Source organism: Equus przewalskii, chromosome X (assembly GCF_037783145.1).
Source record: "Equus przewalskii isolate Varuska chromosome X, EquPr2, whole genome shotgun sequence".
Lineage (NCBI taxonomy): Eukaryota > Metazoa > Chordata > Mammalia > Perissodactyla > Equidae > Equus > Equus przewalskii.
Window position 1 is genome coordinate 61,294,600 of NC_091863.1, and position 72,089 is coordinate 61,366,688.

General features: G+C 36.7%; 1 protein-coding gene and 1 long non-coding RNA gene across 3 annotated transcripts; one reads left to right on the forward strand and one right to left on the reverse strand.

Annotated features, from left to right (window-relative positions):
• Positions 1 to 28,397: 28,397 nt before the first annotated feature.
• Positions 28,398 to 37,473, reverse strand: LOC139081165 (uncharacterized). Its single transcript, XR_011536251.1, has 3 exons — positions 37,342 to 37,473; positions 34,136 to 34,263; positions 28,398 to 31,088 (listed from the first exon to the last, which is right to left on the reverse strand). It is a non-coding gene; the product is annotated as an uncharacterized lncRNA (long non-coding RNA).
• Positions 37,474 to 41,181: 3,708 nt separating this feature from the next.
• TBX22 (T-box transcription factor 22) lies at positions 41,182 to 53,621 on the forward strand. 2 transcript variants are annotated; one of them, XM_008538359.2, is made up of 8 exons: positions 41,182 to 41,783; positions 42,396 to 42,582; positions 43,379 to 43,480; positions 44,856 to 45,030; positions 45,907 to 46,071; positions 46,442 to 46,506; positions 46,864 to 46,949; positions 48,957 to 53,621. In XM_008538359.2, exons 1-8 carry the CDS (start codon positions 41,303 to 41,305, stop codon positions 49,568 to 49,570), a joined length of 1,875 nt encoding a protein of 624 aa, XP_008536581.2. In that variant the 5' UTR covers positions 41,182 to 41,302; the 3' UTR covers positions 49,571 to 53,621. The 2 variants fall into 2 exon arrangements, with proteins under 2 accessions (XP_008536581.2, XP_070460321.1); XM_070604220.1 differs by having other exon boundaries at positions 42,399 to 42,582; positions 48,957 to 52,656.
• Positions 53,622 to 72,089: the final 18,468 nt, after the last annotated feature.

Here is a 72,089-nt window from a genome sequence, read left to right on the forward strand (position 1 = left end):
CTCAGTATAGAACTAGGCTCATTTCTGAATGATCATGGAATAGTGAAGATTTATAGCCAAGGAGCAGGATGAGGATCAGTAGATGGAAAATTACTAAGAGGAAACATCAGGGGTAAGGGGCATCTCTGGCTAAACCAATTTGAAAGAATTTTGCTTTATGTTTGCAGACCAAGGTAATCAGATATCCCCTGAGGCATGGTGGAGGATGAGAAACTTGATCAGATATCGAGAGTAATTAGACATTGAAGATGGGCTATTCCTGCCATATTGAGTTAGCAAGCTTCTTGCTAAAATTGGGTGGTGCAAAAATGGACACAGAAGGCCAAAGTTTGAGGACTAGTTTGGAAGAGGATTCAGAGGAACCTGCCTAAAATTTGGTCAAGAATGGAGTCTTTGTTAAGTGAAATCATACAGTGTTTGTCCTCTTGTATATGGCTTATTTCATTTAGCATGATGTTTTCAAGTTTCATCCATGTTTGAGCATGTATCAGAGTTTCACCTTTTTAATGCTGAATAATATTCCATTGTATATATACCGCATTTTTTATCCATTCATCTGTAGAAGGACATGTGAGTTGTTTCCACCTTTGGACTCTTGTGAAGACTGCTGCTATGAACATTTGGTATACAAGTATCTGTTTGATCCTCTGTTTTCAATTCTTTGGGTATATACCAAGGATGTAATTACTGGATCATATGGTAATTCTATGTTTAACTTTATGAAGAATCACCATACATTTTCCACAGTGGCTGTACTATTTTACCTTCCCACCAGCAATACACAAGCATTTCAATTTTCCCACAGCAACACTTATTATTTTCCATTATTTCATAATAGCTACCCTAATGGATGTGAACTGTTATCTCACTGTGACTTTGATTTGCAGTTCCCTGATGAGTAGTAATATTGACCATCTTTTACGTGCTTATTAGCCATTTCTATATCGTGTTTGAAGACATATCTATTAAAGATCTTTTCCCATTTTTGAATCAGATTGTTTTTGTTATTGTTGCATTGTAGGGGTTCTTTTTTGCATTCTAGATATTAATATCCTATCCGATACATAATTGACAAATATTTTATCCAATTCTATGGGCTGTCCTTTGATGCAAAAATATTTAAGCTTCATAAAGTCCAACTTATCTATTTTTTTGTTTATTATGCTTTTGACGTCATATTTAAGAAATTCCCATGAAATCCAATGTAATGAAGATTTCCCCCTATTTTTCTCTGTTTTATACTTTTAGCTCTTATTTTTAAGTTTTGGTTCAATTTTGAGTACAATTTTATATATGGTGTATGGTAAGGATCCATTTTCCTTCTTTTGCATGTGTATATCCAGTTTTCCAAGCACTGAGTGTAGAAAATACCATCCTTTCCCCATTGAATGATCTTGGCAATTTTTTTGGAAATCAATTGACCATATATGGAAAGGTTTATTTGTGGGTTACTTATTCTAATATATTGATCTATATGTCAATTTTTATGCCAGCAGCACAGTTTTGATTACTGTAGTTTAATTAGTAAATTTTGAGAACAAGAAGTGTGAGTACTCCAATTTGGTTCTTCTTTTTCAATATTCTTTTAGCTATTTGGGGGTCTCTTGTGATTTCATATGAATTTTAGTATGAGTTTTCTATTTAATAAAAACTCGTCATTGGGATTTTGATAGAAATTGCATTGAATCTGTAGATTGCTTTGGATAGTATTGTCACCTTATCAATATTAAATCTTTCAGTTCATTAGCACAGGATGTATTTCCATTTATTAATATCTTTTTAAATTTCTTTCAGAAATTTTTTGAAGAAGTGTAGAAGTGTTTTTCCTCCTTGGTTAAGTTTATTCCAAAATATTTTGTTCTTTTGATGCTATTGTAAATGGAATTATTTATTTGATTTCCTCTTGAATTATTCATGTTAGTATATAGAAAGGCAAAAAATTTTTGTATGCTGATGTACACTGGAATTTTGCTGAGATTGTTCATTAGCTCTAACAATTTTTTCAGTAATATTTAGGGTTTTCTGCATATAAGATCATGTTATCTGCAGATAGAGATTATTTTAATTCTACCTTTGTAATTTGAATGCCTTTATTTATTTTTCTGTTCAATTATTCTGACTGGAATTTTCAATACTATGCTGAATAGAAGTGGTGAAAGGTGGCATCCTTGTCTAATTCCTTATTAGGTAAAATGTTTTCCATCTTTCATAATTGAGTATGATGTTAGGATGGGCTTTTCATATAAGAGCTTTATCTTATTGATGAAGTTTTCTTCTACTGCTAGTTTGTTACTGTTATTTAACCAAAAAATGTTTTGAATGTTTTGAATCATTTCTCTGTTTCAGTTGAGATAATCATGTAATTTTTTCCCCTTCATTGTGTTAATGTGGTATATTACATTGAGCTATTTTTGCATTCCAGGAATAAATCTCACTTCATGATGTATAACTCCTCTAATGTGGTGCTAAAATTGGTTTACTAGTAATTTGTTCAGGAGTTTTGCATCAAAAATGATAAGGAATATTGGTCTATAATTTTCCTTTCTTATGGTATATTTGCCTGATTTGGGATCTGGATAATGCTGGTGTCATAGAATGAATTAGGAAGATGGCCGTCTGTAAGCCAGGGAGAGAGCCCTCACCAGAACCCAACCATGCTGATGCTCTGAGCTCAGACTTCCATTCTCCAGAACTGTGAGAAAATAAATTTCCATTGTTTAAGCCACCCAGTCTATATTATTTTGCTATAGCAGCCTGAGCTGACTGATACAGTTTGTTTTTAGGAATTTGTCAATTTCTCCTGGATTATCCAGTGCATGTACAAATGTTCATAGTATTCTCTCATAATATATTTTATTTCTTTAATGTCCCAAGTTAAATCTCTAATTTTAATAATATGAATCTTTCCTCTTTTTCCTTAGTCCATCTAGCTAAAAGTGTGTGAATTTTCTGATCTTTTCAAAGAACCAGCTTTTATTTTTGTTGATTTTCTCTGTTGCTTTTCTATTCCCTTTTATTTATCTCCACTCTAATATCTATCATTACCTTCCTTCTTCTATTTATGAGTTTGGTTTGCTTTTCTTATTCTAGTTATCTTAAGATATAAAGTTATGTTATTGATTTGAGGATTTTTTTAGTGTTTACAATTACAGCTTTAAATCTCCTTTATAATACTGCTTTTGCTGCATCCCAAGTTTTGGTATGCTGTTTTCATTTTCATTTGTCTCAAGATATTTTCTAATTTCCCTTATGATTTCTTCTTTAAGCCAATCCTTTTTTAAATGAATGCTGTGTAATTTGTTCATCTGTGAAATTTCCACTTTTCCTTCTATTCTTGACTCCAAGCTTCATTCCATTGTTATCAAAAAATATTTCACTCTATATGATTTCAATCTTCAAAAAATTATTGTTTTGTAGCCTAAAATATTGTCTATCTTGGAGAATGCTCCATTAGCACTTGAGAAAATGAGTTTTCTGCTGTTATGAGGTGAGTATTCTGTAAATATTTATTAGGTCTAATAGGTTTATGATGCTATTCATGTGTTCTATTAACTTATTGGTGTTCTGTCTTCTTATTCTACCCATTATTGAAAGGGATGTAATAAAATTTCCTTCTGTCATTGTAGCACTGTCTATTTGTCCCTTCAATTATATTTGTGTCTACTTCATACATTTTTGGGCTGTGATGTTCAGTGAAAATATGTTTATAATTGCTGTGTCTTCTTAGTGGATTGACACTTTTATCAAAATATAGTGTCCTTCTTTTTGTCTTGTAACAGTTTTTGACTTAAATTCTATTTTTTCTATTAATATAGGGATCCCAGCTCCTTTTAATTACTTTTTACATGGATTATATTTGTCCATACTTTCACTTTCAAATCATTTTGGTCATTACATCTAAAGTGAGTCTCTTGTAGACAGAATTTAGTTGGATCATGAATGTTTATCCATTGTATCAATTGGTTAATATAGGTATTTCAGATTTCTTTTGATTCTTGTTAGCATGGTATATACTTTTTCCATTCCCCTATCTTTTAAGACAATTTTTTAGAGTAGTTGTAGTTTCACAACAAAACTAAAAGGAAGGAAGAGAAATTTCCTGTATACTCCCCACCCATACATGCATAACTCCCCCAATAGCAACATCCCCTGCCAGAGTGGTATATTTGTTAAAACTGATGAACCTGCATAGACACATCATAATCTCCCAAAGTACCTAGTTTACATTAGGGTTCACTCTTGGTGTTGTACATTGTATGCGTTTGAAAAAATTTACATTGAAATTAATCTATCAATATTATGATACAGAGAATTTAGTGCCCAAACAATCCTCTTGCTCCACCTATTCATCCCTCCCTCTCCCAATCCATGGCAATCACTAATCTTTACAGTGTCTCCATAGTTTTATGTTGACAATGAAATCATACAGTACATAGCCTTTTCAGATTGGCTTCTTTCACTTAGTAATATGTATTTAAGTTTTCTCCATGTCTTTTCATGGCTTGATAGCTCATTTCTTTATAGCACTGAATAATATTTCATTGTCTAGATGTACCACAGTTTACATATCTATTCGCTTGAAGAACATTTTGGTTGCTTCCAATTTTTGGCAATTATCAATAAAGTTGCCATAAATGTCCATGTGCAGTTTTGTGTGGATGTAAATTTTCAACTTCTTTGGGTAAATACCAAGGAGCAGATTTGCTGGGTCATATTGTAAGAGGATGTTTAGTTTTGAGCCAAATTTGTTTCACAGTGGTTCTACCATTTTGCATTCTCACTACCAATGAATACGAGTTCTTGTTGTTCCACATCTTTGTCAGCATTTGGTATGTCAGTATCCAGATTTTACCATGCTAATGAGTGAGTAATGGAATCTCATTTTTTTTTAAAGATTGGCACCAGAGCTAACAATTTTGCCAACCTTCTTTTTTTTCTTTCTTCTTCTCCCCAAAGACCTCCCCCCACCGAGTACATAGTTGTAACTTCCAGTTGTAGGTCCTTCTCATTGTGCTGTGTGGGATGCTGCCTCAAGATGGCTTGATGAGTGGTGCCATGTCCATACCAAGGATCCGAACCAGGGAAACCCCGGGCTACCAAAGCAGAGTGCGTGAACTTAACCACTTGGCCATGGGGCCAGCCCCTCATTGTTGTTTTAATTGGTACCTCTTTGATGATATATAATGCAGAGCATCTTTATATATGCTTATTTGCCATCTCTCTCTCCCTCTTTCTCTCTCTCTCTCTATGTATGTACATATATATACATTTTTTTGGTGAGGTGTCTGTTAAATTCTTTTGCCCATTTTTAATGGGGTTGTTCATTTTTTTGTTGAATTTTTGAAATTCTTTGTATATCTTGAATAACTGTCCATCAGATGTGTCTTGTGCAAATATTTTCTTTCATTCTGTGGCTTGTTTTCTCATTTAGTTAACATTGTCTTCGACAGAGCAGAAGTTTTTAAATTTAATGAAGTCTAGCTTATCAATTTTTTCTTTCAAGGATCATGCCTTTGGTGTTTGTCTAAAAACATCACCATAGTTAAAGTAATCTAGGTTTTCTCCTATGTTATCTTCTAGGACTGTTATAGTTTTGTATTTTATATTTATATCTGTGATCCATCTTGAGTTAATTTTTATAAAAGGTATAGGATCTGTGTCTAGATATTTTTATTTTTTTGTGGGGATTTCCAGTGGTTCCAGCACCATTTTTGAAAAGACTATCTTTGTTCCACTGTACTTCTTTTGCTCCTTTGTCAAAGATCAATTGACTATATTTATGTGCGTCTATTTCTGGGCTATCTATTCTGTATTATTGATATATTTGTCTATTCTTTCAACAATACCACATTTTCATGATTACTGCAGCTTTATGTAAGTCTTGAAGTAATGTGGTGTCAGCCCTCCCAATTTGTTCTTTTCCTTCGATATTCTGTTGGCTATTCTCGGCCTTTTGTCTCTTCATTTAAATTTTAGAATCAGTTTGTCAATATCCACAAAATAACTTGCTGGGATTTTGATTGACATCTCATTGACTTTATAAATTAAGTTGGGAAGAAATGACATTTTATCAATATTGAGTCTTCCTATAGGTGAACGTGGAATAGCGCTCCATTTATTTAGTTCTTCCTTGATTTCTTTCATCACAATCATACTTATTCTCATATAGATCTTGGATATATTTTATTAGATTTAAACATAGTATTTTATTTTTTTATGTCCTAAGGTAAATGATGCTGTGTTTTTAATTTCAACTTCCACTTGTTCATCGTTGGTATATAGGAAAATGTTTGACTTTTGCTCCTTAACCTTGTGTCGTGCAACCGTGCTATAATTGCTTATTAGTGCCAGGAGACATTTTTGTTGGTTCTTTCAGATTTTCAGATTTTCAGATTTGAGATGATCATGTCATCTTCAAACAAAGACAGTTTTATTTCTTCTTTCTCAATTTGTACATACTTTTTTCTTGCCTTATGGCATTAGTTAGAACTTCCAGGATGAGGCCAAAAAGGAGTGGTAAGAGCAGACATCCCTGTCTTTTTCCTAATCTTAGTGGGAAAGCTTCTAGTTTCTCACTAAGTATGATGTTAGCTGTAAGGTTTTGTAGATGTTCTATATCAGGTAGAGGAAGTTACCCTCTATTCCTATTTTCCTGAGAGTTTTTATGATGAATGGGTGTTGGATTTTGTCATATGCTATTTTTTGCATTTATTGATATGATTGTGCTATTTTTCTTTAGGCTGTTGATGTGATGAGTTACAATAATTAATTCTGAACCTTGAACCAGCTTTGCATACCTGGGATAAATTCCACTTGGTTATGATGTATAATTGTTTATATTGTGGGATTTTGTTCGCTAATATTTACTTGAGGATTTTCGCATATATGTTTATCACAGATTTGGGGTTGTAGTTTTCTTTTCTTGTAGTGTCCTTGTCTGGTTTTGGTATTAGGGTAATAATAGCCTTGCAAAATGACTTTGGAAGTGTCCCTCCTTTTGTTTTTTGGAAGAGTTTGAGGATTGGTATACATTCTTCTCTAAATGTTTCATAAAATTCACCAGTGAAGGTATCTGGTCCTGAAATTTTCTTTGTTGGGATGTTTTTGGTTATTGATCCATTCTCCTTACTAGTAATCAGTTGGTTGAGATTTTCTATTTCTTCATGATTCAGTCTTGGTAGGTTGTATGTTTCTAGGAATTTATACCTTTCTTCTAGATTTTCCAAGTTGTTGCCATACAATTTTTCATAGTAATCTCTTTAGATCCTTTGTATTTTGGTGGTAACAGTTGTAACATCTTCTTTTTCATTTACAATTTTATTTATTTGAAATGTCTCTTGTTTTTTCCTGGTAAGTCTAGCTAAAGTTATGTCTATTTATTCATCTTTTCAAAAACCAGCTTTCAGTGTCATTGGTCTTTTAAAATGTATTTTTGACTCCATTTTATTTATTTCCATTTTTATCATTGTTATTTCCTTCCTTCTATTACCTTTGGGCTTTGTTTGTTCTTCTTTTTCTAGTTCATTGAAGTGTGAAGTTTGTCGTTCATTTGAGACTTTTGTTTTTTCCTAATGTAGGCATTCATCACCATGAACTTAATTCTTAGAACTGCATTTGCTTCATTCTCATAAATTTTGGTATGCTGTATTTCCATTATCATTTGTCTCAAGGATTTTATTTTTTATTTCTCTTATGTTTTTTGCTTTGACCCATTTGTTGTTTAGTAACATGTTGATTAATCTCCACATATTTGTAAATTTTCCAGTTTTCTTCTTGTTGCTGATTTTGAGTTTCATACCGCTGCAATTAGTAAAAATGCTTGATATGATTTCAATTTTCTTAAATTTATTAAGGTTTGTTTTTGGCCTAACATATGATCTATCCTGCAGAATGTTCCATGTGAACTTGAGAAGAAGGTCCATCTTGTCTAACATGTCAGTTATGATCAAAGTTTTCCTATTTATTTTTTGCCAGAATGATGTATCCATTGGTGAAAGTGGTGTATTAGTGTCCCCTACTAATATTTATTACTGTCTATTGCTCCTTTTAGATTTGCTAATATTTGCTTTATATATTTAGATGTTCCTATCATGGGTGCATAAATATTTACAAATGTTATATTCTCATGTCAAATTGATCCTTTTATCATTATATAATGACCTTCTTTGTCTCTTATTACAGTCCTTGTCTTAGTCTATTTTGTCTGCTATAAGCATAGCTATTTCAGCTTTCTTTTGGTTTCCACTTGCATGGAATACCTTTTTCCATCATGTCACTTTCAGTCTGTGTGTATCCATATATCAGAAGTAAGTCCCTTGTAGGCAGCATATAGAGATGGGTCTTATTTTTTTCTTTATCCATTCAGCCACTCTATGACTTTTATTTGGGGAATTTACTCCATTTACATTTAAAGTAATTATTGATAAGTATGTACTTATTGCCATTTTGTTAATAGTTTTCTGGCTGTTTTGTAATTCCTCTATTTCTTTCTTTTTCTCTTGCTCACTTTCTTTGTGATTTGATAATTTTCTGTAGCGGTATGCTTAGATTCCTTTCTCTTTTACTTTTGTGTATCTACTATAAAATTTTGCTTTTTGGTTACCATGAGGCTTACATAAAATGACATATTTATAACAGTCTGATTTAAGTTGATAATAACTAAAGTTTAAGCACATTGTAAATGTCTACATTTTTACTCTCCTCATCAAAGTTTTAAGTTTTTGATGTCACAGTTTAGAACTTTTCATCTTGCATATCCATTAACAAATTATTGCAGTCATAGTCTTCTTACTATTTTTGTCTTTTAACCTTTATAAGTGATTAACCTACCACCTTTGCAACATTAGATTTTTTTGAATTTTTCTATGTATTTACTTTTACCATGATACCTATACTTTCATGTTTTCCTTTTACTAATTAGCACCCTTTTGTGTCAGCTTAAATAATTCCCTTTAAGATTTCTTGTAAGACCAGTCTAGTAGTAATGGACTCCTTTAGTTTTTGATTGTCTGGAAAACCTTTATCTCTCTTTCAATGCTGTAGGACAATTTGCTGGGTAGAACGCTCTTTGTTGATAGTTGTTTTCTTATGGTACTTCCTTCTAACCTTCAAAGTGTCAGCTGAAAAATCTGCCAATAGTGTTATAGTGGTTCCATTGTATGTAGAAATCTGTTTTTCTCTTGCTGCTTTTAAGGTTCTTTTCTCTTCTTTAACTTTTGGCAATGATTATAATGTGTCTTGGAGTGGCTCTCCTTGGTTTCATCTTGTTTGCAACTCTATAGGCCTGCTGAATCTGATATTTATTTTCTTCCCCCAGTTAGAGAAGTTTACACCCAATATTTCTTTAAATAGGTTTTCTGCCCCATTTTCTTCCTCTTCTCATCTGTGACCTCTAGAATCTGAATGTTGTTCCACTTGATATAAGAGTCCCATAAGTCCCTTAAGCTATCTTAACTGTCTTTTATTCCTTTTATCTTTTTTTTTTTTTTTTTTTGCTGTTCTAACTGGATGAATATTACTGCCCTGTCTTTGAATTCACTTATCCTTTCTTCCACTTCATCCAGTCTGCTGTTTAACCTCTCTATTGTATCCTTCAGCTCTGTGATTTCTATTTGCTACTTTCTTATATTTGTCTATCTTTTTGTTGAAATTCTTACTATTTTATTCACTGATATCCTGACATCAGAGAGCATTTTTATGACCATTATTTTAAACTCTTCACCAGGCACAGAACTTATCTCCATTTAATTAATGTCTTTTTCTAAGTATTTATCTTCTTCTTTTGTTTGGAACATATTCCTTTGTTTCTTCATTTATCTTGACTCTCTGTGTTGGTGTCTATGCAGTAGACAAAAAAAACCTTTTTTCCAAGTCTTGAAGGAGTGCTTCATCTAGGAGATGAGCCCTATCATTCCACATCATTCTAACTCTTGGTTGTCTCTCAAAACTTGGTGATTGTCCTAGAAACCTATTTTCTTCTTAATGGGTCCCCAAACATTGAGGTTGTGCCAAGACCTGTCAATGTCCCTAAAGGGAAGTTCTCCGTCATCACCTAGATTCAGGCAGCTTGGAAGACAGACCTTCAGGTCGCAGCTTTCAAAATATGCAAATGTACCTCTGTCAGGGGAAGACTGGAAGATGGGCGTTTTGTCTGCTCTCTCTGTGCTGAGCCCTGGGGTAGTAGCCAGTTAAGAACTGCTTCTTTGTTTGCTACCTTCCTGTTAAATTCATGAATACAAACTCTACTGGCCACCAGAGCCAGGGTATTAAAGCATGTGTTCTCTGGGTGGCAGTCACAAAAGCCAAGACACAAGAATGTGCACAAGCTCCTTCATTGGAGACATGGCAACCTGGGGTGGGGCAGAGGGAAATTGTGAAGATAGTGCCTGCCAGCCTACCCAGTCTCTGGAGATAATTTTATTAGGCCTCTAGATGTGTATTTACTTAGAAGTCTGCCCCTCAGGGGACAGGTTTGAAGATAAGCTAATAGACTTGTTTCACAGAAAAACTGGGAGGGGGGAGCATTTCATTCTGCTGTCTCTGTGCTGTGCCCTGGAGGTTAGTTGGTTAAGAATTGTTTCTCTGTTTGTTACAGTTCTTTGGGACCCATGAACAGAAGCTCCACTGACCAATAGAGCCTTGGGATGAAGTGGTGTCCCCTTGGTGGCAACCACAGAACCTGGGGCACATGTGTACAAACTCATTTCTGGGAGATACCTATGACCTGGAACTTGGCAAAAGGAGAGTTCAAAGATGAACATTGCTGGTGTCTTTGAAGAGTATTTCAATAGGCCCTTAGATGTGTGTTAAATTAGATACCTGTAACTCCGGCCAAAGCTTTAAAAAAAGAAAATAAACAGCTTTTATAGAAAGACTAGGCATTTCAATCAGCTACATCTGCACTGAGCCCTTGGGTATAGCAATGGTGAGTCCATGTAAAGTCTTTAAGAACTGTTTCTCAGTTTGCTATAGCTTTGTGGGTCTTGTGGACCCAAGCTCAGTTGGCTTTCAAAACTAGCTATTTTGGGGGCTCATCTCTGCAGTACAAGTCTTAAAAGTTGGGGAGCCCAATGTGGGATTCAAACACTTTGCTCCTCAGGGAGAAGCTCATAGTTGTGAGTTCCCTTTTGATTGTGGGTCACTATGCTACAGGTGGGTTTATGGCAAGATTGTGTCTTAGTCTCTCCTACCCATTTCAATGTGGTTTTATTTTTCATTAACCTGATGTGTAGAAGTTGCTCAGCTAATTTTTGGGTTTCTTTCAGAGAAAATTGTTCCATATGTAGCTGTAGATTTAGTGTGTCCCTTGGAGGGGGTGAGTTCAGGATCTTCCTACATTGCCATCTTGAACTAAAACCTCAAAGTGTTTTTAAAGATTTTATTTTTCTTTTTCTCCCCAGAGGCCCCTAGTACATAGTTGTACATTCTAGTTGTGGGTCTTTCTAGTTGTGGCATGTGGGACGCTGCCCCAGCATGGCCTGATGAGTGGTGCCATGTCCACGCCCAGGATCCAAACTGGCAGAACCTTGGGCTGCCGAAGTGAAGCATGTGAACTTAACCACTCAGCCATGAGGCTGGCCCATAATAGGGTTTTTTATTGAATTCTTTAGGCATTTCTATGTATAAGATAATGTCATCATGTCATGTGTGATTATAAACAGTTTTACTTCTTCCATTCCAATTTGGATGCTTTTTATTTATTTTTCTTTTGTAAGTGCTCTGGTTAGAACTTACAGTACAATGTTGAATAATACTGGTGAGAGTAGGCATTCCTGCCTTGTTCCTGATAGCAGGAGGAAAGCTTTGTCTTTCACCATTGAGTATGATGTTAGTTGTCAATTTCTCATAAATGCCCATTGTCAGTTTGAAGAAGCTCCTTTCTGTTCCTAGTTTAGTGACTGTTTTTTAATCAGGAAGTATACTGTATTTCATCCGATGGCATTTCCTCATTAATTGAGGTGATCATGTGGCTTTTTCCCCCTCATTCCATTAAGGTAATGTATTAAATAATTTTATTTTTGTATGTTGAATTACTATTGCATTTCTGGGATAAATTCCACATTGCCATGATGTATAATCACCTAATATGCTACTGGATTTGGTCTGCTAGCATTTTGTTGAAGACTTTTGTATCTATATTCATAGAGGAACTTAGTTTATAGTTTTCTTTCTTCTGATGTATTTGTCTGGTTTGGTATTCAGGTAATGCTGGGCTCATAGAATGAGTTAGGAAGTATCCTCTCCTCTTCTGTTTTTTGGAAGAGTTTGAAAATGATTGGTGTTAACTACTTTTTAAATGTTTGGTAGAATTTAACAGTGAAGCCATCTGGTCCATGACTTTTCTTTGTTGTGAGGTATTTGATTATTGATTCAATCTCTTTAAGAGTTACATGATTTTTTCAGGTTCTTTATTATTTCTTGATTTAACTTTGGTTGTAAGTATGCTGCTAGAAATTTGTCTATTTCATCCAGGTTATCAAATTTGTTGGAATAAAATTTTTATAGTATTCTCTTTTTATAATTTATATTTCTGTCAAATAAGTAGTGATATCCTTTTTATTTTTGATTTTAGTAAATTGAGTCTTCTCTGTTATTTGCTTTATCCATCTACTTAAACGTTTGTCACTTCTGTCAGTCTTTTCAATGAAATATTTTTAACTTTATTTATTATCTCCATTGTTTTCTTTATTTCTTTTACATCTACTCTAATCCTTATTACTTTCATCATTCTGCTAGATTTAAGTTTGGCTAGCTCTTATTTTTCCAGTTCCAGAGGGTGCAAAGTGAGGTTAATGATTTGCGATCTTCTTTTTTTCTTTACCGTAAACATTTGCAGCTGTACATTTCTTCTGAGCAAGGCTTTCACTATATCGCATAGGTTTTGGTATATTGTGTTTTGGTTTTCATTTGTTGTAAAATTTTTCTATTTCCCTTGCCATTTCTTCTTTGACTCAGTTATTTAAGAACGATTTTTTTTAATTTCCACATATTTGTCAATTTTCCACTTTTTTAAAATTTATTTCTAGTTTTATTCCATTTTGGTCAGAGAAAATACTTTGTACAATTTAATCTTATAAGTTTATTGAGACTTGTTTTACAGCCTAAGATGTTATCTATCCAGAACAACGCTTCACATTCATTGCTGCTGTTTTGTATGTATTTGTTAAGTCTTGTTATTTTATATTGTCTTTCAAATACTCTATTTTCTTATTGATCTTTCTTATTGCTATAGCCAAGATAAAAGAGGATATTGTAGGCTACTACTGTTATTATATAACTTCCTATTTCTTCATTCACTTCAGTCAACTTTTATTCCATATATCCTGGAGTTCTGTTGTTAGGTGCATATATGCTTATAATTGTTATATATTCTTAATGAATAGGCCCTTCTGTCAAGGTGTAACGTGCTTCTTTCTCTCTTGCAAAGTTTTCTGACTTACTTAAATTCTATGTTTTCTGATATTAGTATAGCCAAATCAGGTCTTTTTTTTTACTTTTAGTATGGAATATCTTTTTCCAAAATTTTGCTCTTAACTTACATGTTCAATCATTACATTTAAAATTTAGCCTTAGCCTTTACTTCCTGCTTAAGTGGATCATAAAGGTCAGGGAGAAAGATAAAGGCTTAGAGTCTTCTCAGACCTTTTGTGAACATGCTCCCTCTGGCACTAGCAACTAGCACCAGGAGTGTGAGCTGTTATTCCCATAATCAGTATCTATCTGGGGTTTGGGGGAAGGCAGGCAGACAATTTAAAAGCCATAGTGCTCTTTTATCATAAAATATCAGCTTCTTCTTTCAGCTTCTTCTTTCACCAAGCCTACCTCTAGTTCTTTTAAGTTTTTGATTAGATTCCAGAGCTCAGCAAAACCAGATTCTGACAGTCCTTGCCAGTTAATTAATTGCTTTTAGGGATGGACCAAGACCTGGAATTCCCTACTCCAATGTTTCTGATGATGTCACCAGCTTTATTCTGCTATTATTATTATTATTATTATTATTATTATTATTTTAATGAGGAAGATTGGCCCTGAGCTAACATCTGTGCCAATCTTCCTCCACTATGTATGTGGGATGCCACCACAGCATGGGTCAAGTGAGATTTATTTCAGAGATATAAAGCTCACATGCTAATCTTCAAAAAAAAAGAAAAATTACATGGTTTTATCAATTGATGCAGAAAAAACTTTGACAAAATTCAACACTTTCATGATTTTAACAAATCTTTAAGCAATTTCAGAAAGCAGAAATCTTCAACTTGATAACCTGCATCTACAAAAAATATATAGGTGACATCAAACAATAACAAAACATGACTACCCTTAAAATGTGAACAAAATACAAATGTCCACTATAACAATATTTATCTTACATTGGAGGTATACCCACTGCAAGAGGGCAAGAAAAAGAAATAAAAGAAGTCCAAATTGCAAAGGAAGACCTAAAATGGTCATTATTTGCACATGGCAATCATTGTCTACATATAAATTCCAAGTAGTCTAACAAAGCATGTCTTAAATTTTTCAGCGAGTACTCCAAGGTTGCAGGAGACAAGATCAGTATGCAAAAATTAATCACATTTCTGTATACCAGCAATGAACACACAAAACCAAAATTAAAATCATGGTACCATGTTCAGTTGTGGTGAGAAAATTAAATAGTTAGGAATAAACTTAATAAAATGTGCATAGGATCTGTATGTTGAAACTTACAAAATGGTAATGAAATAAATCACAAAAGACCTAAATATGTAGAAAAATATACCATGTTTGAGGATTCAAATACTAAACATAGTAAAGATGCCAATTTTCCCAAATTAATCTATAACTTTAATTGCTTTAAAAATCCCAGAAAGGTTTTGTTTTTGTTTCTTTACATAGACTGGCTTATTCTAAAGTTATATGAAATGGCGTAGACCCAAGAATTGTGAGAACAATCTGAAAAAGTAGAATAAAGGGGGAGAAACCACTCTACCTGATATAAGGCTTACTATATAGCCACAATAACCAAGACACTGTAGTATTGATTGAGGGATAAACACATAGATCAATGAAACACAACAGATTCATCTAGAAATAGACTTATGAAGAAACACCGAATTGATTATTTACAAAGACTTATAAAGAGTTCAATGGAAGAAATATAGTCCTTTCAACAAATGGTGCTAAAACAATTGGACCTCCATAGCAAAAGAAAACAAAAATTTAGAACTAAATCTCACATGATATATAAAATTTAACTCAAATTCAATCATAAAATTTAAAGTAAAACATAAAACTATCAAACTTTTAGAAGAAAAATTTTGATAACTGGGACTAGGCAGAGATTTTAGATTTTACACCAAAAGCATGGTGAAAAAAATAAATAATTGATCAGTTTGGACTACAGCACGATCAATAAAAGGAATAACTGATAAGTTTGGACTTTAGCAAAATTTTCAACTAACTGTGCAATCTTATTTGAAGAGAATAAAAAGACAAGCTAGGCTTATTCTCTGGGCCCTCACTCTCTGATCTGTCTCTGGGCCTCTCACTCTCTTATCCTCTCACATTGTGGGCTTCTCATTCTCTAAGCCCCTCACTCTCTGGTCCCCTTCATTCTCTTGGCCCCCCAGTCTCTGGTCCCCTCAATCTCTGATCCTTTCACTCTCTGGGCCCCTCAGTCTTACATCCTTCACTCGGTGGGCCTCTCACTATCTGGGCCCCTCTCTCTCTGATCCTCTCACTCCCTAGGCCCCCCACTCTCTGGGTCCCTCACCCTCTGTTTCCCTTAGTCTCTGGGCCCCTCACTCTCTTAACCCCTCACACACTGACCCCTCTCTCTCTGGGTCTTCACTCTCTGAACCCCTTACTATCTGGGCCCTTAACTCTCTGACCCCCTCATCCCCTGATCCCATCGCTCTCTGGGCCCCTAACTCTCTGCTTCACTGATTTTCTATTCCCCTCACTCTCCGGGGCCCATCACTCTCTGATGCACACACTCTGTAATCTCCTCACTCTCTGATTCCCTCACTCTCTGATCCTCTCTTTCTCTGAGCCCCTCACTCTTTGGGACCGTGACCATCTGATCCCCTCACTGTCTGGGCCCCTCAGTGTCTTGACCCCTCACACTCTGACCCTTCACTATCAGATGCCCTCACTCGCTAGCCTCTCATTCTCTGATCTCCTCACTATCTGCCTCCAAACTCTCTGGGCCGCTTATTCTCAGATCCCCTCACTGTCTGGGCCCTTCACTCAATGGGCCACTCACTTTCTGATCCCCTCACTCACTGCTCCTTTCACTCTCTAGTAGCCTCATCCTCTGATTCTCCTCACTCTCTGGGCCACTCACTCTCTATTCCCCTCACTCTCTGAACCCTGCAATCTCTAATCCTCTAACTCTCTGATTCCCTTACTCTCTCATTCCCTCACTCTCTGATCTCTCACTCTCTGATTCCCTAATTCTCTGGGCCCTCACTGTCTGAGCCCCTCACTCTCTGGGCCCCTCACTCTCTGATCCCCTCAGTCTTTGATTCCCTCAATCTTTCCCCCAACACTGTCCTATCCCCTTGCTCTGTGGGCCCCTCACTCTTTGGCCCCAGACTCTCTGAACCCTCACACTCTGATCCCCTTACTCTCAGGGCCCCTCACGCTCTGGCCCCCTCACTCTCTAGCCACCCGTTCTCTGTTCCCCTCACTCTCTGTTCCCCTCACTCTTTGGGCTCCTTACTCTCTGATCCCCTCACTCTGTGGGCCCCTCACTCTCTGTGAGACTCACTCTCTGGGCCCATCACACTCTGATCCACTCACCCTCTGATATCCTCACTCTCTTGCCCCCTCACTCTCTGGCCCACCACTCTCTGTGCCCTTTAATCCCCTCACTCTCTGGGACTCTCACTGTCTGTTTCCTTGACTCTCTGATCCAGTCACTCTCTGATCACTTCAATCTCTGGACTCCTCACTCTTTGGCCCCTCACTCTCGGATCCACTCACTCTCTGATGCCATCACTTCTTTGGCCCTTCCCTCTCTAGCCTCTCACTCTCTGATCCACTCTGTGGGCCTCTCTCTTTCCGGGTCCCTCACTGTTTGTTCCCCTCACTCTGTGTGCCTCCTACTCTGTGGGCCCCTCACTCTCTGGCCCTCTCACTCTCTTATAACCTCAGTCTCTGATCCCCTCACTATCTGGGCCCTCCCTCTCTCTGGGCCCCTCATTAAAGGAATAAAAAAAGACAAGCTAGGGCCTGACCCCATGGTCTAGTTGTTAAGTTCAGTGCTCTCCTTTTCAGGGGCCCAGGTTTGCAGGCTTGGATCCACAGCACAGACCTACACCACTCATCAACCATGTTGTGGAAGCAACCCACATATAAAATGGAAGAAGTTTGGCACAGATGTTAGCTGAGGCATTATCTTCCTTAAGGAAAAAAAGAGGAAGATTGGCAACAGATGTTAGCTCAGAGTTAATCTTCCTCAACAAAAAAATAAATAAATAAATAAAAATAAAAGACCAGCTATAAACTGGGAGAAAATATTTCTAAACCACATATTTGACAAGGGATTATTTTCTAAGTTTATTTTATTAAATTATCAACACTCAACAGTAAAAAAAAAAAAAAAAGAACGAATGATCCAAGTGTAATATGAGAAAAAGACATGAAGGAATATTTGACAAAAATGTTATAAAGATGGCTAATGAGCACATGAAAAGTTGGTCAACTTACACATTTCTATACAGTAACAGTGAACTAGCAGAAAGAGAAATTAAGAAAACAATCACTTTTATAATCACAACAAAAAGAATAAAATAACTAGGAAGAAATTTAACAAAGGTGAAAGACTTACACACTGAAAGTTATAAGACATCATTGGAAGAAACTGAAGAAGACATAAAGAAATGAAAATATATTCCATGCTCATGTATTGGAAGAATACACATAATTAAAATGTCCATATGACCTAGAGCAATATACAGATACAATGCCATCCCAGTAGAATCCCAATGACATTTTCCACAGAAATAGAATGAAGAGTTCTAAAATTTATATGGAAAGACAAAAGACTCCGAATAGCTGAAGCAATCCTGAGAAAAAAGAACAAAGCTGGAGGTATCACACTCCCTGATTTCAAAATATACTACAAAGCTATAATAATCAAAACAGCATGGTACTGGCAAAAAAACAGACACACAGATCAATGGAACAGAACTGAGAGCATAGAAATAAACTCACATATTTATGAACAGCTAATTTTTGAAAAAGGGACCAAGGACATAAAATGGAGAAAGGAAGTCTCTTTAATAAATGATACTGGGAAAAGGGGACAGCCACATGCAAAAGAATGAAAGTAAACCATTCTCTTACATCATCCACAAAAATTAACTCAGTATGGATTAAAGACTTGACAGTAAGACCTGAAACCACAAAACTCCTAGAACAAAATATAGGCAGTACACTCATTAACATCAGTCTCGGCAGTATCTTTTTGAATACCGCGTCTAGTCAGGCAAGGGAAATAAAAAAAAAAAAAATACAAATTGGACTATATTAAAGTAAAAAACTTCTGCATGGCAAAGGAAACCATCAATGAAACAAAAAGACAACCCATCAACTGGGAGAAAATATTTGGAAATCATATATCTGATAAAGAGTTAATTTCCAAAGTATTTAGGAAACTCATACAATTCAACTACAAAAAAATGAAAAACTTGATCCAAAAATGAGCAGAATATATGAATAGACATTTATTTAAAGAAGATACACAGATGGCCAACATGAAAAGATGTTCAATATCACTAATTATTAGGGAAATGCAAATCAAAACTCCAGTGAGATATCACCACATGCCTGTCAAAATGGCTATTACTAAAAAGACAAGAAATAACAAGTGTTGGACAGGATGTAGAGAAAAGGGACTCTTCATAAACTGTTGGTGGGAATGCAAACTAGTGCAGCCACTATGAAAAATAGTATGGAGATTTCTCAAAAAGTTAAAAATAGAAATACTGTATGATCCAGCTATTCCACTTCTGGGTATTTATCCAAGGTACTTGGAATCAACAATCCAAAGAGATTTATGCACCCCTCTGTTCATTTCAGCATTACTCACAATAGCCAAGACTTGGAAGCAACCCAAGTGCCCATCTACATATGAATGGAAAAACTAGATGTGACATATACATACAATGGAATACTACTCAGCCAGAAAAAAAGACTTAATCATGCCATTTGTGACAACATGGATGAACCTTGAGGGTATTATGCTAAGCGAAATAAATCTGACAGAGAAAGATATATACCATATGATTTCACTGGTATGTGGAAGATAAAAAAACAAACACATAGATAAGGAGAATAGATTGGTGGTTACCAGATAGAGAGTGGGTGGGGGTAGGGCAAAAGGGATAAAGGGACATATGTGTATCGTGACAGATGGAAAGTAGACTTTTGGTTGTGAGCACAATGCAGTCTATACAGAAGGTGAATCATAATGATGCACACCTGAAATTTACACATTATAAACCGAAGTGGCCTCAATAAAATATTTTTAAAACAATGATGGCTGACTTCACTAGAGAAATGCAAAATAAAATCACAAATAGATAACATTACACATCTATCAGAATGGCTAAAATAAAAAATAGTGACAACACCAAATGCTGGTAAGGATTCAGAGAAACCAATTAACTAAATCATTGTTCATGAGAACATAAGATGGAGCACCCAGTCTGTAAAGACTTTGACATTTTCTTACAAAACTTAACATACAATTTCTATACAAAAGCAATTGGACTCAGGCATTTATCTGAGAAAAATGAAAACATGTTCACTGAAAAACCTGTACATAAATGACATAGCTTTAAAATACACATAGCAAAATTTATCATTTTAATTATTTTTAAGTGTATAGTTCAGAAACATTAAGTATATTTACATTGTTTTGCAAACATTAGAACCATCCATCTTCACTTTTTCCATGTGGGAAAGTTGAAACTCTGTATCTTGTAAACAATAATTCCTTACTCCTCTCTCCTTGCAAGCCCTTGGCAACCTCCATTCTACTCTCTGTCTCTATAAATTTGACTACTCCAGGTACTTCATACATAACGTAGCATGTGTCAGAATTTTGTTTCTTTTTAAGGCTGTATTATAAATCAGTGTTTGTATATACCACATTTTGTTCATTCATGCATCTGTTGATGGAAAACTGGATTGATTCTAAATTTGCCTAATGTGAATAAAGCCTATGAACATTGGTTTACAGATATCTGTTCAAAACTCTGCTTTCAATTATTTTAGGTATATACCCAGAAGTAGAATTTCTGGATCATATGTTAATTCTACTTTTAATTTTTTGAGGATTTTCCATACTGTTTTCCACAGTGGCTGCACTATTTTACATTCCCACCAGCACTGCACAGGGTTTCAATTTTTCTACATCTTCTCCAACAATGTTAACTTTAACAGACTTTTTTAGAGCAGTTTTAGCAGAAGATACAGAGATTTTCCCAATAGTCCCTAACCCCACACAGGTCTATCCATCTCCATTATCAACAGTATCAACTCTATCTACTTAACTTTACCAGAGAATTTTATGTTTTTGTATGGCTTCAAGTTACTGTCTTGTGTCCTTTCATTTCAATTTAAACAACTCCCTTCAGTATTTAGCATTTCTTGTAGGGCATATGTAGTGGTAATGAACTTCAGCTTTTTAAAAAATCTGGGAATGTCTTAATTTTCCATTTATTTTTGAAGAACTGTTTTAAACTATATAGAATTCTTGTTTGACAGTTTTTACCTTTCAGCACTTTGAATATTTAATCCCATTGTCTTCTGGCTTGCAAGAGTTCTGCTGGATTTAACCTACGTGGAGTTTGTTGAGCTTCTTGTATTTGTATATTCATATTTCCATGGCTTTTCACAAACTTGGGAAGTTTTGGGCCTTTATTTCTCCAATTAATCTTTCTGCCACTCTCTCTCTTCTCCTTATGGGATGCCTATAACACTTCCATTGGTCCTCTTAATGGTGCCCCATAAGTCCCTTAAGCTTTATTCAGTTTTCTTTGTTCTTTTTTCTTTTTGTTCCTCAGACTTGATCATTTCAATTGACCTGTCTTCAAGTTCAGTGATCCCTTTTTCTGCTTGTTCAAGTCTACTATTGAATTCTTCTAGTGGATTTTTCAATTCAGTTATAATGTTTAGCTCCAGAATTTCTGTTTGGTTATTTTTAATTATTTCTTTCTCTGAAGATATTTTCTTCTTTTCATATATTGTTTTTCTGATTTCCTTTAGTCCTGTATCCATGTTTTCCTTTAGCTCTTTGAGCATATTTAAAACAGTTGTTTTAAATTCTTTTTCTAGTAAGTTTGAATACTGTGTTTTTTTAGGGTCATTTTCTGGAAATCAGTTTTGTTTCATTAAATGGGCTATGTTTTCCTGGCTTTTTGTAGGCCTTGTGATCTTTTGCTGAAAATTGAGTATTGAAAAACCAGCCAACTCTCTCAGTCTTTGTAGACTGGCTCTGTGTGGGTGAAGACTTTCACTAACCAGGCTGGCATGAAGGCTTCAAGTCTTCCTAGATAATTTTTCTGCCTGCATCTTCCCTGGGCTTGTGTGTGTGCTTTTTTCCAATTCCCCCCATATGTGGCAGATTTTTATTTATTTATTTATTTTTAATGTTTCAATTTCCCTAAAAGCCTCATCTCTATTTCTTTTCAGTGCCCTAAATTTTCTATTGTATCCTTCTTCCACAATCTCTCATCCCAGGTATCCACACATCTGTAGCCCTCCTGCCATTTCACATGCCACAACATCTGCCACAGCCTTCTGCATTTTAAACCTGAGATTGAAACTATGCTGCTGATTACATCTGAGCTCTGAGTAAGTTGATACAGAGCCAGTCATTCAGGCAGCCCACAGATAGGCCAGAACATTGCAAATAAGTTCCATATTCTTCCTTCTATGCTAAAGGAAGGAACCAGGAATTGGCTTTCCTCCCCACCTTGCCCCACCAGGGAGGGATGAGGCAAGAATGAGCAAAATGCCACAAAATTTCCTATCATTTTGAGTGTGTCTTTTTCTTTTTTTGTTTTTGCTAAGGAAGACTATCCCTGAGCTAACATCTGTTTCCAGTCTTCCTCTTTTTTTGCTTGAGGAAGATTAGCCCTGAGCTAACATCTGTGCCAATATTCCTCTACTTTATATGTGTGTCACCACCACAGCATGGCTGATGAGTGGTGTAGGTCCACACCTGGGATCCAAACCCATGAATCTGGACCACCGAATTGGAGCACACTGGTCTTACAATATTCCAGCAAAGACATGAAGAAGCAAGAGGGGATTAGTATGTTTTAAGTCCCTTACAACCTGAAAGGTAAGTACTACTGTTAACCACGTTCTACAGATGAGGAAATTGAAACTCAGAGTCAATAAAGAATTTGCCTATAGACACTCTTCTAGAAAGTGAGAGAGTCAGAATTCAAACACAGGTTGATCTAACTCCAAAATTCACGCTCCTCATCACCAAGTCTGGCTCATAGAAGACATTCTTTGGGTGCTTTTGAAATGACTCAGTATCTACTAGAAACATAAATCATGAATTATGGAAGTAAACAACAGTGGAGTTTGAGCAGTAAGGATTAACAAATAGCAAATGTAGTGCAAAAACTTGATTTGTTAGAGATGGAAACACTGAAATGTCATTGCTACAACCTTCATTAAATATTTCAATCACTTTCCAAATCTTTATTAGGAGTTGAAAATGCTAAAATAAGATTAGGTATATTTAGAAAATAATCTATAAAATGTATGTCAAAAATCTCCCCAAACTGAAAATATATATTACCTTAAGGATTGAATATTTTTATACTTCTCTGAACTTATGAAATAAAAATTATTTGCATATATAATCAGACAACTTCTGGGTCTAATGTATCTCCCAGAAAATGTTGTTTCTAACAATTATAAAGTATAATAACTGTATGCATGCTCCTATCAAAGCCAGAAAATAGTGAGAATTTACTTAGTTGATATCACATACACATATAAATTGAAAACAATTATATACACACACAGACACACACATAAACCTGCACATGTATATGTGAATAAACACACACACACAAAGATATGAACCTTACAAAGCATCAAAAGAACTATTGTTCACAGATAGGTCTTTCAGGCTACACTTTCTCAGAGATTTAACACATGTTTGATAAATTAAGCTTCATATGCAAAACTAAATAAAACTCTTCATCTGATACCTGGAAAAATGAAAAAAATCTTTAAGCTTTGCTCTCGGATTAAACTAGACACTTTCATTAAAAATCCATTATGTTAGACCACGAAAAAGATTGACACAGGTCCAAAAAAACTTACTTCACATAGCCGATGGACCAAAGAATAAGGAATATGTACAGAAAAGACATACAATCCCTAGGATTAGCTTCTAAGAGTTATCCTCCACAGGTTTTGAATGTTTTACTCTCAGATTACAAGATTAGAGAATGTTATTTTTTAGTTTTGTTTCATTTTTGCCACTAAGAGAAGAGATACAGTAGTCCTCCCCACTTAGCACAGAGGGAAGGGAGAATATGTTCCAAGATCCCCAGTGGATGCCTGAAACCAAGGATAATACCAAACCCTATGTATGCTATGTTTTCTTTTCTATATTAAGCACTTATCACTGTGGCCGTAACTTTTGCAGTTTGAGGTGGGACAGCAAAACTAGCACGAATTTCTTTTTTCTCCTTCATAATTTCATGGATAGAAGATTCATTCTAACCATAGATCTTAGCAACTTCAGCATAGATTTTTTTTTTCCTTTTCTTATTAAGCGGAGAACTTTCACCTTTTCCATTAAAGGAAGCACTTTACAGCTTCTCTTTGGCATATTCTAATTTCCAGCATCACTAATCTTGCACTCTGAGGCCATAATTAAGTAAAACAAGGGTTACTTGAACACAAACACTGCCATACTGCCACAGTCCATCTGATAACTGAGACATCTACTAAGTGATTAATGGCAGGGTTTAGCATATACAGCGTGGATACACTGGACAAAGGGATGATTCGCCTCCTGGGCGGAACGAAGTGGGATGGCATGAGATTTCAACACACTACTCAGAACAGCATGCAATTTATAACTTATAAATTGTTTATTTCCGGAATTTTCCATTTAATATTTTTGGACCATGGTTGATCGCAGGTAACAGAAACTGTGGAAAGCAAAACCACAAATAAAGGGACACCACTGTATGGTCCCTCTCTGTTCACATTTTACACTATAAATAAATTCGGTTAGTAGAGGTATGTGCCAAAGCATATATTACTCCAAAGCTTGATGGATGGTTCAGTTATATAAAATGACCAAAAACGAGAGGATAATCTCTTACAATAATCAATCACTAACTATATATTAATTCTAAGTAGTAAACTGTAGCGAATAAACAAAGAAAAACTTCTTACTCAATTATGCTTCATTCACTGCTCCGAGGGAATATAAACCAGTACTTGGAAATAACAGCAGAGGTATAAATCAAAATCTTCAGAGTTTAGTAGACACTTGTGGAATAGGATAAAAAGGTGGGAAAAATTAGTATTTACTGAAAGGATTTCCCCCACAATATGGCACAATGAGAAGAAAATAATAAAAATATAAAGGAAAAACTAGAAATGTTCAGGATTCTGTTCTCATTTTATGCACATTAGGACATGGCTTTGCTGAGCTTTTCAGGATAGAGTTCACTTCAGATTTAATCTTAAGCATACATTATATATAAATAAGAGAATAGAAGTTCATGAAAGTTCATTAGGGGAAAATAAGCTCAAAGATGAAATTAAAGCTGTGCTTACGAATGTGACATTTGAGAACACAGAGGAAAATTATCTCACAAGAATCAGAATAAGCTACTAGATGTTTTTGCCAAAGTCTACTTGATCTTTGAAACATTTTGAAAGAAAAGATTTGTTCTTAAAATGTTTTAATAGTTTAATTTGATAATGGACAATAATCGAATCTAAATAGTCAAACTGTCTTTGGTGAAGCATCTTAAGCATGTATTTATCAATGACAGAGCTTTAAAAAATATGTTAACCTATTGTATTTTAGTGAATTATGATCAAATTCTTCAATATAAAAATCTTACTATTGCATTTGTTTGTCAAATACAAGTACACATTTTAATATTTCTTTAGACTATTTTACTGTATTTAATATCATAAATTCACTACTCTAAGTTTTATCCTCTCCTTCACTGACAACGTCACATGTGTAAAAATATGCTTTAAACTTTAATAAAAGGATATTTGTTGTAATAGATTTTGTTTCAAGGAATTAATGTATACAATATCAAAGTGAACTTTTATTTTTGTAAATTAAGGCTGCTTTTTATTTTTTATCCAATTATAGTTGACATAAAATATTATGTTACTTTCACGACATTTATATACATTATGAAATGATCACCATGATAAGTCTATTAAACGTCTGTCACCATAGAAAATTATTACTATGTTATTGACTATATTGCCTATGCTGTATATTACATCCCTGTGACTTATTTATTTTATAATTGGAAGTATGTACCTTTTAATCTCCTTCACTTATTTCACCCAACCTCCCACCCACTCTCCTCTGCCAACCATCCGTTTGTTCTTTGTATCTTTGAGTCTGTTTCTATTTTGCTTTTTTTGTTGCTGCTAATTTGTTTTGCTTTTTAGATTCCACACATAAGGTGAAATGATCTCAGTCTGACTTATTTCACTTAGCATAATACCCTCCAGGTCCATGCATATTGTTGCAAGTGGCAAGATTTTATTCTTTTTTTGTGCCTGAGTAATATCACATTAGATATATATACTACATCTTCTTCATCCATTCATATATTGATAGACATTTAAGATGCTTCCATATCTTCGCTATTGTAAATAATGCTGCAATGAACATAGGGGTACATGTATCTTTTCTAATTAGGATTCTCTTTCTCTTTTCATAAATACCCAGAAGTGGAATTGCTGGATCACTTGGAAGTTTATTTTTCATCTTTTGAGGAACCGCCATACTGTTTTCCATAACGGCTGCACCAATTTACATTCCCACCAACAGTATACAAGGGGTCCCTTTTCTCCACATCCTCGCTAACACTTATTTGTTGTCTTTTTGATGACAGCCATTCTGACAGGTGTGAGGTGATATCTCACTGTGGTTTTGACTTGCATCTCTCCGATGGTTAGTGATGTTGAGCATCTTTTCATGTGTCTCTTGGTCATCTGTATGTCTTCTTTGGAAAAACTCAGTTTCCTCCAATGTCTAGTCTAGTCATGTCTTCTGCCCATTTTTTAATTGGGTTGTTTGTTTTCTTGATATTGAGTCGTATGAGTTTTTTATGTACTTTGGATATTAACCCCTCAGCAGATATATCATTTGCAAATATCTTCTCCCATTCAATGGGTTGCCTTTTCATTTTGCCAATAGCTTATTTTCCTCTGCATAAGCTTTTTAGTTTGATGTAGTCCCATTTTATTTTTGCTTTTGTTGCTCTTAACATTGCTTTTCAGTTAAAGATATTTAATGCTACAAAATATGACACTTTGAACATTACTTCATCCTTTCATGATTTATTAATTTCAAATTTGTATTCAATCCTATAATTTCCATGCAGTATGTATGCATAAATGTCCTAATAATTGGTTATTACTGCGCATTTTCAAATAAACTCTATTTACACACGCTATATTTATTACCCATTTTACATTTATTTTCGAAATCATCACATTCTTAAAGAAACTTTAGCTGTGCTTGTGACAGTGATTTTTGCTGAATTCAAAACTGTTTAATTTCCTAGTGACAAGTACCCTTTTGTGAACAATACCTTTATCCAGAGTGCACTGGATATACTTTGTACCAAAACAAAAGTTATCTTTCTCAAAGTGGAATTAGGTATCTAGGTAGGCAGCTGGAGCACAGCAGGCTACATTACTGTGAGAGGAGAGAGGATTTTGACAATTGAAACTGGGCTAATTCCTCTATGCTTGTATAAAGCTGACAAAATGCAGGACCTCAGTGTTTATGACAGTAAATGAGAAGCACTCAAGCTGTCAAACTTCAGGGAATTCGATTTATCTACACACTTCAGAGGCTAAATAAACTGTGATGTGTTCTAAAAATATGGAGCAAGAAGTGAAGTGACTAATTTAATAACATTTTGTTATAATAAATGCTTTTCATGATTTTTTAAAATTCTACTGTTAAAAAATATTTCTAAGCCCCAGTTGATGGCCCATAGTCATAGTGCTTTGTTGATCTGGCTACATGAAGATTCGCTATATAAATATTAGAGAGTTAAGTAAATAACTATTGCCAACCCATGCATGTAACATAGTCATTCACTAAGATGAAAAACAAAGCAAAACTATCCAATATCTGATTATGTGATATGGAAAACATGCAAAGAGAAACCAAAGGTGAAAGAGCCCAGACTTCAGCACAATGCCAAAGTATAGTGAGAAAACAATATGTTTCTGGGATTTTCTTTCAAAGAAAAATGAAAAGCAGTGGAAGTAGTTGACTCTGATAGAAAGGAAGGTGATCTAGGCAAAAAAGTTTGGGCCAGCCCCGATGGCCTAGTGGTGATGTCCAGCACATTCTGCTTTGGAAGCCTGGGTTCGGTTCCTGGGTGCAGACCTACACCGCTCTGTTAGTGGTTGCTGTGCTGGTGGCCCACGTACTAAAAAGCAGGGGAAGATTGACATGGATGTTAGCTCAGGGTGAGTCTTCCTCAGCAAAGAAAAAAGTTTCATCCTTCTATGCTATCCAAATTCTTAAAAATAATTGTGTCTGTGAAGTTTTTAAATTGATAAAGCTTTTGAAATTGCCATTATGTATTCCAAATTTCTTTTGAGAATTCCAAATGAAAATAAAATACCAATTATCAAAATACCCACCTAATTAGATATGTTTTTAATGTCCAAAGTAATACAATTCAATCTTTTTAAGTTTTACTAATGATATATGAGTGCAAAAACTTGTGTAAAATACTCTTTTACCATATGTTCCCTTGAAACATGATTTTCCTTCTTCTTAAATGTATTTTCTAGATCTCTTCCTCTCAGCAGTTTCAGAAAAGATTGCTAAGGGTTGAACATTACTTACCACAAAAAGCTAAAAACTTTCTATTTATTTACAACTAGAAACCAGACTAATCCTTTTTCATCACATTGATCAGATGAACCAGAAATTATCAAAAGAATCCGATCCTTCTGCCATGGTTCCTATTAATTTGAATGTGATAAATGATCAGTTAAGCATTGACCAAACTGAAGTTGAATCTTTAACAATCCAAGAGGATGGGTAAGTAGAGGACATAAAAGCAATGGGATGGTGATGAAAGAAAGGAGCAGTTTTTAAAAACGTGTACTCAAATGTTCATAACAGTTTTATTTTTAATCACCAAGAACTGGAAACAATCAAATGTCTTTCAATAGGTGAGTAGTTAAATAAATTTTGTACATGCATATCACGGGGGTACCACAATAAAAAAGGAACACACTATTGATATGAGCAACAACTTGGATGAATCCCCAAGGAATTTTGCTAAATGAAAAAAGTCAATTCGAAAAACTTACATATTGTATATCCCATTTATGAGTGTGGGGGCTGGAGGCAGTTGAGTGTAGTTATAAAAAGGCAGCAAGAGGAATCTGTGGTGATTGAACTGGTCTATATCTTGACTATGGTGGTGATCAAACAGCCCCACACATATGATAAAATTGCATAGAACTAAATATATACATGGGCACACACACAAATGAACGTATGTAAAACTGGGGAAAGCTGAACAAAATTAATGGATCATAACAATGTCAAAATCCTGGTTGCTATATTATACTACAATTTTGCAAGATGTTATCATTGGAGGAAACTGGGTGAAGGGTACACAGGATATCTCTGTATTATTTCTTTCAACTGTATGTAAATCTACAATTCAAAATAAAATATTTTTAAATATCTCTGAGAAAGAAAAGCAAAGTGCATGATTCAGGGTTTTTAAATTGTACTGTTCTATGTTAGCTTTAATTTCTAGTCAAAGTGTGGACTAAATTAAAGTATTTCATTTTTATTTTAAATCAGGTTGGGAGTGAACTATAGCTAATAGCTACAAAACACTTCAAACATGAATTTGAAAAAGAATTAATCATTTAAAATAGTCTCACCTCAGGAATTTTCTTCAAACTATTAGATGTAAGTCAATGAGCACTGTTGTTGTGTTTATTGTTAATGAGTGTTCGGTAAGGTTAGCTAGGTACCAGTCATGCATTATCATTATCTCATTCTTATAGGAACTCTATGAAACAGTAATTACTCTTGTCTATATTAAGTAGATGAGAAAATTGAGGCTCTGAAAAGCTGAGGAATTTGTTCAAAAGTTTTCAGGTAATTAAGTGGTAGATTTGAAATTCTAACTTAGGTCTGTCTGACTCAATACAGATCTCTTGACTACTATGCTTTAATGTCAATGCCATGCTCTACCCATTGGAAAACTTTCTAAGGAAAACCATTTTTATTTTCTATAATTAAGCATAAAACTATGGTGATGCAGCGGGGGGAAAAATTTGTGAGTATCTTGTCAAATGCTCATATGTTTTGTGATCTACCTTCCAGATAATTATTCAAGCATAGAGTGGGTTAATGACAGTAAATTTTATAATGGGAAATATGTTAGTATCAAATTCATAACTATAGCGCTGTATAAAGCCATAGCTTTTAAGATAATCAGATGAAAACATAATAAATAACAATATCAGTTACCAAATTAAGCACAGGTGGTTTGTCAAAGCTGAACCATTACCTGAAAGCTAGACACCAGTTTTTCGTTATTGCAGGAATGAAACAGTTAGTAGAACCACAGAAAAATTCAATCACTTGTCATCTGAGTTTCGTTACACTGTAGTATTAACCCTTGAGTTCTTGAAAACTTAATACATAATTAAAATTTTTATACTCACAAATATGAAAATCAGATGGTTCCTTTAAAGGTATATAGATAAGTTTCAAATAAATTTAAGTTTGGATTTTATTTCTTTTTCTTACTGACCAGAGTGTATTACATAGCATAAAACTAATTTCTAGGGACTCAGTAAGATTACAAAATGCAATAATGATCTGAGCCAATCTACAACAGATAAACTTTCCCCCAATTCAACAGAAAATGTTGTCCAATATGCCATATAAAGCTAAATCCACTTATCCACTTCATAAATGTTCCTGATTATATTCTCAATTGCCTTCCTTTTTTGTTCTTTTCATTTTTCACCATAGAAAATTAAAATGATTTGGTTGATCTTTGTCCAACTTTCTAAATGTTTTGTAATAAAAAAATAAAACATTATTTGACATGCTTTAAAATAATGTCATCTGATTAGAGATAAAAGTGTCTCAGCTGGGTTCTATCAAAAATGAAAAAAACCTATCAATAAAAAGAGAAAGAAACGATTCATGAATGAAATATAGATGACCACATAGTTCTTCTTATTAATTTTGTAATTGCACGCCACTATAATGACATCTATATTTGCTACATGTGTTTCAGTTATACCTTTGGGGAGAAGGAACCTCATTAATTTACAAAATGTAACTAAAAAATGGGATTGGGATTGTATAATATAAAAGTTCTCCATTTGGTTTATTTTCATGCTGAACACAATTATAAAAGTAAAACCAAGAAAGTAATAACAATGAATTGAAGAAAAAAGCTCACCAAATAACAAGAAACTAAGAATTAGGGGAAGATCAGAAACTGAAAAAGTGGACAGAAATATTAATTAGTAACATATACTTGACAATATCATCAAATACCTTCTGCTATCTAAGAAAGGCCTTTATACTTTCATCAGAGATCACTAAATGCATTATATAAGACCTTTGAAGAATGGCTGTTCTGAATTTTAGAACTCCTACCATACCTCCACTGGTTGCAATAAAAGTTTCTTCATTCAAATAACAAGGTCTACTTTATTTTTGCTCTTTCAGTAAGGTCATTTTGTGGTTATGGTCCTTGTGACCAAGCTCTCCTCAGTCAATTAGATCTGCTGTTCAATCTGCTTCAGTTGTTGGGATGACCCTAAGCAAGAGAGAGTAATTTTTCAATCAGTGATTTTTATCAAATAAACATTGCTTTTAAATATTAAAAATAAGTCCACCAATCTGAAACATCCACCTACATCATTATATTAACAATTTTTATTGAAAATTTATTGAAAAGCATGTGTATTAAGATTGTGCAAAGGATAAAGCCTAAATTTTATTAAAGCATTCAATATTTTAACTGACACAATAGATTCTTTTCAGGTATTGAGAAATAAAAGTGTTGAAAAGAAATTGTAATATTTAAAGTTTTAAAAACTTCACTTTAAAAGTATTATGTACTTCATGCACCATAAAATCTTATATATTAGCATGCATCTTTTCAATATCAAATCATTTCAACATTTGGTGTCATTCAGAGTGCTGAATGGGAAAGTATGATGTGTTTCCCCAAAGTGGTGGTTGACTAAGATTTACTACAGTGAAAAAAGTCTTATAATCATTTCCAGTTTCAAAGGAGTTTTACAGATGTCTAAAGACCAGTTTAAAATAAGGATGTTTAAAAGGCTAACATGCATATGCAAATGAAATAGAACAAAAATTGTTTGCAACCTAATTTTCAAAGTCATTTCATTGGGCCTTCTAGGTGCTGATGTGCTAATTGCACCTCAAATTGGTCACTTGTATTTTTGACAATAGATGTAGTGGCTAATCTGTACACAGGTGATGACGCTAAGTGAAAGAGAGAATGTTGTCTGAAAATCTAGCCCATAATTTTCCATTTATCATGTCCAATGTCATCCTCTTCAGAGAATGGTCAATATAAGGCTGCCTAAACTTCCCAATTTAAAAATGCAAGTAGCATTTCGATACATTCTAGCAAACGGAACTATTTCTCAAAAGTTCTTGGCTTCTCACAGTCAAAATCTTAATAAATCAATGGCCCCATAGATCATGATCATTTAAAGGTCACGCTGGTCCAGGAAGATGGTAGGAAGCTGAACCATAGGTGGGCTGATATTACTGGTTAGTAGAAACTCAGAGGAGCACAGCAGAAAGTGACTTTTGTGCTTTGACTTTCTAAAGTATTGTTTGTGAGGAGGTCTGTCTGTCTGAGACAGAGCTTTACTATTACAGGGAGGAGCTTTCTGAGGTCCTGACGAGTGGCAGCAGCCTTTCCCCAAACTTCAGAGTGCATTTTGGCACTCAGGGAGCTATAAACTTGGCTGGAAGAAAGGGAGGCTCCCGGCCAATCTTGGAAGGCGCCAGCTCTGCAAATTGCCCGGACCCGCAGGTTTGCTCCGAGGTCAGCACCAGAGGACAGATGCCAGAAGATCATGCCAAATAGTATGCCTGCTCTCCTTGAGAGGCGACAACTGGGTTTTCCCCCCAGGCCCTACGAGGCCTCTCACAGCGAATCACCGCGGGGATCTGGGGCGGGAGAGGGCTTTGCGATGGTAGCAGAAGCTTTAGAAATTCGTTACTTTCTGGTATCTGAGCAGTGGTCTTGGAAACTCACTGCAGCGCTGGAGATCGGCAGCTGTCTTTACCTTTAATGTAATTTTTCTAGTCCTCGATTACTTTATCTGGATAATGGGGTAATGAAATTACCGACCTCATTTTTTGTTGTTGCCTTAAGGATTAAGATAATGTATATAAAGAGTTAACACAACTCAAGTTTCAAAACAAATGGCACTGGTTACTGTTAGAGACCCCTCGCCTGTACCCATTGTCTCCCCAGAACGCTGTCAAGATCTCCTGAACTGTGGAAAACCAAGCCCTTGTTCTCTTCTATTCCCGAAATCTGGTTTGGTAGAAGCCACTGGGAGTTTGAGTGCACCTGCTGAAGTCGTGAGAAAAGATGAGAGTTTTTTTGGAATGTCAAAATTTGTCCCCAACTGACTGTCACTGCGGCGTCTACGCAGGCAGGGTACAGGTAGTGCTTTGTCCCTCTGTCCCTCGGTAGGCACGCTGATGCGGGTTTCTGGCAAACACTTGCCCCCTGGCTCACTACCTGACTCTGCAATGTCTCTCAGAAGGCCTCATCCCAAAGGCTAGAAGTGTAGTATCAGCTGGCTGTCCCGGGCCTTAAACCGAGCACGGTGGGGCTCAAAGAGGACAGCGGAGGGAGGGAGTGGGAGGCAGGTTTCTTCAGTTCCCTGGGTGCGATTGCTGACGCGGTAGCCAGGAGACTCTTCTGCTCCAGCGGGTGGCGACCTTGCCACTTTGAGATCTTGCCTGCACTTGCACTCAGCCCCCACCCAGCACACACAAGAGCAGAGACATAAAGGGGTACAGCTGGCCTGAGCCCGGGAAAGATGTTTTGTGATGTGAGTCCCAGTCTCGCTGCCGCTCACCAACAAGGAAAAATCTCTTTCATTCATTAATAATTGCCTGCCGTGTTCATTACTGCAGAAGAAAAATAGTTACAAATTCCTTTGTTTTGCTTGGGAAGTGATCAGATTTGGTTGGTAATTGCCTGCCTGATCAAGAGCCATTTCCTTCATGGTTAACTAAACATCAACTCCACACAGTTGGGCTCGTTTTAAATATCACCAAAAGTGAATAGCCCCAATTACAACAGGAAACACATTTCCTGACATGAAACGAGGACCAGAAATGGATTTGTCTGTGTTTCAAAATGCAGAAACAGATTTGTCCGTGTTTCAAAATTCTTCTTTTAGGGATGTGGAATGGACTGTTGGAAAATTCTACTTCTGAGTTCTCCTAAAAAATGGCTGGAACCTGCTCACTACAATGATGTTTTCAGACTTGAAAATAGAAATAAAGTAAAAGGGAAAGCCATAAGCGAAAAATAAAATTCCTCTTTTTTTCCTTGAGAGAAGGGAAAATATTCCCCAGGAAAATTACTTTAGAAACAGTGTAGTCCTCTTTACACAATTATAACTTGCATAGGAAATTGTCAAGAAAAACCTAGGTTAATGCATGGTTGACTGTGAGTTAAAACCTCAGGAACTCAGGAATGCATATATAGACCCTTCATGTATTTCACCCTCATAATTTCATGTCCAGTTTTGGTAAACAACGTGTTGGTTTCTCACGCAAGATCTGCATAGACTTTACCTGGTTCAGGGGTTTCATTCCCCAGGTCCCTGTTTCTTCCAGGTGACAAATGATGTCCTGGCAGGGTAGCCAAAAGCCAGGTGTCTGGGGTTTCCCTCATTCTTTGGAAGATTTGGCCCTCCCTGCAGCTGAAAAAAAAATGCTCCATCATTTGGACATTCATTTAAACTGCACTGATCTGAAATCTATCTTCTCAGGGAGCCACTCCACTCCAGGATAAAACAAGCATTGATTTCAAGTCCCTGTAGGTCACTTACTGCTAGTAAAGTCTTCTTGTTTAGAGTCTTAGCCCTTTTCATTTCTCTCTGAGCTGCCCTGGAGAAATAAATCAAGTAAAAATCAGACATGTTCTATTTTGCATTGTGAAAATCAATCAGCCAATGCATTTCTAGGATTCCCTATGGATTAAAAAAAAATATTTCTATTGACTCTTTCCTCTGGGAGGTGTAGGGTTTGGATACATGGCGCGTGGGGATCCCAGGAGGAACCATGGCTCCTGAGAGTCTCACAATGCCCGAGGCACCTAGTGGCCTGCCCCCTGCATGGAATGGCTGAGACTGAATGGGTTGCTTCTTGGGCGACCAGAAATCAGAGCAGATGGCCAGAGCTGGGACCCACAGGTGGGGCTCCTGAGCTGCTGTTGACTGGAGTTTGAAAAGTGTTTTCCAACTACAAGTGCTCAGGATGAAGATGGGCCTATTTAACTAGTAAGGTCAGTTTACTTCTGGTTCCGAGGCATTTTTCTCAAGAAACGTTTGCCTGAAGCTTAGAGCAGAGCAAAGCTGGGCAAGCTGCCCAAGGAAGCTGGAGGAGGAGGCCAGGAGCCCTAAGCCTTGAGTTCCTGAAGGCTGAAATCACAGCTGTCCTTGTGCCTTCATGGTTGGCCTTGAGTTGAGGCATGTCTTCTGGGAGGGAGAAGGTGCGGCACAGTCTCACTCAGGAAGCAGCAAGTGCTGCTCTAGCCACTGGCCACCAGAACATCTTGTTCTCGTGTTCACTCGCTCCAGGGGACTCTCCTCTGGACTTTGGAGAGTTGGTTCTGGCATCTAACGGAGCAGATGAACCCAGCCTGAGACTCAGCTTTCAGATCAGAGGCGAGCCTGGCCTCTTAACCCAGCCACCAAACATTTCTTGCCTCCAGGGTAAAAGCCCTTGCCTTACTGGTCAGGCTGTGGGTTTTCTTTAGGATCTCAGGTGAAAAGATTCTTCTCTGTATCTGCCTCTCTTGTTAACTATGACTAGACAAATCCATAAAGTTAGGGAGGACCAGCTAAAGTCATAACTATAGGTTTCATCTTCTTCAACTGGGGCTTTGTGACAGGGATCCTGAAACATCTACTTCTCAGGTGACCCAAAGTGGAATGTTAATGATCCATAAAGTGAATGAAGGCTAGACTTGGCCTGTCGTTTGAGCATATGCAATGATACCTGAAGGAACCAATAATAGTCCTTCTCTTGGGCAGGGTCACTGCCAGAAAGCCCCCAGGCCCAGGAAACTGTGCATTGGGCAGGGAGTAAAAGTAAGAAGCCTACATGCCTCCCTGGAAGGTGAGGTCTGTGGCCTGCAGTGAGGCCAGATCTGAGAAAAGCATACTGAGCTGAGTGGCAAGTGTCTAGCACTGAGAGGTGGCCGGAGGGCTCTAAGCAGTGACGCTTTCTCCCCAGGCTCTTCTCCAAGGAGTTCCAGATCACTGAGCCAGAAGGCTTTTTCGGAGCTCCCCTTTCACTCACTTGACTTCAGCCCCCCTCATCCTCAGGAGGAAGCCTGAGGTTCCAAAACATCTGGCAGTGACCACTCCCAAGGGAGAGGGGAGGGAGCAGTAGGGTGTGCCAAAAGACACCTTCTTCCTTTACTTATTCCTTGTTTTTCTCACAAGAGCTTTAGTTAAGACACTGCATTGTAATCCTACACACACACTCATACACACACCACACGCACCTGCCTTCAAGCTAGAGAAGGATACAGCAGAAAACACCTGACATTGAAAGGGATGCCACGGAGCTTGCTGTAGGGTGGTATGGTAAAACTCCCGCCTCCCCATGGAGGCCTTCTTGGATTATTGGAAGCAGGGAAAATATAAGAAATAGAGAGAGACAGGGGGAGGGAAAAAGAGGACTAAGCAGAAGAAAGAGAGAAAAAGAGGGAAAGAAGAAAGAATGGTAAAGAAAGACATAAATTAAGAGACATAGAAGCAGAAAGACAGAAACACACACAGAGAAATTCAAGTAACACAACAAAGAGACACAAAGAAAGAAAGACACTGAAACTGAGAGAGTGAGTGGGAGCAGAGACCCATTGAGTTTTCTATCAGTAGATGCCTTCATATCAGCTTGACTTAGACTGGCTTGTTTTTCTTGAGAACTTGATGAAGTACACTGAGATCTTTTTCAAACCAAAATCCTCATCTGAAGCCAGCTCTGGTGCCCTGGGGATCCCAGACATTCTATGATGGCTCCAGTTTATCAATATATTATCTAGAGGAAAAATGCACAGTGAATCCACCCTGGATAAACAACTGTCACCTAAAAAAAACATTCAAAACTGACTTTTAAGTCTTTTCAATGCCAAAATGAAATGTTGGGGAATAGAAGGTAGAATTTCTGTTTTTTAACTTCTGTTAAAAAAAGAAGTCACTCTTGAGGAAAATGCTTCATAGCACTCTGTCTGTGCATGTGTTCAGATAATTTTACTTAAAAATATAAACCTGTGGTCATTTTCACAGCACACACTAGAACACATACACACAAACAAATGCCAATTGTGAAATTTTTCTCCAGCCACAAAAGCTTATTAAAACATTAAGAGACATTCTAATTAGTCCTTAGACAAGGAGAAAGACAAGAGGATGCATGTGTGTGTCAGTAAGAAATAACTGCAAAGTTTTAAGTTTGCCAAAATGGAAAGTAATGACTAGGTTTCAGTTTAGGATGGAGTTTTCAAAATTTGTCTCTTTGTAACAAAATAAATCAGACCAGGACCACAATGTAAGACTGGAAATCAATTGTGAAGAGTGATATCAAGTGATTTAGCATTTATTAAAATGCTAGCACACTGGACCTCCTAATCCAATTATTTTCCAAGCAGTCACTGGCATCATTGCCCTGAAAAAATTCAATAATCACTTTCTATGAGAAATACACATATATACAAATTAAATGACTCTGGATTCACAATCATAAAATATAAAATAAATGTGTGTTCTAACCTTCTATCAACCTGTTGTGGTGCAGTCAGGTGAGTCAAGTTTTAGGCTGGGGGTACAAAATCCAAAGTTTGAGGAGGGGAATTATTTAAATGGCTTCACTGAGATGATTTAGTTAGTCCCCTAACTGAGCGGTGACCTAAAGGAGTTGCCTCCAGGGTGTACATCATGGTCCCATGGACCCAGTGTATTAAAGGCTGGCATTCATTTACCAACACACATAACCATTGACTTTGTTCTTCCTTCATGCTCTCTTACTCCCTCAGTAATTAAAACATGATGAATTCAGATAGTGAGGTCCTTGTGGTTTTCAATAGTTCCTCTTTTGCATCTTGCCTTGTGTATCTTTATTGCTTAATTATTAAAGAATGCCCTTTTACCCCTTGGAAGAATTGATCAGGGTGTCCTAACTCTAGAAACATTCGCTTCATGCAGGAACAGCTTTTTGTCTAATAATGTTAATATAGGAAGATAGTAGGTGAAAGTAAGTATAGAATGTGGGCCCACTGGTGGCATAGTGGTTAAGTTTGCATGCTCCCCTTCAGCGCCCTGGGGTTCACAGACCTGGATCCCCGGCATGGACCTAGCATGGCTCGTCAAGCCATGCTGTGGCAGCATCCCACATAAAATTGAAGAAGATTGGCACAGATGTTAGCTCAGCAACAATCTTTCTCAAGCAAAGAGAGGAAGATTGGCAACAAATGTTAGTTCAGGGCCAATCTTCCTCACAATAAAAAAGGAAAGGAGACATAGAATGACTTTAAGTACAGGCAGAGTGGATGTTTGCCTAGATTTGATGTTTTGATGGATCTAGGGAAAATCCCTCAGCCTACCACCAAATATTTTCCACTATTACTTCTGTGGATGTCAGGTCTTGAAAAGCCCTCATCAAAAACAAATCATTATGAAAACAGGGAAGAAAGCTTTTAAAACTTTATTGACATGCTCTGGGCATGATGTGGTAGGGTGCCAAAGTAAGGAGGGGAAAATACGTTGGAAATGCCAAGGGGAAGTAAATAGAAATTAAATAGACATAAGATTTGGTGTGCCCAGTCTATGACGCTGAGGAAGATTTCCTACTTAGTGACAGGATCTGCTTCTGATGGGCTCATGGCTGCCTAGATTAGACAGAGCCAGAGGAGGGTGGCCTACTGATCTGAGGTCAGGTTTTTGACTGTTGATTGCATGCAGAGTCATTTTGTGAGAGTGTGGGGGAGAAGGGTGTAAAACGGGTTTTTACCTGGTTTTAGAGAGACAAAATGATTCTTCTTAAACAGTATTTTTTCCAAGAATTCATTGATGGAACAAACTTAGTATATCCCTGTTCAAGTGATCTGTGCTGGTGATATTTTGCTACATGTCAGAATTATTTATTTAAAACTATCGAATTGGTACCTGTGGCCATTTCTCAAATTCCAGCCCACGTTTTGTAGGGCTGATGCATAAAGCATATTTGGAAATAATTCTGACTCTTATACTCATAAGAGAAAAAGGCATGAAAGAAAAGACAAAGAAAGGGAAGATTGAGGGTGGGAAAGTAAAGGAAATGTATAAGTCATAAAACCCAAGTTAGAATGGCCTAACATTAAAATTCACAATTAGAAACTCAAGCCATGAAGAATTATTATTTCTAGCAATCTTGATTGAGCCTTAAGTTAATATACGACTGTGCAAATGCCAATGGAGCACAAGAGAGGTAACATAAGAAAGGACTAAGTCTGACCCAAGCTCATTGTTTCAATAGCGGAGTATTTGAGCATTAAAAGAAGCAAGATACATTTACAATTATTGGTTGCTTACACTGTGCTAGGCAGTCAAAGACAGCTGAAAAGTGGGCTTGCAATGCCTATTCTGGCAATTATTCAGGTCACTATAGAATAGGCTCACATCTGAGCTTATTCTTTTATTGTTTATTTTTCTTTTATTCATCTACTCTGCCACAAATTAGCCAAGGACAAAATTGTCCTCACAATTCTGGGGGCCAAGCTCCTAGATCCAAATTTTTAAAAAAATCTGCCAGCCATAAGTTATGAATTGAGTAGAAAAAAATGGGAAGAATAGTTGCATGCCTTTGACATACTTCACTGAGAGTGAGAAATACAGTGAGCCCAAGAGTAATGTTAGAATTATTTTCATAGGAAGGCCTTCATCATTTGATAGCAGTGTGAACACATACAAAGCCTTCCTTTCCTACACAAGGCAATTTCCTGCTTTTCAGCAATAAAATGAGCCAGGGTTCAAAAACAAGAATATATCCGTATTAGGAGACACTAATGCAAGTGCTACATTGTGATTAACACTCTAAATTTAACAAACGAACTCTTGACTTTTCTGTTTCTGAGCTGTGTCTTTTAGTTAAGAACATACAGTGGACAAAAAATATATCTTCTGAGTAAGAATGGCTGGCTGAATGCATTCATATCCTCCCTCACCCCTTTAATGGCTGCAGAAAGAAACAAATGCCAGTGGAGATGTGGCCAAGATCACATCCAGACCTGGCTCTTTTCCAGCCCAAGTGTCTTGTATACTGGCCTTGCACTGTGAGCTTCACTCTGCCTCTCTAGAGTAGCAATAGTGTCTTTCCCAGCCCTGCATGGTGAGCAGGGGAAAATTGGTTATTGAATCAAACCCCTCAGCAGCATTCAGGCTGTAATTAACCCTTTGCCATACTACCCGAGATCATCAGATGCTTAAAGTCATACAGGATTGCCTAAAGATCTCCTTTCTGTGGACCAGCTGGACACACCCACACACTCCACCACCACCAGCATTATCACTGGCACACTTGTACCTAAGAAGCTGGAACTAAAAGGCCACAAAAGGTTTTTTACTGTCAAACTCCAGTACTGAGATACTATCAGTTCATTCAAGTTCCATCCTATTTTTAGCAGAGTTGGATTGACTTTAAATGTCCTTTGAACAAATATCTCAGAGGAGAATAGGTGAACCTTTCTGAAAAGGTGCTAATGTCATTAGTTAGGATGCAGTCTGCAAAAGAGTGCAGAAGTGCCTGATTTCTTATTTCTGATGAAAAGCGGATGACCAAATCTCTTGCACACAGACAAACATCTCACATATGCATGCATAAACATGCTCTTTGGAAGTGGTAGGAAAGTCTTTTCCTGACACAAAGAAGATGCCTTTATCTATTTTAAGGAAAAGTAAAACCCAGCCCAGGAAGCTATTCCAGGAGACACTGGAATCAATTATCGGAGCTCAGCATTTTGAGATGCCACATCCTTGGGAGCAAAGTTCTGGTTGGTGCTCCGCTGGTGGCCCTGGAGTCCTTAGGCTGTGTTTGCTGATTAAGTCATGTGAGTAAGAAGCAGCTGTGTGTGGGAATGCTGGGCTCCAGTAGAGACAGGGCTTGAAAGCCCAAGGATCATTGACAGTGTGCATCTGGGAGGCTCCCGCTTGCCCTGGCCCTTGCCTCCCCAACTGGATAGAGAAGAAAAACTAACAAATAGCCCACCCATTTTGAGACCAGGACTATAGAACAAACTGGTCCTCTACTTTTCCCCAGTGTGCTCACTGGAGAGCAAAAGACCTTGATACACTTCTCTGGATCTGGTTAAATAATATTTGCAGTTTTGTTGGAAAAGTGGCTCCTCGTCGGCAATTATTTCGCATATCTCTGAGTTTCACAATTTAATGTATAATAGTAACTTTGCGTATCCCTCCTCCCTATTATCCTGAGCCCCTTTACAGCCAACTCTCAACCCCCTCCACCCCTACCCCCGTCCGACTCTGAAGTGTCACTCATAGTGTTTTTTTAATGCTTCCGACAGTTTCCAAAACAAACAGTGGAGGCTGTGACCGGCGGGTATTCACTCAGTCCGATGCAACAGTATCTCCCAATCCTAGCGGCCTGAGTCGCCATTGGCGGCAGGTCTGCTCCCTAAAAGGCCCGCGCTTGCCAATCTCTGCGCTCTGCCAAGTCCTGGAATCAGGGATTTGAGGACTGATGGTCTGCACATGTCCACTGGGAGGAAGGAGACTGCAAAGGAAAGGACGACTAGACTCCACAGGACTTTGGCTCCAGTTTGATCTTCTCCTTTCATTCTGTCTATTCAAAGAAAAAAATATACGTATATATAAAAATTATACACAATTCTTTTCTTTGAATATACATCCAGAAATTATTTTTCTGTTTTGGGGACTTTTCCGCTTTTTCTCCTTTGCCTGTCTTCTGCGCCCTCTTTACCTCTCCCTCCCTAACCCATCTCAGGTTGAAACTTTGCAGTGCGCATTCCCTTCGCCCCCTCCAGGAATGGCTCTGAGCTCTCGGGCGAATGCCTTCTCCGTGGAAGCTTTGGTGGGGAGACCCAGCAAAAGAAAACTGCAAGACCCAAGAGAGGAGGCGCAGCTTGAGCTGCTGGAGAAAGAGGGCGGAGAGGAGGAGGAGAGAAGGAGCGGCGCCGAAGGGAAGACATGCGAGCAGCCGGGTAAGTGCCTCTACCGCAGCCCCAAAGCTCTGAGCCCGGTACCTGCGCTTGTTGGATCTGCAAGTCTCAGTCTGGCCCGCGACGCTGCGGAAGGGCGGCTAGCCCTACCCTAGGATGTCCCGGCCCAGCCTGATGGCAGCCTTTGGGGCCGCAAGAACATCTCAGCCACCTGACTGTAGGGGAAGTTTCAGAGCCTCCAAATTCAGCCCTAGTTTGTGGTTCACTTGCGGTGAAGGGGAGGGACCCTACATGTTTGTGGAGAAGTGAGACTCTCCAATCTCCCCAAGCCGTGAGAGCCAGAGAGTGGCTGTTTCTCCGGGTAGGAAACAGGACACGCACCGGGATTCCGAGGGGATTCAGCTTGGGGGACCGAAAGCCTCCTAGAGAGTGAGGATGGGCAAATTTGAAGAAAGGCTGTGCCTTTCACTGGACGGGACGTGGGCCCCTTTCTCTCCATCAGGGAGCCACAGTGGGTGTTGTAGGAAACTTAAGGATCCGCCGCCAAGATTCTTGGGGAAGAGACAAAGCCGGTCTGCTCCCAGACAGGAGTCAACGAAAAGGGGGCGCGCGAACTGTGAAGCTCAGTCAAAATCTCGATGTCTTTCTGCCCAGCAGAAAAACGACCCAAGACAGAGCCCTCTGCAACTGCTTTCTCATCCTGTGGAGGCGGCAGCGGCGATCGCAGTAGCGGCGAATGCCTGGAAGAGAAAGATGCTATCCAAGTGGAGCTTCAAGGATCCGAGCTGTGGAAGAGATTCCATGACATTGGGACTGAGATGATCATTACCAAGGCCGGCAGGTTCGGCTCTCCCCAAGCTGTCCAAGGGCAGCGGCTCTCTAGTGTTATGCTTTAGTACCCCTACCCCCCACACCTCCACTCCCGACAGGTATTAGAAAGTCACTGCCTCTCAATCTACCATACTAGGACATGCCTGGCCCATGTTAGTGGCTTAGCCTTTCTTTCCTGTATAACGAGACTCCAAGAGCTCATTCTCCCAGCTCCTGCCTGTGGAGTATGTGACAGAAATTAGACCTCTCAAGGCAGGTGCCAGATGCCACTCCCACATCTTAAACAGTGGACAAGCCTCTCTGTTAAAACCTCACAATTATCAGTGGGCAATAGCCCATCTAGCAGGCCTCAATCTACTGTCCCTTAGCCCAAGCCAGTTTGAGGTGGGCTTTTCCCACTCCTACCTTTTACTGTGGGGCAGCTTCTTCATGGCAGCTTGGTAATTTGTGTGTGTGAATCTTCCTAATTTCGGTCTTTCCCAAATCTCTCACAGAAAGTACCTCTGAAAATTCGGGGAAGGGGCACAGATTTTTCCTTCCTATAGCTTTTTATTATGATGGTGGTGGGAAGTGAGGTGGACACTTGTGGTAAGGATATTCTGCTTCACTCAAAAATCCTGAACTTGTTCAGTCAAGCCTACAACCAACAATCTTTCTTCATGTAGCAAATATCGTTCTCTGAACCTGTCCTAGAATGGGAAGAGTATTGTGAATTCCTTCACTTTTCATTTGCCCCCACCTCTGCCCCACTCCAAATGTGTCTAAAAGAGCCCAGGTCAGTTGCTATGCCATTTTCTCTCCCACAGGAGGATGTTCCCCTCTCTTAGGGTCAAGGTGAAAGGACTGGACCCGGGAAAGCAGTACTTCGTGGCCATCGATGTGGTGCCAGTGGATTCCAAACGTTATAGGTAACCAAGTCCAGAGAAGAGTGCCCCAGGCCAGGCTGGGAATGGGGATTCTGATCTATGGAACCTGAGAGCGCTATTTTGAAAACTCTACCATGAGGGGTGGGATTCTCTCCCATGGGCTTTGGGAGTTGAATTTTCTCACTCAAATTGAGGTTCAGACTGAGAGAGGAGCAGGCTTACTCCTCTTTCCTCTCACTCCTGGAATGCGATGCTAATCAATGTACCCCAAACCTTTCAGCTTCCTGCTGCTCTGGCCTTGGCTGTGCAAACAAACTGCAGAGGGTGTGGGCTCAGGCAGCTGGGACGGGAGCTGTTTGAAGGAATTTGGGAAGAAATGCCTGGACTTCTCGGGTCCATACTGGGCTTTGAGCTGTGCTGCTTTGGCAGCAGGTTCCTGGAGGGATGCCCTGATTTGCCATCCAAGGCAAGGCTAGCAGTTCTCTCTCCTAGGTCCATCTTTTCTTCTTTCCTTAGCCTCTCTCCTGAAGCAGTGGCCAGGTCCCAAAGAGTACAAGTAAGCTTTCCTCTTGATATAAGCTCTCTACCTAGAGCAGGCTAAAAGTGCAGAATTGACCTGAAACGAAGAGTCCAGTCTGTTTCAGCAGCCCGGAAGTGTAAATCTGCCAGGCTTTGGCTCAGGGGCAATGGGAGTTTTGCGAGAGGTGCCTGCACCCGGGCTGCAAACTTTCGACTGAAGTGGGTAACCAGTCTTTCTAGGAGACAGCCCCCATCGCGTCCAGTGCTGCGTTTGAGGGGCAAGGAGAAGGCTCAGCTCAATAGCCTGCTGGGGCCCCAGCCTGGAAATAGCAGAACAAGCAGTTTGCTTCTGCATTTGAGCTGGCTTGGGAATGTGGTGCCCAACTGAGCGATTGAGATTAGAAACAATAGGAAAATCAGTCCCGAGACCACCTGGGGCAGAGTTCCTGGGGGTATTCTGATGCAAAGCTTTGTTGGGGAAAAGGCTTCTAGGATGACTGCTGGCAGTGGGCTGGACAGACACTCTCCTCACCCCTCTGCTTCTTCCCTGATGCTTCTGGCCCGAGGCTTAAGGATTTTTCCAGCGACTCTGCCCCATAGAACAGGTTAGATCAAATTTTGTTGTGGCTTCTGTGAGGAAATACAAACCAGACTCTGAAATCTCATAACATTATACTTACTCTGGGACTTCATTGCATTTTAATGAAATATGCTTATTTTCAGTTTGCTTTCTGACTTTGAACGCTCTTTGGAAATGAAGTTGGATCTTCTACTAGTTGCCTTTGGGATTAGCGGGCAAACCTTGGCCGAGGCTCTTAGCATCAGAGCCTAGCAATCTTCCTCCCACGCTCCTGGCTGTGGCCCTCTGTACCTAAAGCCACACTCTGCGCCTTTTCAGGTACGTGTACCACAGCTCACAGTGGATGGTAGCCGGGAATACGGACCATTCCTGCATCACTCCTAGGTTCTATATTCACCCGGACTCACCCTGCTCAGGAGAGACCTGGATGCGGCAGATCATCAGCTTCGATCGCGTGAAACTCACCAACAACGAGATGGACGACAAAGGTCATGTAAGTGTGTGCAATCCTTTGCCCTGAGGAGGGGAGGGAGATGCCAAGGCCTCAGCCCTTGGGTGGCCCTGGAGAGGCCAAGGAGGCTTTTTCTCCCAGTTGCCTAACGTGGTCTATAGGAACTGCTCAAGTTCTGGGCCTGTGACCAAAGTAGCTCCTATGGCCTTTGTTTTGCATCTGAGAGTGCTAGGGGATGGGGATGGTGAGAGAAGGGAATTTGAGGATCAAATGAGGCTTGTTTAAGCCAGGATGTTTGGTCTGGGAGAGTGTAAGGGAACATTTCACGGAGCTCTCTGACATCTCAGCCTCCTGGGCAATCACTGTTGGCTCTGATTGCTTTCTCCTAGACGGGGCACTTTCTGTGTAGCATGGTGTGGTGGAAATCTCCTCCACAACCTGCCGCCATGGAAGGCCTTTTCAGGTCACCAGGATCTTAAGCCATCTTCCCAAATGCACCCCGGCCTGCCTTTGCCCTGCCAGGCCATGTGCCAGCCACAAAAGGAGAAAGGGAGGCTCCCAGGATTAGGAGGTGGGGAGATGTCAGAGGGTTGCCCATCATTTACTGCAAGCCTAGGGAATTAATGGCAGGCACTCATTCCAGTGACACCTGGGGATATCACATGGTCACCCACGGTTGGAAGCAGGAAAAGTCCCATCTGGAAGTGGAATCACTGCTGCTTGGTGCCGCTGTGCTGCCCTACTCTGGAAACCCCGTAGCCTTGAGGGCCTCTGTCTGGGACCAAATGGCACAGAAAAGTCCTTGTGTGTGGCTAGTCTAGCCTTTCTGGTTTAGCCTTACTTTTGTGTGTGGGCAGGTTGGGGGTGCGGAGGAGGGGAAGCCAATTTCTAGGCAGCATTTGATGATTTCTTCTCCAGATCATTCTGCAATCCATGCACAAGTATAAGCCCCGTGTGCACGTGATGGAACAGGACAGCAGGATTGACCTGTCCCGGATTCAGTCCCTGCCCGCTGAAGGGGTTAAAACGTTCACTTTTAAAGAAACTGAGTTCACCACTGTGACAGCTTACCAAAACCAGCAGGTAAAGCCAACTAGGTCCCAGGCAAGCAAGGATGGCCCCAGAGGGACTTTTGGGATAGAGGCAAACTGTACTATACGGATTGAATTTTTCACAATTAAAAAAAGTCATAGTGCTATTGCATTGTCATCAAGCAAGTTTGATCATGAATTGTGTGGATCTTGTGTTAGAAAGGAAAGCACAACAAAGAGTGCCAGGAGAGAAAGGACATAACCATTCCAAATTTGACTTACCAATATGCTTACATTTATTTAACATGCCATATTACATGTTGAAAAGTGTTTTTGTGGTGGTTGTAACCATTAAAAACAATGGAGATGGTGTTATTAGTGAGGACACTGACTTTATCTTGCTCTCTCTTTTGAATCCATAGATTACCAAACTGAAAATAGACAGGAATCCTTTTGCTAAAGGATTTAGGGATCCTGGAAGAAACAGGTAAACAACATAACAGTCACATCTAATGTTTATATAGCTCTTTTTGCAAGTATTACAGATTAGCAAACTGTGGCTTAGAGACTCAGGGGACCTATGTTTTGTAACTAGTAGGTAGTAGGAAAGGAACTTAGCTGTTTTGTCTCCAAAATCTTGCTTTCTCCCTCTCTGAAATTGTTTATTCTAGATTCCAGGGGGTTTATTCAGGAAATAATTACTGGGAATTTTATTCAGAAGTCTACCTGTAAAATAAAAATATTTCAGATATTCACCCCTAAAGGCTATAACAAAATAACTCAAAAGTTTACATAAATCATTATTTTCAGGAAATGCATTCTGGAGGTTGAATCTCTTTTTCAGGGGTGTATTGGATGGGCTTTTAGAGACCTACCCATGGAGGCCTTCTCTCACTCTGGATTTTAAAACTTTTGGTGCAGACACACAAAGTAAGAAAAGTTTTATTAACTTTTATTTTTAAAAGTAAATGAAATAAGAACAGTCAGAACCTCTGTACCAAATACTACACAAGGGGAGAATTACATGCCAGAAAATGTGTGTTTACAGGCAAGTGGGTGTATATTTATCTTGATGAGGAGGTAAGAGGCAAAAAGGAAGGAGAACTGGCATGAAGGAAAAGTACAGAGCCATGGTAATGGTGGGTTTATTGACTTCTATCTTCTTGAGTTATCATGCATCCTGAAATCTCCAGATCTCATCTGGATTCTTCAGCATCTCACTATATCATACTCTTTAGGATCTGCCCGTGAGGCATTTGTGGCCTTGTTTGGAAATATGTTAGGTATTGAAATAAATATTTTATGTTTTAGGAGAAACTTTCAGAACATGTTAAAATGACTTCCATTAAATTTTGCCAACACTTAGCTCTAATTTTCCTTGTGTTGTGAGTAGGGAAAATAAATGTTGAAAACAATACTAAGCCAGCACAATTAGATTAATTGCCATAAGCATTTAAAATATTTGCAAGGTATGTGTTCTCAGGTAGGGCATTACATGAATAAATGATAAGAATAATTAGACAACGCAGGCTTTGTGGTGGAAGAACATATATCTTCTTTTACTCTGATATCTAACAATGAATAGAAGAATCTTTATTTGCAAGCAACATGGAATTATTTTACCCCTTTTATCTTTACTCCATTAAAGTTGTTTGTCTTTGAACATTAACGCAAGGTTACAGTTATAGAGAAAATCATCAACATTATAAGTAGATTGAGTTTTATAAGATATAACTACCAATCAAAATGTAAAGAGATCAAGTCTAATATTTTGGTGAAATGTTTCACTGGATTGACTGTGTTAATTTGGTTTAGAGAGTTCCATAGAAAAATAGGAACACTTATTTTATAGTATCACTTTAACTAATAGCATCTAGGCAGCATGCTTTTAAAATATCCAAACCAACACTAAGTATACTAAAAAAGAAAAAAAGCTAAAGATGATCATTAATTGATAATTTAAAATACACAGTTTTCTTAATTATTTAAGATGCCCAGAATGTTCTTAAATTGCAAAAAAAGGGTATCAGTTTTTTAAAATAACTTTTGAATGCTTAGTTATAAAAGATATTTGCCATCCTGTTGATAAAGAATTAGGTTATGTCTATGCATACGTCTATATACACAAAATAGTTAAGAAAAACAATAGCAATACCAAAAAAATCCCACAAAAAATTGACCAAGTTCACTCAATAAGGAATTTTCTAAATTCAAACACTTACAAAAATAAGGTGTAGTGTACAGATTTTCCTGGACCTTATAATTATCTCTAACTCTAGTAAATGCCGGGCCACCATAAAATATCCCCTGACTACATTGATACAAACACTTTCATTTTCATCTTGATATTTTTTAACCTGCAAAATTTTCTTTAACTCTTGATATAGTGCACCACTGAAGTCTCCCCATCCGTACTTTTCATGCAAGGAAAAAATCTAATGCATTTAAATGTTATTTTAATTTATAAACATTACTTTCATGTGCACTGATTTTTTTATCAGACTGAAGTTTTCTGTATAATCCCAAGCAACCAATTTATTCAATTTAATCAAGCATTTAATTTAGTAATATTTTTAAGCTTAAAAAATTTTAAAAAATAATTTTTATTTGTAAGATATACTTGGTTCTGGGTCATATGTAATTGGACTTCTTCTTTATTCATTAGATAAATGTTGTTCAAGTGCCTAGCACAGTTCTTGTACATAGTGAATGCGTAACACATGAAAACAACAGCGGTGCTAAAAGTAATAGTGATGGTAGTAGAGATACCATATTCAACTTTAGTCAGAAAAATGAGCATGCTCTTTACCAAAGAAATTAAAAGAACTGTGAACTTGCAAGGAAAGCTAACCTAAAAATGAAACAGGGATAGCTATGGACATGATTCTGATTCAGTAGGAACACCAAGTTCATTGTTTACTGAATTGTCATTCACAGGTGGAAGCAGTGGCTCATCTCCAGTGACCTCTAGTGGAGGGGCTCCCTCTCCTTTGAACTCCTTGCTTTCTCCACCTTGCTCCCCACCTACGTTTCACTTACCTACAAGCTCCCTTGGAATGCCCTGTCCGGAGGTGTACCTGCAGGATATCAACCTGCCCCTTTGCTACAAGATTTGCCCAACTAATTTTTGGCGACAGCAGCATCTTGTCTTGCCTGCTCCTGAAAGGCTAGCAAGCAGCAACAGTTCTCAGTGTTTAGCCCCACTCATGATGGAAGTTCCCATGTTATCTTCCCTGGGGGTCACCAATTCAAAAAGTGATTCTTCTGCAGACTTCAGTGGGCAGTGTCTACAAGCACCTAATTCTGCCAATCAAATGTTGTATGGATTACAGGCACCTGGAAATATTTTATCACCATATCCCATTGCTCAGGAAGCAATTGGTTGTTCTTTCCATCCTTCCTATGGCTTTTATAGGTACAACTTCTCCATGCCATCTAGACTGATAAATGCTGACAACCAACTCAAAGTGAATGACAACCGTCAAGTTTCTTTTAGAGAAGGCAAATGCAGTCATGGTCATTGGTATCCAACAATTAATCATTGTCTTTAATGGAATAGTCACGTTCACTTCTAAAACAATTACATGTGAGCGCATATTTTTTTTATTTGTAGCCAAAGAAAGGTTAAGAGCTATTGGGTTTAAAAAGCTTCATTATCAGAGGGTATTTCTCTGTTATGCATTTAGAGTGCCTTATCAAATGTTCACAAGAAGTTGTTATAGGTCAAATATGACCTATCGTGATAGATCTCTGATTACAGTGGCCTTGGGCCTCAAAAAAGATACTCAATAAATATTATTTAATGAGATGGACTACCAGTGAAAATTGACTCCAGATGACAAAGTCTCCAATTATAACGAAGCCAGTTTACCATGTCAGCTGCCTCTTATATATTGACAATGACCAAAAGAAGGTGGATTTAATTCCTGTGAAAGTAGTGAAACAATTTTAGTTTAATCTATGAATATTGTTGTCATTGTAATTATCTATCTAGTAATTGTAAAGGAAAATTTCATTGCTCATTTGCCTTATACTTTTATATTCTGCTATTGAAGGAGCAACTAATCTCAGTTTTAAGGTATAAATAAGGACACAAACTTTCAAATATTAATCTTTGCAGCCTAAAGACCCTTTAATCCTTAAGGAACACAAAGATTAAATGAAAAGCAAAATATTCTAAATAAATTTGATCTTTTACTTCCTTTTACTTTTTGGATCATTCCTAGGTGAAGCTTGTTTACTTATTCCTCTAACAAACCTGGTATTTTATACACAGTTTACAAAAACAAATTATTGTAGTTCGCCAAAAAGACCATGGAATTATAATTTGAAGGAGGAGAATATATCTGAGTCTGGAAATATGAAAATATCACGACATCAGGAAAATTTAATTTCTCTTTTGTGCTTCAATCACGATAAATTAGACTCGACAAAAAGTATCATAAATTAGACTTTAGTTTATGAAGTTGAAAAGTTTCTTTTGCCTGGTCCTAAATTTTCTGAAAAGACTTGTTAAGTATAACCTATATATAATTTGTATATCCTTAAAATTAATCATATTTTAATTTTTATGCTATTAGCCCTACAATTTATTAAGCAAAGACCCTTCAAATTACAATGGCATGACTTAACTTTTGATAAACTAACCAAACTGCTAAACTGCTTTCTCTAAGTTTTCCAACACATATTAGGAAGAGCATGTCATTATTATTTATTTTGCTCAAAATGGTTATTTCCTCTTAAGTATATCTTATAAGTGTGCCTTCCTATATATACTTTAAAATTATGTGCCTGTTCACTTCTGGGGCTATGGATAGAACAGCACATGGTTACATTCAAACTGAGTATTTTAGTCAAGATGAAATATTATTTGTGGCCCAAACTAACTAGGTACCTGTTAGAAAAGTCTTTGAGGCAGAAAACTTGTACTACCTAAGTTTATCAAATCAGGGATCAAAGCAGCAAGTACACTTTATTTCTGTCTATTCCAAAACAGTAATGCTGTAGGCTAACTTACACTGCTAAAATAAATTATGATTTTTTTAAAGCAGAAACTCCCATATCAGATTACAATGAAACTTATTCTGATGGTTTACCTGACAGATAATTAGTAATTAACAACAGAAAGTATTTAACTAAAAAGTCCAGAGAATCTCTGGGTTACTTTTTAATGATTATTTAAGAGAAAGCATTAATTTTGTAGCTACTTGAATATATATACCCGATGCTTTATATTTCAGATCATTTTGCTATATTTTGCCCATATAAAATTGACAATACAGAACTATATTGATAAAGGAGATTAATATAAAGGGGCAAAAGTTTAAATTTTAGAATCTAAACAACTACTTTAGGCTGTTTTTGTATAATGTTCATAAATTGCCATTTCATACTTTTAATTGAAGAAGTAACCAAGGGAAAGCTTTCATAGAAAATTAGACTTAGAAGAGACCTCAAGAAGTCTAGTAAGCAGTCCCCTACTTTCTGAGCAAGTTACTCATCTGCAGGAAGCTGCTAACAGCTCTAATTCATGCACAATTAATATGCAGTGTCCTTACTATTTTACATTGAATAAATTCTTACTCCTCAATGTAGGACGGTGCAAAACTCGGGTAACTTGGTAAATTGAGGCTATGGTTCTGGAATAAAAACCAAAATGCCATGGAATTCTATTAATTTCAACTGCATCAACTAAATATTAAGCTCGCTTTAAAAATCTACAAAAATCAAAAGCCACTCTGGTTAGACAAGGTATGAAATAGCAAATGAAAGTGGCCAAATGGTACTTAATAGATTCCCAAGTCTGATAATTAAAACTATTTCCAATTGGTTTGATCATATATATACATCTCCCCCCCCCAAAAATAAAACATCCAATTCAGCTGACTAGATTTATAAAATCTAATTCTTAACCTGACCTGGTTATATGGCTTACCGCAAATAAGTCTAGAGAAAATAAAATTTTCATCAAGTCTGTAAAATTTGTACATTGAGTCAGGAAAGAAGTGAATGTTGCTTTGTCCTTGTATAATTTCGAGTCACGCTCAAACCTGTAGTCAGATTCCCTTGTCAGGAAGGTTCTATTTTGTGGAACAGCCAGTCAAGCTGAGATCAAGGACTTGATTTCAAGTTTGAGGTTGGTTGCAGAACACATGTCTAAGTGGGTAAATGCTCTATTCACTACATTTTAAAGACAAAAATATGACTTTAGATAACATAACTCAGAACGTCAAAACTATTATTTCTTTTCACAAAACAGAGGGGCTAGGACTCCTGGATATTATATTATAAAGTCCAATATATAACTTTAGATTACATATTTGAGTCTTCAAACATTAATATAATTGCTCATCTTCACTATACTACAAAATGAAGAGTTATATTTTCCCCAAGCTATGAAGATAGATATTCATGATATTTCACTGCCGTTAGGCATGGGTTCTACAACTGGTCTAAGAATGGACAAGACTTCATTCTTCTTTTGTGAGGTTGAAGTGTGTCTATGGCATGAAAAGAAATGAACAATTAGAATTGTCAAGTGATGAGTCAGTGAATCAGTCCTTGAATGGTCAGAGTCCTATGTGCCGACTGCTTGACAAGGTGCCAACAATGAATAAAGACAAGCATCTATACTGGACGTTAAGAAAGATTTCCCTTTCATTCTCCTAAGCATTTATACTATGCACCTTGGGGAAAATCATGGTGCACATAAGGCAGGTAGCATGTATCTTGTTAAGTGTTACTGGTATAATGCTAAGCCAGAACATGACTGAAATAAATGCTTTGCATACATATTTAAAATATATTTTACAAAAATATACAAAAATGCTGATGACAAATTTAGATGCTTTGAGACAGTAGTGTTATATGTCCACATATGTATTGGGGTAATATACAGTTTTTATCTCCCAGGTAAATCTCAATAACAAATCTTTTCCTTATCTGAATTTGCAATTTGATAAATTCCAGATGTCACACTGTAATTTATATAACCAGTAGGGTTTTAGTTTAGTTTTGTTTTAAAATAATTTATACCATGTTGCTTTTCATCCTTCCTCTTCTTAAAAAGAGATGCTACAAGAACACCTACTCATTATATACTTGTACTATTGTGGAAAGGCAGATTTAAATATACTTAGAGATGTCTAATTGCATGTACTGTATTTTTTTAATTTAATTGACAGGGTGGAAGTACAATGTTTTCACTCCAGTTTAGAGATACATTGCCTTTGTGCTGAAAAATTTTCAATTAACCAAAATAACAATATCCTGGTATACAGCAACAGTTTACCAGTTGATTTCATTGGAATTTAACCTATTTATTGGAGCAGTTTAAAACAAACCAAATGCATAGTTTAGGCATTGGTGGCAGTTGTTTTGATATAAGTGCCTTCGTATACGTTTAATCTTCTTAGGTTTGGTCTGCAATTAAATGATAATTTGTATTAAAATTGTGCAAATAAACATGGTTTGGATGAAAACATAAAACAGAACAAATAGATATATAGGACATGAGAAACATATCCAGTATTAAAACTATTTACATGTGTGGTGCTGGCCAACTTCTGACATGCTGTTTCAATAAAATATTGAGAAGAAAAAGCTAGTATCATTTCCTTTTAAAGTTTCAAATGTTCACGTTTACAGATTTGTACTGCACATTAATATGTAAACATACATTATAGTGAGCAGATGTACAGAGAATAGTTATAGGATATTTCTACTTATTTGAAATGTATACATGTATACTGGATTTATTTTTTAAAGTACCTGAAAGAGTTACCAAATTTAAAATTAAATACAATAGACAATCTTGAAGTTATACTACAATAAATTGTATCATTAAACTCTTTTATCAAATTATGATGACAGAATTTTGATTTTGGATTTAGGATTATATAATTATCCACATGATCAAGTAAAATGTAATATTATGCAGTACAAAATGGTATAAATAATTCAAAATTTTACTAGAACAAGAAGGGAATAAAATCATGTATTTATATGGATAAAAATTAATGTCTTTAAATTAAAGATTGTTTGGATTAAATACATAATTCATTCTATCTTCAATTTTTCTGGTCAGTTTTTGGAAAATGTTGATGTTTTAGTGTTTTGTTTTTTTTTTTTTTTAAAGATTTTATTATTTCCTTTTTCTCCCCAAAGCCCCCCGGTACATAGTTGTATATTCTTCGTTGTGGGTTCTTCTAGTTGTGGCATGTGGGACGCTGCCTCAGCGTGGTCTGACGAGCAGTGCCATGTCCGCACCCAGGATTCGAGCCAATGAAACACTGGGCCGCCTGCAGCGGAGCGCGTGAACTTAACCACTCGGCCACGGGGCCAGCCCCAATGTTTTAGTGTTTTTACCTTCACTTAAATTTTGCCTGAAATTGAGTTTTCATATTTCTTTTGTGACATGAGGATTTTGTGACCTTTTACCAATTACTGTAAGGTTTAATAATACTGCCTTTTTACTTTATTGGATTTTGAAAATTTTAGGAAAAATTGTTTCATAGAAGCACCAACAAATAGATTACCCTTTGAAAAAGACACAATGTTTTAGTAAACCTCAAGTTGAAGTAGCAAAGTTACTCTCACTAGTGCACAAACACAGACATCATATTTGGCTTTCTTTAAGGGAATTCATGCAAGGCCAAATGCTTAGTGTTTAACTGCTACAATAATAGCTATGCCTTGCAAAACCAAGGTTGGCTCCTCTTCAAACCATGATGCCAGGCAGGAGAAAGAAGTATTTGGGAAACATATCATCACTTTGTAACCTATCACCATGATTCTTTTCTGTAGTTGTAATGGGACCTAGTATCACACACAGAGGTTAAGATAAACTAATACAATGTTTATCCTCAATTGTTGTAGCCAAATTCAGCAGTCCCTTGGGTGTGCTGAATCACGCAGTCGCCCTGAGCCTTTGGCTAGTCAGGATACAGGACCTTCCAAGTGGGTAGTTGGGGTGACAGACCCAGTTGATCCTAACAAAGGCATGAAGCTTTACACACACATATTGTGCTATATTTTAGTTTAGTTGTTTGTATGCATGCCTCTCCTATTAGACTGTGAATGAGAGGAGGAATGGTATTTTTTAAACAACGTTTATTTTCCAACTTTTAAAAGTTTATGTGCATTACCAAAAATTGGAAAATGCAAAAAGCAAACACAAAAAGATTTATAATCACAAGCAGTGTATAGTTTGAGTTCTAGTGATTGTGTATGTCTACACACAACTGAGCATACATTTTTTTAATGTGGTTGAGGTCATACAATATTAATCATGCTTTTTCACACATGGTCAAGATATACCAATTCAGGGTCTGAAAGCCATGAGTATTTTAATAACCAAGAATATGCTAAATCAAATTAACAGGATAGAAATGTAATCGTGCCTTTCACAGGGCCAGATTTTTTTTTAAAGACAAAAATGGCAACAGGTGTTTGGATAAAGATGTTGAGAGAATTACAATTAAAATACTGCATTCCCTTAATGCTCAATTAAAAATGAGACGAAGTAAAAGGGTACACTAAGCATAATGCTTCTAAGGTAAGTCATCATCAGATCTATACTATTAAAGTATTAGTGAGAAGTATGTTTCCTTTAAATTGTATTCCATGGAATGGATGTACCACAGTTTAACTATTGACCTGTGGATGGACATATGAGTAGTTTACAGTTTTTGGCTATTACAAACAAAGTTGCTATGATCATTTACGCACAAGTTTTTGTGTGAAGATAAGTTGTTTATTCCTCTTGGTAAATGCCCAAGAGTGCAATTGCTTGGTTGCACATAGCTGCATGTTTACTTTTTTAAGAAACTAACAAATTGTTTTGCAGAGTGGCTGTATGATTTTACATTTCCAACAGCAATGTATTAGGAATCCAATTTCTCCTCCACCTGGTCAGAATTTGGTGTTGTTACTGTTTGTTTTTGTTGTTGTTATGCCAATAAGCTGCTTGTTATTCTGATAACTCACTGTAATTTTAATTTGAATTCCCCTGATGGCTAATCATATCAAACATCTTTTCATATGTTTATTTGCCATTTGCAGGTCCCCTTCCATAAAATGTCTGTTCCTGTCTTTTGCCTAATTTTAATTCTATTGTTTTTTTTTGTTTTTAAACTGTTGCATTTTAAGAGTATTATATATATATATATATACACTCATCAATTGTTTTCTTTTATGGATTATACTTTTGCTGTCTAGTCTAAGAAATGTTTGTCTAGCCCTAGATCTCAAAGAATTTCTCTGGTGTTCATTTTTATAAAAGTTTTATGGTTTTATGTTTTACATTTAAGTCTGTGATCCATTTTGTGTTAAATTTTATGTAGGTTGTAATGTTTAGGTTGAAGGTCTTTTTTATCTTTCAATTTTGGGGCCTATGGATATTTAATTGTTTCAGCACAATTTACTGAATTACTTCTTCCATTGATCCATTCAACATTGATTAAATTGGTTTTGCATCTTTGTAAAAAATCAGTTGGGCACATTTGTGTAGCTCTATTTTTGGGTTCTTTATTCTATTCCATTGATCTATGTTTCTAGCTCTCTGCTAATACCACACTGTCTTGAGTATGGTAGCTATATAGTAATTCATAGTATCAAGCAGAGTAATTCCTCCCACTTTATTCTCCTTTGTGAAAATGATTTTGCCTATACTAATTCCTTTCTATCTTTCATATAAATTTTAGAATTAGCTTGACTATGTCTACGAAAAACTTTGCTGAGATTTGGATAGGGATTGCATTAAACCTATAGATCAATTTGGGGAGAATTGACATCTTTAATATATTGATTCTTCCAATTCACAAACATGGTATTTCTATCCATTAATTTAGCTCATTTATCAGTTCCTTCATCAGCATTTTGTAACTTTCAACATACATTTTGTATGTGTCTTATTAGTGTTTTACCTAAATATTTCATTTTCTTTGGAGCAATTGTAAGTGGCATTGTTTTCTATTTCACTTTCTGTATGTTCACTGTTAGTGCATAGAAATGCGATTACTTTTTTTGTATTGGTCTTGTATCCTGCAAACTTGCTGAACTCACTTACTAATTCTACAAGTTTTGAGAGTGTGTTTTTATGGATTCCTTGGGATTTTCTAGCTAGACAACCATGTCATCTGCAAATACAGTTTTGTTTCTTCCTTCATGATCTCTATGTCTTTTATTTCCTTTTCTTGACTCACCACACTGGCTAGGACTTCTAGTACTATGTTGAAAAATTAAAACTAGGACTACCATACAATCCAGCAATTCCACCTCTGAGTATATATCTGAAGGAAATAAAAATAGGATATGGAAAATATATCTTCACTCCCATGTTTATTGCAGTATTATTCACAATAACCAAGATAAGGAAACAACATAAGTGTCTGTCAATGATGAATAGATAAAGATGATGTGTGTGGATATATATGTGCACATATATACACATATATGTACACACATACATGTATATGTACATATATATATATCCACGTAAACGATGGAATATTATACCACCATGAGAAAGAAAGAAATCCTGCCATTTGCAAACACATGGATGGAACTTGAGGGCATTTTGCTGAGACAAATCAGAGAAATACAAATACTATTTAATATTCTTTGTATATGGAATCTAAAAGAAACAAACTCGTAGATACAAAGAATAGATTGCTGATTACCAGAGGCTTAGGTGGTGGAAGGATTGGGGAGATGTTGGTCAAAGAGTACAAACTAACAGTTAGAAGATGAGTAAGTTCTGGAGATCTAAACACAGAATTGTGATTATAGTTAACAATACTGCATTATATAATCAAAAGCTACTAGGACACTTGATCTTAAACGTTCTCATCACAAAAAAATAAATGATCATCATGTGACGTGATGGAGATTTTAGTTAATGCTACAGTGGTAATCATATAGCAATCTATAAATGTATCAAATCAACACATTGTACACGTTATACTTATATAATGTTATACATCAATTTTATCTCAATAAAAAAAGAGTGGAGAGAGTGAACATTCTTGCCTTCTTCCTGATCTTAGAGATTTTCATTAATGGTATGATGTTATCCATAGGGTTTTTGTAGATGATATCAAATTGAAGAAGTTCTCCTCAATACCTATCTTTTAAAATCATAAATAGGGATTGGATTATGTGAAATGTTTTTTTGTGTCAATTGATATGATTTTTCTTCTTTAGCTTGTTTACGTTGAAAGATTACATTAATTGATTTTCAAATGTTGAACAAGTCTTGCATACCTGGAGCAAATCCCACTTAGTCGCAGTTATAATTAATTTTACACTTTGATATGTTTGATTACAATATTTTGTTGAGAATTTTTAAATCTAAGTTCATGAAAGATATCGGTCTGTAGGGTTTTTTTGTGTTGTCTTTGGTTCTAGTACTGAGGTAACATTAGTCTCATAAAACAAGTTGGGAAGTATTTGTCTTCTATTTTCTGGAAGATGTCATGAATAATTTCTTTTAATTCTTTTTTACATGTTTGGTAGAATTCTCCACTGAAAATCATTTGGGCTCAGACATTTCTTTTCCAAGAGTTGTTGTTTTTTTCTTCAATAACAGTGTTATTAAGATATAATTGACATATCATAAAATTCACCCTTTAAAAGTGTACAATTAAAAAGTTTTTCATGTATTTACAGAGTTGTGTAACCATCACTACTATAAAAGTTTAGGACATTTTCATCACTCCAAATAGAAATGCCATACTAATTACTAATCAACTCCTCTAACCCTTTCTCCCTCCCTCTCCCTACCCATGGCAAACACTAATCTTCCTGTTTCTATGGATTTGCCTATTCTGGAAATATCACATAATGGAATAATATAATGTGTGGTATTTTGTGACTGACCTCTTCTGATTAGCATAATGTTTTCAGTGTTCCTCCATGTTGTAGTGTGTCAGTATTTTATTCATTTTATGGCTGAATAATACCCTAATGTATAGATATAATGCATCTATTTATTCATTCTTCAATAGATGGACATTTGAGTTTTTTCTACTTGTTTGGCTATTATGAATAATGTTGCTATGAATATTCATCTATAAGTTTTTTGTGAACATTGTTTTCAATTCTCCTGGGGAATATACCTAGGAGTGGAATTGCAGGATCTTATGATAACTCCATGATTAACAATTTGAAGAACTGCCAGATTATTTTCCAAAGTGACTGCACCATTTTACATTTCCACCAGCAACATAGGGTGTTACAATTTTTCTGCATCCTCTTCAATACTGGCTGTCATAAAATGTTTTTATTTTAGTCATCTTAGTGGGTATAAAGTAATACTTCATTGTGTTTTGGACTTACATTTCCCTATGACTAGTGATGTTGGGCATCTTTTCGTGTGTGTACTTCCATTTGTGTATCTTGAATTTCAAAATGAATTTTAGGATCAGCATGTTAATTTCTGAAAAAATAAAGCCAGCTGGGGATTTGATAGAGAATGTGTTCAGTCGGTAGACCAATTTAGATAGTATTGCCAGCTTACAGTATTAAGCTATTCAATCAACAAACACAGGATTACTTTCCATATATTTAATTATTCTCAAATAATTTAGCTTCTTCCTTTACAATCTGGATGGCTTTTTTTTTTCTTGCCTAATAACCTGGCTAGAACCTACAATACAATGTTGTATAGAATTGGAAAGATCAGACGTATTTATCTTATTCCTGATCTTAAGGGTAAAGTATTCATTTTTCACCAGTAAGTATGATGTTATCTTTGCACTTTTCATAGATCAGTTAATTTTGATCAAGGAAGTTCCCTTCTATAGCTAGTTCATTGTGTTTTTATTATGAAATATTGTGGGAATTGTCAAATTTTTTTTCTGTGTTTATTGATATGATCTTGTGATTTTTGTCCTTTATATTATTAATATGATGTGTTACATTGATTTATTTTCACATATTAACCCATTTTTGCCTTGCATTCCTGGGATAAATCTCACATCTCTATGGTACATAATGCCTTTTCAAGGTTGATGGATTTTGTTTCCTAGCATTTTGTTGGGAGGTTTTTTTCATTTATATTCATAAGGAATATAGTCTGTAGTTTTCCTTCCTTGTGGTGTTCTTGGCTCTGGTATCAGAGTAATACAGGCTTCATAGAATGAGTTGGAAAATATGCCCTCCTATTTCATGGAAGAGTTTGTAAAGAATGGTGTTAATTCTGTATATTTGGTGGATATCATCTGTGAAGCCGTCTGGGCCTGGGCTTTTTTTTGTGGGTCACTTTTTTATAACTGTTTTATTTTATTTATTTGCTATAGCTTCATTTAGGGTTTCTATTTATTTTTGATTGAGTTTTAGTAGTTTGCTCTTTCTAGAAATTTACTGTTTCATCTAGGTTATCTAAGTTGTTGGTGTAACATTGTTCATAAAATTCCCTCACAATGCTTTTTATTTTTGTAAAGTTGGTAGTGATGCCCCTGCTTTTATTCCAGATTTTAAGAATTTAATCCTTCTCTGTTTTGTTTGGTCAGTCTAGGTAAATGTTGGTCAACTGTTGATCTTTTCCAAGAAAAAATTTGGGTTTCATTGATTTTTGCTATTGTTTTTCTATTCTCCATTTTATTTATTTCTGCTGTAATGTTCAGTATTTCCTTCTTCTTTTCTTGCTTAAGTTTAATGTCCTCTTCTTTTTCCAGTTTCTTAAGGTGAAATGTTATATTCTTGATTTGAGATCATCCTTCATTTTTAATTCAGATGTTTACAGCTATGAATTTCGCTCTAAGTACTGCTTTAGTGGCATAAATTTTGATATGTTGTGTTTTAATTTTCATCCATCTCAAAATGTTTCTAATATCTGTTGTTATTACTTTTTGACCCATTGCGTTTTCTTAGGAGTGTGTTGCTTAATTTCTACATATTGTATTTTCTCCAAATTTCCTTCTGTTATGGGTGTCTAATTTCATTCCATTGTTTGATTTGAATCCTTTTAAATTTATTGAGGCTTTTTTATGACCTTGCACATGGTCTATCTTTGAGCATATTCCATATGCACTTGAGAAAAACATGAAAATGTGTATTAGGCTTTTGTTGGGTGGAGCATCTAATAAAGGTCTGTTAGAACTAGTTGGTTTATGGTGTTTTTAATGTTCTCTATTTCCTTGTTAATTTTCTACCTAGATGTTCTGCCCGTTATTGAAAACAAGTTATTGAAGTCTTGGACTATTATTGTTGAATTGTCTGTTTCTCCCTTCAATTCTATCAGTTTTGGGTTTCTGTATTTTGGGACTTTTTTGTTATGTGCATTTATGTTTATTATTGTTTATTATTATTATATCTTCTTGATGGAATGGCTTTTTTATCTTATAATGTCCTTTTTCTCTGGTAACAATTAGTGCCTTTTTTGTGTTAAATAGATAGTTTCTAGTGTCCCATTACCATTCCTCTGTTGTCTTTTTTACTATATTTTTTAAAAATTATTTTTAGTGGTTACCCTGAAGACAAAATTTAACATTTTATAGCCATCTAGCTTGTATCAGTACCAACTTAACTTCAATAGTATCCCTATGCTCCTCTCAATGTCTTCTGTGCTATTATTGTTATACAATTTGCATCTTTATATATTATAGGACATTTTGTCTCAGTTTTTGTTTATCTGAGAAAGTTCTAATTTCTTCTTCATTTGTGAGGGATAATTTTGCTAGGTATAGAATCATTGGTTGATAATATTTTCTTTCAGCACTTTGAATATATCATCCTACAGCCTTTATTTTCCATGATTCCTGATGACAAGTAATCTTTAATAATATGCTGCTTTGTCTTTGTCTTTCAAAAGTTTGACTATGGTGTGTCCAGGTATGATCTCTTTGTGTTGATCCTACTGGAGTTCACTGAGCTTCTTGGATGTGTAGATTGTTGCTTTCCTAATTTGGCAAGTTTTTGACCATTGCTTCTTCATATCTTCTTTTTGCCCCTTTCTCTCTCTCCTCTCCTTTTGAGACATTCATTATGCATATGCTGTTACACTTGATAGTGTCCCATAGGTTTCTGAGGCTCTGTTCTTTTTCCTTCATTCTTTTTTCTTTCTGTTTTTCAGACTGTAGAATCTCAATCACCCTGTCTTCAAGTTTGCTGATTCTTTCTTTTGCCAGTTCAAATCTTTTGTTGAACTTTGTAGTAATTTGTTCAGTTTAGTTACTTTATTTTTCAACTCCATAAATTCTCTTTGATTTTTTTTTATAATTGTAGTAGCTGATTTAAATCTTTGTCTAGTAAATCCCACATGTGGGCCACCTCAGAGACAACTTCTATTGATTACGTTTTTACTTGGGTATGAGCCACAATTTCCTGTTTCTTCTCATGTGTCATAACTTTTATTAGTAACTGGACATTTCAAATTAACATAGTGGCAACTCTGATGATCAGATTCCCTCCTTTTCTCCAGGGTTTGTTGATGGTTCTCCTAGTTGTTGCTGTTCCCATTTGTTTGTTTGATGATTCTTCTGGACTAATTTTGTAAAGCCTGTATTCTATGTTGTATACTGATATTTTTACTCAGCTAGTTTAGTGGTCAGTTAACAATTGACAGTGATTTCCTTAAATGTTTTGAACCATTAAGCACCCCTGTCTTTGAGAGCAGCTCTCTGTGTACATTGAGGCATGTCTTCAATATCCAAGCAAGCAGTTCACATCTTTGCCTTAGACTTCACTTTCTGCTTACACAGAGCCTCAAGACCAGTGAAAGGTGAGAAGTTAGGGCCTTCTCAGGTCTTTCTTGGGCATAACCATAGTACTGGGCATGTGTGTGGCCTTCTAGATTCCCAGGAATATTTTGGAGTTTTTCAAAGCCTGCTATGGCTATCTCGTTCTCCAGTTTTTTCTTTTAAATTTTTTGTCAAGGTGTTGTTAGCCTCAACTGGTATTGCTCTATTAGACATATGTGATGTTAAAGAATTGCTGATGATTGTTTTTAGCAAATTCTCTATGGAATGAGCTCTGAGTCAGATGAGATAATGATAAGCCATGAGAGTACAACTTTTTAGGGAGGTGCCTAATATATCAAAACATAACAATTATCTGGGGATTACACTTTTGAGGAGCTGCCAACCTTTTCAGCCCCCTCCAATGGTCTACTACACTGCTAATTTTTACAGATAACAATAGTTGAAAGGCTATTTGTTTGAAGGCTACCTCTGAGTCAGAACGGGAAGGAGAGTTGGGAGTAGGGTAAATAATGTCCCAAATCTCACTGTTCTTACCAAGATTTAGCTGTGTTTCTGGAATAATACTCCTCTGATTGCTGGAAGCCTTTGATTATTTTCTAAAGTTCTGAAAAAGTTGAGTTTGATAAATTTTTTGCTTTTTTTTTTTGTGGACGATTAGCTCTGAGCTAACATCCTCTGTCAATCCTCCTCTTTTTTTTTGCTGAAGAAGACCGGCCCTGAGCTAACATCTATGCCCATCTTCCTCTACTTTACATGTGGGACAACTGCTACAGCATGACTTGACAAGCAGTGCATAGGTCTGCACCAGGGATCTAAACTGGCAAACCCTGGGTCACTCAAGCAGAACGTGTGAACTTAACCACTGTGCCACCAGGTCAACCCTAAATTTTTTGCTTTTATAGAGGAGTAGATTCTTGGAGGTCCTTACTCTGCCATTACAGAAGTTCTTTTCCTTGGCATCTTTTAAATTACAAATCCAATTTCCGTTATAGGTATATAGTTATTCCAGTTACTTATTTCATCTTGGTTCAGTTTTCATATTTTGTGTTTTTTAAAGGATTGGTTCATTTACCATTTATTTTAGATTGTTGAATTTATGAGCACAAAATTGCTTGTAGTATTTCATCACTATCAAATTAATGGCTGTAGGATCTGTAGTTATATCTTCTTTTTTATTTCTAATTTTGGTGATCTGTATCTTCTCTCTTTGTATCTTTGTCAGTCTAGAAGTTTGTCCATTTTTACATATTTTCAAAGAACCAACTTTTGGTTTTGTTATTTTTCTATGATTTTTAAAATTCCCTATTTAATAATGTTAACCCTTATCTTCATTATTTTCTTCCTTGTGCACACTTTGGATTTATTTTACTCTTCTTTTTCTAGTTTCCTAATGTTGGAACTTACATTATTAATTTGAGACCTTTTCTCATTCCTAATGTAAGCACTCAGTGCTATAAATTTACTTCACAGCACTGGTTTAGCAGCATCCCACATATTTTAATATATTGAATTTTTATTTTCATTCAGTTCTACATACATATTGTTTTTTGCTTTGAGATTTTCTCTTTGACTCATGGATTGAACAAACATGAATTTTTGTCATTTCTCTAGGTAGTCTAACAAATTCATTTCTAAAAGCCATTTCCAGAAGACATTTCTATGATGTTTTTATACAAAAGTGTTTTTATAAGACATGATTTTCTAACTCAACATTATTATACCACCCCAAAAGTTGCAACTTTTGTTCACGTAACACATACAAATCTATAAACATTCAGTAAATCTTTCCAAAGTGTAATGCTCACTTCCTGTTAGTCAACTGTGATACATTATGTGTATCACACATGTGTGTGTTGTGGATGGATTACAGTGTGCTGAGATTTGTGCTCTCTTATCCCTCAGAGTGGTAGGCCAGGACCTGACGTGGCCAAAGTTCTAGGGATAAAGTTATTAGAGTCCTAGTGCCTTTACTCCTGGCTCAAGAACCCTCTCTGCTTACTTCATCATGCCATATAAGCATTATCATTCTCCACGTGTGCCATGATGTGAAGTGGTTGGTAAGTTCTAGACACACTGTAATTTTGAGTATTTCTTGTGAACATTTTAATGTGTAATATTCAATCAAGACCTGTTTTGTGGGTCCCTGCTGCATTGTTTTACATATACTTATGAAATATCTTAGAGAATGTTCCTAGAAATTTTATCTTTGCTGTTTCATCTTTATTTTTCATTTACGAAAATGTGTCAAACTGTCTTATAATCTTAGCAAAGTCATGAAAATTTAATGGTTACTCTCCTATCGTGAAACTTTTACATTGGCTAAAATGGAATAAATCTGCTCTAAAACAGACTGAAGACCACTAATTAGAATATAAACTTACCCTCTTTTCAGAGAAAAATCATAACTGCTCAGCATTTACTGCTGCTGCACTTCAAAGAAGGAGAAATACCTCTTTCTTATGGTTAAAATATTTTATTCCTCACTGAAATCTGTGAAATTTGCCATTTGTGATAACCAGATATTGATCCATTCATCTGACAAATATTCCTTGAGTATCTTCTATGCAATGATATGTTAAGTGGGATAAAAAAAAGTATAAGGCATGGTTCTTGTTCTCAAGGAGTTTATAGTCTATTTGGATGGGCAAGACTTGAATATATTAAAAAGAGATTAAAATAACGTTAAAACAGTGTGAACTATTTCCTATGGTGGTATAAAATGAAACACCAAAGGAGTCGTAATGATTCTAAGTGATACAGGATTTCAAGAGAGCACAAGGATGATGTGTCACTTCCTGGAGATGATGGGAGCTAAACTGTGCCTGGAAGGAGGGAGGAAGAAAAATAATAATAGAAAATACTTACATAGGAGCTACTTCGTGCCAGCCACCTTCCTCAGCACTTTATGTACTAGTTCATTTAATACTCAGAAAAATGCCAGAAAATGCAGAATTTTAGTGGCTTGACTAAGGTAATACAGCTAGTAGGTGTTAGAATAAAATACAAGCAATCTGTGTTTTAACCACTATACTGTACTATCCCTTGGCAGATGTTCTAGGACTTGAGAAGCAAATGAACAAAGACACAGTAGGGTGTACTAAGATCAATGAGCAGATTCTTAAAGAGGGGGCCAGGTTTGATAAGAAAGGTGATATGTTTCTGGTAACTCTGTTCCTGCTTCTTTTGAGGTTAGGACTCTTCACTCTACCTAGTTACAATTAATACCTAGGCCCAGGGTTGCTGGTGTTCCACAGGTACCCAAGGACTAAAGATTATCATCCCTTTTTGCCAGTTGTTTGTTTTCTCTAACTCTGTAATTTCTTAGGTTTAGAAGTAGGTGGTTTAGATGTGTACTGTTTGCACTTGCTTATAGGATGTCAGTAACTTTGTCTTTACAGTTTACATGCTTAAATTTTAGTGGCTGACAAATCCCTTAGTTACCACCCTATATAGTATTAGGTGGGTGAAGACTGGATCTTTGAGGCTCTTGCCTTTGGGATGAAACCTTAAAGTTTTAATCTGGCTCATTATTGGGAGACATTGGAAGTGTTTGGGTAGAACACTGCAATAATAGTGGTATTTTATCAGGCAGTTGTGTGCAGGATGCATTGGATAATAAATAATCAGTTTCCAGAAATCAGAAACTATACAGGTTTCACTTTGTTAGGCTTGTTTCTGCTTTTAGACAATAAAACTGTATGATTAAAAAAATTCTAAGGTTATTAAGCTTTTTTTTTACTCTTCAACTTACCCATCCACATGCTTTATGGATCTAACCTTAAACTGAGGATGTTTGCTCAGCTATCTGCCACATAGATTTCTGTTTGTCTTTGACAATTTTAGGAGGCCTCGATGCATCTGTATAGAATATGCAAGATTTCAACTTTCATTGAAATATTTTATATTTCATGCTGTCACCAAAATTTGAGAGGGAACAATGTTAGCGATTTTACAGAGGAAGTTTACCTTTCATTAAGTCTGCTTTAAGATGTTTGAATGACTCATCACTATAAACTCACTTTTAAGATAAGAAGCTCTTTAAAATCTCCTGCTGTATTTGTTATTTAAGAAGTCTTTGGCAGTTTGTGTTTTTGCTTTTTATTTTTCTTTTATTCTACTTTGCAAATCCGAGAAACATAATTCTCATAACAATGCTATTTTTCTTTATGATACTTGCCCCAAATCTTCTTTGGTAAGAGGAGGCCCTGATCTTCTACAATTTCCTCAAAGCCTAACCTAACAGCTGTAAGCACTTAACAACTAATCAGCTCAATTCAGCTCACCTGTGTGAGTGATCCTTGACAGCTCCATCTGCTTTGAGTCAGGATTTTTTTTTTCTTTTTTTTGGTAAAAGACTTAAAGGGAAAAGAGTTAATGAACTTGCAAGATTACTTTCAGCTATTTTGAGTGTTATTCAAGGTACAAAATGTTTAAAAAGATACATTAACTTTAGTGTATACTTCGAATCAGCAAATGACTACCATATTATTGACAATAGTATTGACAACAAATACAGTACAAACGACGAGAAAGTTAGATATGGATTTCAAGAGAGAAACTGAGAAAATGTTAGCGAAAAATAAAAATAAAAAATCTGGGTCTAACCCTTTAAGAAAATACAGAACATTTATAAAGACTATTTAATTTGGCAGAAATTACCATATTAGCTAAAGTAAATGCTAAATCTCTTAAAAGAAAGGACAGGTCTTTATTTATTTTTTTTAGCAAGATTAGCCCTGAGCTAACTGCTGCCAATCCTCCTCTTTTTGCTGAGGAAGACTAGCCGTGAGCTCACATCCGTGCCCATCTTCCTCTACTTTATATGTGGGATGCCTACCACAGCATGGCTTGCCAAGCGGTGCCACGTCCACACCTGGGATCCAAACCGGGAACCCTGGGCCGCCAAAGCGGAATGTCTGCACTTAACCACTGCATCAGAGGGCCAGCTTCAGGACACGTTTTTAATACTCACAATGAGTCTGACGTTGTATTAGGCCAGAATGCGGAGATTGAGGAGATTATAGAAGAACAAAACAGTGTCCTTATCATTACTATGTAGAAAAGGAGTGTGGCTTTTCAAGGCATAAAGCAACTGATATGATGACCTGGAATAAGTATGACCTGCTCTTACTCTCACTTGGATCCTTTGATATTGATCCATGCTGCTTCCGTATGGAAGCTGACATTTGACAAAGATATCAAAAACCTCACCCATCCGATAAAAGCCTTATTTCCCCAGATGAATAATGCAAAGATATTGTCTAAGAAACATGTTTTACATACATCCACGTCTAGCTGTAATAAGAACCTACTATTTTGAAAACACATTTACAATTGAGAAGCTTTAGCTTCTTCATAGTTATTCATTCATTCCCCTTTATAGTAGCCCTATATTAATAAGCCCAATTGTCTGTTCATTACTATCAAAGAACAAAGCCTAGGGTGTCTTGCTTCGAGTTAGTAAGAGTCAGGGGTAGACCGCTGGCTTGATCTAAGGTCCAGGTGCTGCCCATTAAATTGCAGGGCCAGAACTGATACAAGGTTAACAGCACCTCTGCCTAAAGAGAGCTCTGCTCTTCCCCCTCTTCTAAATTTTCAGATTGAATTAGGATGGGCACAAAAGCTGGGCACTTTTTATACCCAAAGAGTGAGCTCTTTTGTAAGTCAGCTGCTTGAATTTCAAAGAATTATAGGACATCAGAGCTGGAAGGGTCCCTTAAATATTTTTCAGTGAAGTCCATCCTTCATTGTACAGATGGGAAAACTGAGGCAAAGAGTGATGGACAGACTGGCCCAAGGTTTTCTGGAACAGTTTTCTGCTAAATACCACTGGAAATTTTCCAGGAAAGTGATCCCAATAGGCCTATATCACAGCATCTTGCCCTGTACATTACCTGCAGAATTATGCCATTTCTCTTACTATTTGGGTACTGAAGTGATTTGACGATTCTGAAAAAAGGATTTTCTCTATTAGAATAAAGGCTTCTCAGACAAATGCTATGTTCAGATACTCTAACCTTTGGCAACAAGTCTGTACCAGTTTAACTTTGGTGTTGGTCAAAGCATTTGATTTTGAAAAGCATAAATAGTAAAAGGCTCCTATTGCCTTAGCAACCATATTAGCCAAACACACTCCTCACTGTTTTTCCCTTGACCCCATCCCCCAAATCATTCCAATATCCACTTATGTAGGAAAATAAGTTTAGCTGCTTTATAATATTTTCCAGAAGGCAGAATTTCTTCATTTTGCTACTTAAGACAGTGTTACATGGCGCAGTGTTTCGTGGATATTTACTAAAGAGTTTGAAACATATTGGTTACCAATGGGTAGATGGTTTCCACACAAGAGTAAGACGTCATGGCTAAAGCTTTGGAATTATAGTCGGAAGACCTGAGTTCAAGCATGGTCCTGCTACTTAGTAGCTATAAGAAATTGAGCTAGTTAGTCACTTAATTGTGTATTTTCAGTTTTCTCAACTGTAAAATGGGACAATAACTACTTCAGAGAGAGTTCACCATGATTTCGTGAGATAATGTATATCAATGTTCTTAGTAAACTATGCAGTATTGTAGAAATATACGATAAATTACTCAGCATCTTTATTTACTCGTAAGGGGATGATTTTCAATCATTAAAAAGGATGGAGAGAAGAAAAATGCATATAGCCAGATCGTTTGGTTTGCAGGGATAACAAAGCCCAGTTGATTGAACTCTCCTTCAGCAAATATATTTTGACCAATTATATTGTTCATAAAATGACTTGTCTCAATTGACTTGCCCAGAATCTAAATGGACTTGTTAAGCAGAAGTCTAAATTTATATATATATATTTGAGGAAGATTAGCCCTGAGCTAACATCGGTGCCTACCTTCCTCTACTTTATATATGGGACGCCTGCCACAGCATGGCTTGCCAAGCAGTGCCATGTCCACACCCGGGATCCCAACCAGTGAAACCCGGGTCACCAAAGTGGAACATGCGAACTTAACCGATGCACCACTTGACCGGCCCCAAGTCTAAATTTAAATGATTGTGTTTATGTTTCCACAAATAAAACCATTTTCTTCATTGTGGGAAAGAAAGCATGTTTTTAATGACTCAGTTGAGAAAGTTGTATTTATATATTTCATATGTTTCATTGATGCCTTTATAGTCGTGCTCCTCTCCAACAGAATATATATATATATTATTTTTTGATATTATTCTTTGATAAATCACTTTGTCAGTGGCCAAAAAGTATTCTCATGCATGTGTGTTCCACTGCCCAAAGATAATGGTATTCCCAAGCTTCAATGGCAGATTCCATCCTATCACTCACACAATCCTGGTATACTTTCTTATGTTGGGACTTTTTTTCCTATATAAACAGTTTTTGGACATATGATCCTCATAAGCTTATTGGGAGCACCCAATATGACTCATGTAAAAGTGAGTTGTATGCACTCCAAGTGTTTGTAAGTGGAAGGTAGGGTTAAAACGAGGATGATAAAATAGGCTGGGAGGATTCCAAGCAAAATGTGTTGGATCATTTGAGTTGGGTGGGATGTTTAAGGCTAGTTAGGCCAAGTTCTCACCCAGCTCCCTAGGATGTCATACCTAACCCTAGTCTTAGTATACTCAATGCTAACTCTCTCCCTTAGCCCATCAAAATGTCCTTGGGCAATGCCTCACACCTCCAGGTAGTTTCTTTTTCAGTTGTTTATATATCTTATCAAGAGCTGGTTGACCATAGCTTTTTAATTTTTTTTAACCACTACTCTAAACCAACGGAGTGAGAATTTTAAGAACTGTGGTAGGCCAGTGCTAGGGATTATAATGGGGGTCAGGCAGTAGTCACATCCTTGGGCAGACACAATTGCAGTTTGACCTTGTGATAGCATATCTACTACACTGTATGTGGTCAACCACATTGCCAATGTAAGAAATTAGATTTTTAATCCACCATTGATCATACTGCCTAGCTAAGAGTGGCTACTTAAACTCCTTGTGGGTCTCAGAAATGTTTGATGGGCAGGATGTATTTGTTTCATCTATTTCATTTGCCGTTTTGTCACTGTACAAAGCACAGGATACGCCAAGGGGAAAATTGGCTATTTGTCTCAGGACTTATGGGGAAAGCTACTTTCTTGGCACTTCTTCAGGACCCTAAGCCTTTAGAATCTTTACCTTGGTATCTGACATCAAGACTTCTTTACAAAACCAGGAGGATGGTGACCCTTGACTTGGACATCCCAATTTATTTATTTATTCATTTGTTTTGAGTACCTACTGTGTGGCAAGCACTGATCTAAGAGCTGGGATACAGAGATGAACAAAACAGAAAGTCATTTTTATCAATATACTCCTGCTTGCCCCCAACAAATCGAACATGTCCATTGGCAAAAGACTACTAAATGTGAGCTCTTAGAAAGCTGGGTCTATATCTTATTTATTTTATTTACCCCAATATCTTTACAATACCTGGTGGCAAGTAGGTGCTCAGTAAATGTTCAGTGACTGAAGGAAGAAATGAAGAATGTATTTGAAACTCACAAATGAAGATGTCAGTAACTGATAAAGCTGATGTCATTTGCCTTCCAGGGATATGTGCAAATTCAAGGGGAAAGGGCACCCACCACAATTCACTAGCTTAGAGAGAATATATTGGTGGCAGCAGAGCATAATGGTTAAAAGTATGGGCTTTAGAATTGGACTGAGCTGGCTTCAAATTATCAGTTCGTCTTTTACCTAACTGTATGACCCTGAGCAAGTTATGTAAACTGTATATTAGTTTCTGTAAAATAAGGCAAGTAATATGATGTTGGGAGGTTGTGTAAGATAAGGTATATATAAAGAACTTAGAACAGTGCCTGCCTCATGGTAAATGCTAGTGCTTTTTAATGTTAAAAATACTTCTTAAAGTAATACCTCAGGCAGCTTCACTGTGTGCCTCTGGCGAAGGAATCTGTTGGGCTCTTAGGATGGACCTGGACCTCCTCTGCCCAGAGGAGGTCCACGCACTGTGGCCTGATATCTGGAGCTTCTTTGGAGCTGCCTAAATTATTTATTATCTATTGGTTTATTTATTTGTTTATTTGGGCCAGTGGGCAAAGGGCTTCTGACTTTCTACAAATCTGATCCTCATAGCTTGTATGGAATAAAATCTGGAATAAAGCTCCTCTTGAATATATTTTCCTACTGATTGGCTTCAACAGGCAGACAAAACTATTCATTTCTAATCACAGGAAGAAATTTGGATGCTCCACTTCCAGGGTTAAAACAAAACTTTATCTTAACAAATGAAAATGAGAACAAATGTTGCTTTAGTAACAAAAGTAAAGTGCTGTCTAGAAAGGAAATACAAAGTAGACAAAACCCAATTGTGCA

What these genes read in the sequence shown, in the direction of transcription:
- TBX22 (XM_008538359.2), top strand. Translation starts at nt 41,303, where the DNA reads ATGGTCTGCACATGTCCACTGGGAGGAAGGAGACTGCAAAGGAAAGGA. An exon ending in GAAGACATGCGAGCAGCCGG is followed by an intron (nt 41,784 to 42,395) that starts GTAAGTGCCTCT and finishes CTTTCTGCCCAG; the next exon opens with CAGAAAAACGACCCAAGACA. An exon ending in TTTTGGTGCAGACACACAAA is followed by an intron (nt 46,950 to 48,956) that starts GTAAGAAAAGTT and finishes TGTCATTCACAG; the next exon opens with GTGGAAGCAGTGGCTCATCT.